Source organism: Oryx dammah, unplaced genomic scaffold (genome assembly GCF_014754425.2).
Source record: "Oryx dammah isolate SB20612 unplaced genomic scaffold, SCBI_Odam_1.1 HiC_scaffold_22, whole genome shotgun sequence".
NCBI lineage: Eukaryota > Metazoa > Chordata > Mammalia > Artiodactyla > Bovidae > Oryx > Oryx dammah.
This window is the reverse complement of record NW_024070206.1, coordinates 40,412,839-40,484,927: the sequence shown is the minus strand read 5'-3', so window position 1 is coordinate 40,484,927 and position 72,089 is coordinate 40,412,839. Positions and strand designations below refer to the sequence as shown.

The following is a 72,089-nucleotide window of genomic DNA, read 5'->3' as shown; positions in this document are numbered from 1 at the left end:
GAATAAGCCTGCAGACAATGGAGATGCCCAAATAGACCAGGCATGGAAAGCTGATGGTGCTGGAGATGCCTGGGGAAGTGTGTGCGTTTCTGATAACCGTGTACTTCTGCTGACTATACAGCTTGAAATACTATTTTTTAAATCAAGTTTTATAAAAATGCAGAATTTTATTTTACTTTTTTTAAAAACTAGGTTGTTAGCACACAGGACACTCCATTGGTTTTTTTGGGGGAATTGCACATGTCACTAACAGAAGCTGGATTGACATGGACAAAAAAGAAAGCTTTCCATCTAATTTTGGGAGACTTCCTCTTGGTTCCCAGGAAGGAGTGATTCCTTGATGTTGACACACATTTGCCACCTTGGTACGAAGGCTTTGTGGTGTGGAAAATTTAAATTAGTTTTTATGTCCTCTTCTCCCTCTCCACGTATAGCATAGACTTTACTCCCCTAAACCCAGAGACCTATTGGAACCCGACCCCTCCCCAAACTTGTTAACAGTATGCCAGGCAGTCTGGACTTTCCAGTGGCACCACTGAGATGGCATCACTTGAAAGGGCAGTGGTTCCTTTTTTAGATTATGGATCCTCAGATTGATACGTTAGCCATTTTCATTCCCATTTCCTGAAAGTCAGGGTCGGCTTGTGAAAAGCTGTGAAACAACATGCTCGATGTAAAATGTCAACCCTCACTCTAAACTCTCCCTGTTCAGAGCATCAGATGAAGACTTCATTGGGTTTTATAGTGGCTCTCTGATTTTGGTAGTCCACTGCAAAAGGGAGTTTGAAAGTTGTTATATACTGTTAGCAATTGTCTGCCTATATCCTGTTTGAAAGACTGTGATTGTTAATGGAAAGTATCTTTAAGCTGGATACAGTTTGGCTTGGGAAAATAAACTTACAGTTGTTATATTGTTCTGGTGCATTGACCACTTTTTAAAATGGAAATATAGTTGAGGTACAACATTATATAAGTTACAGGGATACAATATAGTGATTTGCAATTTTTAAAGGTTACACTCCATTTATCGTTATATTGGCTATATTCCCTGTGTTGTACAATATTTCTTTTTTGCTTATTTTATACATAATAGTTTGTACCCCTTGAAAATGAAAGTGAATGTCACTCAGTCATGTCCAGCTCTTTGCAACCCCATGGACTATACAATCGATGGAATTCTCCAGACCAGAAAACTGGAGTGGGTAGCCTTTCCCTTCTCCAGGGGATCTTCCCAACCCAGGGATTGAACCCAGGTCTCCCACATTGCAGGAGAGTTCTTTACCATCTGAGCCACAAGGGAAGCCCAAGAATTCTGGAGTGGGTAGCCTATCCCTTCTCCAGCAGATCTTCCCAACCCAGGAATCAAACTGGGGTCTCCTGCATTGCAGGCGGATTCTTTACCAACTGAGCTATGAGGGAAGCCCCTTATACCCCTGTATTACCCTTCCCCTTTCTCTCTCCCTGATTATTACCACTAGTTCTCTATATCTGTGAATCTGTTTTCTTTTTCCGTTACATTCACAAGTTTGCTATATTTTTTAGGTTCCACATATAAGTGATATCATACAGTATTTGTCTTCTATCTTCCTCTGTCTGGACTGACCTTTCTATTATTATGAAATTTCCCTCTTTATCTCTAATAATATTCTGTCTTAAAGTCTATTTTGTCAAATATTAATATAGATACTTATGATTTCTTTTTTTGGAAGCGTGGGTTAAAAAACCCATAACATTGAATTTATTATCTTAACAGCTTTTAAATTCAATAGTGTTAAAGCAGAGATATTACTTTGCCAACTAAGGTCCGTCTAGTCAAGGCTATGGTTTTTCCAATAGTCATGTATGGATGTGAGAGTTGGACTGTGAAGAAGGCTGAGCGCCAAAGAATTGATGCGTTTTTGAACTGTGGTGTTGGAGAAGACTCTTGAGAGTCCCTCGGACTGCAAGGAGATCCAACCAGTCCATTCTGAAGGAGATCAGCCCTGGGATTTCTTTGGAGGGAATGATGCTAAAGCTGAAACTCCAGTACTTTGGCCACCTCATGCGAAGAGTTGACTCATTGGAAAAGACTCTGATGCTGGGAGGAATTGGGGGCAGGAGGATGAGATGGCTGGATGGCATCACTGACTCGATGGACGTGAGTCTGAGTGAACTCTGGAAGTTGGTGATGCACAGGGAGGTCTGGCGTGCTGTGATTCATGGGGTCACAAAGAGTCAGACACGACTGAGCAACTGAACTGAACTGAAGTATATTCACATTGTGCTACAGAGCTGTAGGATTGTTTCATCTTGCAAAATTGAAACTCTACACACATTAAACACTAGTTTCCCCTCCCCTTCTCCTTTGCCGTTGGAAACTAACTTTCTACTCTCTGTTTCTATGATTTTTGACTACTTTAGATATTTTAATGATTTCAAGTATACAGTATTTTGCCCTCTTGTTACTGGCTTATTTCAGTTAGCCTAATGTCCTTAAGGTTCATCCATATGATGGTATGTTACAGGATTTCCTTTTTAAAGGCTGCATAATATTCCACCATGTAAACCACACCAGGTTTTCTTTTTTATTATTATTAATTTATTCATTTTAATTGGAGGCTAATTATTTTACAATATTGTGGTGGTTTTTGCCATACACTGACATGAATCAACCATGAGCGTACATGTGTCCTCCATCCTGAACCCCCCTCCCACCTCCCTCCCCACCCCATCCCTCAGGGTCATCCCAGTGCAACAGCCCTGAGCACCCTGTCTAATGCATCAAACCTGGACTGGTGATCTATTTCACATATGATAATACACATGTTTCAGTGCTATTCTCTCAAATCATCACACCCTTGCCTTCTCCCAGAGTCCAAAAGTCTGCTCCTTACATCTGTATCTCTTTTGCTGTCTCACATACAGGGTCATCGTTACCATCTTTCTAAATTCCATATATATGTGTTAATATACTGTGTTGGTGTTTTTCTTTCTGACTTACTTCACTGTGTATAATAGGCTCCAGTTTCATCTACCTCATTAGAACTGATTCAAATGCTGCATAATATTCCACATGTAAACCACATCAGGTTTTCTTTATCTATTTGTCTGTTGATGGACATTTGGGTTGCTTTCACCTCTTGACTATTTTAAATAATCCTGCACTGGACATGGGTATGCAAATCCCTCTGAGATCTTGCTCTGAAATCTTCTGGATATACACTGAGAAGTGGGATTGCTGAATCATATCATAATTCTAGTTTTAGTGTTTTGAGGCACCTCCATACTGTTTTCCAATATAATCGCACCATTTTATACTTCCAACAACAGTGCACAAAGGTTCAAATTTCTCCACGTGTTCACCAACACTTGTCTTTGTCTGTTATTGTGTGTTTGTTTGCTTTTTAATAATGACCATCCTACTGGATGTGAGATGATACCTCACTGTGATTTTGACTTTCATATGTCTTATGATTAGGGATATTGAGCATCTTTTCACATGCTTGTTGGCCACTTCAGATTTCTTATTCTTTCTGTTTGCATAGTGTATCTTTCCATCCTTTTACTTTTTAATTATTTATTTATTTTTGGCTGTATTGGGTCTTTTTTATTTTCCCTGCATGGGCTTTCTCTAGTTGCGGCAAGCAAGGGCTACTCTTCGTTACGGTGCGCAGGCTTCTCACTGCAGTGGTTTCTCTTGTTGTGGAGCATGGGGTCTAGAGTGCCTGGCTTCAGTAATTGCAGCAGCAGGGCTCAGTAGTGTGGCTCCTGGGGTCTAGAGCACAGGCTTAGTAGTTGCGGTGCATGAGCTTTGTTGCTCCGAGGCATGGGGGAATCCTCCTGGACCAGGGATTAAACCCATATTTCTGGCATCAGTAGGCGAATTCTTGACCACTGAGCCACCAGGGAAGCCCCATCCTTTTACTTTGAAACTATTTCTTTGTAAAGTTCTTTTTTATTTGGTAGTGAAAGTAATAATCACTCAGTCAAGTCTGACTCTTTGCAACTCCATGGACTGTAGCCTGCCAGGTTCCTCTGTCCATGGGATTTCTCAGGCAAGCACACTGAAGTCAGTAACCATTTCCTTTTCCAAGGAATCTTCTTGACCCAGGGATCAAACTTGGGTCTCCTGAATTGCAGGCAGACTCTTTACTGTCTGAGTACACAATTTGGTCTTATTTTCTTTAGTTTTTAATCCAATCTGACAATCTCTGTCATTTAACTGGCATGCCTAGTGTATTTAATGTGATTATTGATATTAAGAAGAGCCATCTTTGAAGGATTAGAGGGCAGACTGTCCTAGGCAGCATAATGGCCCCTTGAAGATGTCCATGCTCCAATCTCCAGAACATGTCCATATGTTACTTATGGCAAGAGGGATTTCACCGATGGGATTAAGCTTACAATGGGAAAATTATCCTGGATAATCTGGGTGTGCGCAATCCAGCTACACTGTGAAGAGTGTGAAGGGGATTGAACTTGGAGCCGCAGGCTTTGAAGAGGGAAGAAGGAAGCTGCAGGCAAATGAACGTGGCATGGAACTGGGAATGACTCTCAGCTTACAGCCAGTGGCAATGTGGGAGCCTCAGTGCTACAACTGCAAGGAACTTAATTCTGTCAAAAACCTGAATGATGTGGAAGTAGACACTCCCCCACATCCTCTAGGAAGGAATGCGGCCTGTCAGTACATCGGTTTTGGTCCAGTGAGACCTGCACAGGACATCTGACCTCCAGAACTGGAAGATAATAAATCTATGTTGTTTTTAAGTCACTAAGCTTGTGGTAATTTGTTGTGGCAGCAATAGGAAACTAATACGACACATATTTTAGAGTCCATCCTCTCCAAGATTCCTTTCTGCATTCCCCCCGTAACCTTCCAATTCTTCTACTGGCCTCAAACTCTATTTTGTGTCTCCTTCAAGCCAGTCAAGCGGCAGCATTCTTTAGGTGGAGTTGCTCATGGATTGCGGGTTTTGCCCTCAGGTTAAAAATTCACATCCTCACAAATTTCAACAACTTCCATTCAAGTGGTACTCTCCCCTCCAGCTTCTGCTTTCTTTTGGTCAATCCCTAAGGCCTTCAAATAATTTTTAAAAATCTTTCGCTCAGATTTTAGAAATTTTATCTTCAGGAAGATTAGTCCACCATTACCTAATGCCAGAACCGCATTGTGCTCTTCTGCATCTTTTTAAGTTTACAATTTTCTATTATTAGAAAAAAAGGACACAAAAGGATTGCATGGAATATCTTAATTTTTCTTATTTGCATTAATTCTAAGGCCAAAAGTTATTTGCCTCCCCTTAAAATGGCACTTAAAATACAATAAAATTAATAAAAAGGAAAGTTTTCAAAAGTTTTTATATGGCAGGGGTGGGAGCTGGGGAAGAACAGTGATCTTCATTCCTATCTCATAGAAGAAAATGCAAAACTACTGCACAATTGCCCTCATTTCACATGCCAGCAAAGTAATGCCCAAAATTCTCCAAGCAAGGCTTACACAGTACATGAACCTAGAACTTCCAGATGCACAAGCTGGATTCACAAAAGGCAGAGGAACCAGAGATCAAATTGCCAACATCCATTGGCTCATAGAAAAAGCAAGAGAATTCCAGTAAAATATCTACTTCTGCTTCATTGACCATGCTAAATAAAGCCTTTGACTGTGTGGATCACAACAAGCTGTGGAAAATTCTTAAAGAGATGGAAATACCAGAGCACCTTACCTGCCTCTGAGAAACCTGTATGCAGGTCAAGAAGTAACAGAACCAGACACAGAACAACGAACTGGTTCCAAATTGGGAAAGGAGTACAACAAGGCTGTATATTGTCACCTTGTTTATTTAACTTCTATGCAGAGTACATCATGCAAAATGTTGGGCTGGATGAATCACAAACTGGAATCATGATTGCCGGGAGAAATATCAACAACCACAGATATGCAAAGGATACCACTCTAATGGCAGAAAGCAAAGAGGAACTAAAGAGCCTCTTGATGAGGGTGAAGAAGGAGAGTGAAAAAGCTGGCTTAAAATTCAGCATTCAAAAAACTAAGATGATAGCATCTGGTCCCATCACTTCATTGGCAAATAGATGGGGAAAGAGTGGAAACACTGACAGATTTTCTTGAGCTCCAGAATCACAAAGGACGGTGACTGCAGCCATGAAATTTAAAAATGCTTGCTCCTTGGAAGAAAAGTTATGACAACCTAGAAAACATATTAAAAAGCAGAGACATTACTTTGTTGATAAAGGTCCATATAGTCAAAGCCATGTAGTCATGTATGGATGTGAGAGTTGGACCATAAAGCAGATGACTAATCACGGAAGAGTGTAAGAATTGATGCTTTTGAACTGTGATGTTGGAGAAGACTCTTCAGAGTCCCTTGGACAGCAAGGAGATCAAACCAGTCAATCCTAAAGGAAATCAGTCCTGAATATTCACTGGAAGGACTGAAGCTGAAGCTTCAATGCTTTGGCCACCTGATGCGAAGAGCCAACTCACTGGAAAAGACCCTGATGCTGGGAAAGATTGAGGGCAGAAGGAGGACGACAGAGGATGTGATGGTTGGACGGCATCACAGACTTCATGGGCATGAGTTTCAGCAAGCTCTGGGAGATAGTGAAGGACAGGGGAGCCTGGAGTGCGGCAGTCCATGGAGTCGCAGAGTCGGAGACGACTGAACAAGGAGGGAAGAAAACCTTGTTTATGGGTTTAATCTACCACATGCAGTTCCCCACAGTCACCAGCAGGGGGAAAAAGTAGTTTCCTTTTTCCGATGGATCCGGGCTCCTCGAGGCTAATTCCTTAACCAACGGGAAAGAAGGGAAGAGCGCCGGGTAGAGCTCGGTCAGTGCTCGGAGGGGACTGGCCTAGAGCAGTCACTCGAAAGGCGAGGACCCGCGAAACCGAGTATGCATATTCCCAGCAGCTCTGTCTTTCCAGGCACGCGGAGTAAGTTGGCTGGAACTCCCCGTGACCGCTCAGCCGGGCGTGCAGGGCTGCAGCGGCGCAAAGCCTGTTCCAGAGCGGCCGCAGCGGCGCGGGCAGGAGGGGTACCCAGGTGGGGCCGCGCGCCCTCCGCGGGGGGACAGGTGAGCCCGCCCCCGAGTCCGAGAGGGAGCCAGGTGAGCGTCCGCCCGGGTCCGCCGGTGACCAGGTGAGCCCACGTCCAGGGACTCTGGGGTCTCGGTCAGAGTCGGGTCGTAGGACTCAAGCAACCAGTAGGCAAAATGGGTTGAAACGGAGAGCGAAGCCGGCTGGTGATTCCAGATACCTGCCTGGGTAAAGTTGTATCTTGCAGGGCGGGGGTCAGGGGGTCGGAAAGGACAGTCTTCTGCCACCTGAGAGGATGTGTGTCAAAGGGACCTGAGAGTGGTCATTTTATTAGCGCTGCACGTTAAGCATGTCCTGCCCTCCAGGACCTTGGCTAAAGTGTGTGTTTGGTGACCAGTTGTAGAGCCTGGGTCTGTGCTCCAAAATAACCGCGTGGGCAGGTGATGAGCTGCGGCCAAAAGGAAACAGCTTCACTTTAGGGGTCTTTAAGATTGAAAGTCAGAGGGTGCTGAAGCAGCGAGAGAGATTGGAGACGGAAAGCAAAGATGAGCCAACAGAAAGATGAGCAAAGATGTGGGCAGGCAAGAAAAGGAACCGCGTGGAAACAGCCGGGTGGACCCCCCAGCTCGGTGAGGCGCGCGGGTTAGCCGCAGGGGTGTGTCAGGATTGACATGTCTGTCGAGAGCCTGACCCTGGACAGAGGATTGGAGTCAGAGGAAGGAGGTCTTTGGATAAGAACTCACTGGTTATCGCTGGTTATCGTGGTAGGAATGAAAACCTGTGCACCTTGTCAGCTGCAAGTTTTCTTCTGACAGATAATCAAATGTACAGAATTAATTGGATTAGGAGATAAGCTGCCAGGTGCTGTGTGTTTCTACACCCGGATGAACATTCAAAGAGGATTCTCTGGAAATGCTTTTCATGTAAATAATAATTAGAATTCAAGATTAAAGTGTTGCAGAACAACATAAGAATTTTTTTATTACTGTCTTAATAATATTGCATGTAGCAGCAGTAGTACTCTAATTATATTTTAAAATATTTCAAGAATGTGTTCTTTTTAAGATAGCTAATTACAAGTTTAAAATAGACAGGATTCTAAAATATTCCAATCCTTAATATATGCAAAAAGTCAAACAAAACATTTGCCAAGCTCTACAAGAAAATGAGTGAAATCATAACATAGCCAAGTTAGCTACTTTTCAGAAGAGATGTATTGTGCTACAATGCAGCCATTTCCCCTGTCCTTGTATTTGAGGGTTGAGGGTTGTATTTGTTACTGCAGATTTGATCAGTGTGCCCCAGTCAGGCCTGAGATACCTGTCTGTCCTTCCCACTTCTCAATTTACTAGTCTAGTCCTAGGGTCCTCCTATGCACAGCTGTTAAAAACCAAACCAAACCAAACCAAACCAATCCTGTGTTTTAAAACTTGCCTGTTTGCTTGGTATTTAAGAAAATTTGGAACAGGGAGGAAAGGCTCGTGAATCAACCTCAATTATTGGCGAAGGGATTGTTTGACCGAAATTGCAGGCTTGGAGGAGGATGTGGTGACCCTGTTCGAACTTTACATACTATTTCTTCCTAAATGCTGAGGAATTCAGGATAGGCACTCAAGCATCGTTCTGGCTGAAAAGCAATAAAGTCTTTTCCTCGGGAATGGTTTACATGGAAGTATTGATATCAAAGAATCTCTTAGCACTTTCTCATAAACCCCAGTGAGTGATGTCTAGTTCCTTTGAGGCACAAAGTGTTTGTCACCAAACATTTACCTTGAATCTTGCCTGAGTATATTTTATATGACTATAATGGAATTTGGGCTTCCCTAGTAGCTCAGTCGGTAAAGAATCTGCCTGCAGCACAGGAGACCTGGGTTCGATCTCTGGGTCAGGAAGATCCCCTGGAGAAGGAAATGGCAACCCACTCCAGTATTCTCACCTGGAGAGTCGCATGAACAGAGGAGCCTGGTGGGCTAAAGCCCATGGGGTTGCAAGAGTCGGACACGACTTAGCGACTAAACCACAATAATGGAATTTAGTGATTAATTAGATTATGTGCTATTAGTTATATTAAAAAAAATAAGAAATATTATTTTGGACTCTGTGATTTCTTCTGTTGGTTGTTCCCACTGAGCCTGTGTCACTGAAAAAGCCAAATAATCATTGCTTAGGTAAGATAGAGGTCTATTTTTTAATGTGTAAATATTCTGGAAGTCGGCAGTGTTTGGTTGTAGCAGCTCTGCTGTCTCACCAGGGACTTAATGTCCTTCTTTCTTTCTGTTATCCTCAGTGTTTAGCTTGCATTTACCAGGTTGCCTCATGGTTGCAAGATGACTGCTAAAGTTCCTGTTGTCACATCCGCCTTCTAGGAAGGAGCAAAGAGGAAAGGGAGAAGGGCACATGGTACCTGGCAGCTAAGATTCAACAACTTCCACTATTCAGTGACAAGTATCTTGCCTGTCTATATTTTGTGGTATCTTGTCCACAAAGACGGCTGCCAGTAATTCTGGTATGCTCATGTCACCAGGCTTCCCTGGTGGTCCAGACGGCAAAGAATCTGCCTGCAATGCAGGAGGCTCAGATCCGACCCCAGGGTCAGGAAGATCCCCTGGAGAAGGAAATGGGCAACCCACTCCAGTACTCTTGACTGAGAAATTCCATGGACTGAGGGGCCTGGCAGGCTACATACAGTGCCTGGGGTCCCAAAGAGTCGGACGCAAGCGAGTGACTAACAGTTTCAGTTCCATGTCACTTTGCCCATCAAGGAGTGGAGTCTGTTTCCTTTCTCCTTGTGTAAGGGTTGGCCCTGGACTTGCTTTGACCAACAGAATGCATTGAAAGGCCTTACTAGGCCTTGCTGTTTCTTGGGATCCAGCTGCTGTGCAAAGAGACTTGGACTACACAACTCAATGATGAGCAATCTCTTGAAAGGAGGCCCGGCCAGTCCCCAGTTGTTCTCTCTACCCCAGCTGAGGTATCAATCATGTGCATTAAGCCATCTTAGTTGTACCAGCACCAGCTTAGCTCTAGCAGATACCACATGGAACACAAGAACCACCCAGCTAAGCCCTGCCAACCCACAGAATTGTGAGAAATAATAATCACTGCTGAATTGTGTGGAAACACAATTAGCTGGCCTCCTATCTGCAAATGCCAGGATGGCCAAGAAGTGAGGTTCCTTAGTTGGGTCCTTGGCTGTACTGAACATGGTAGAAGTCTGTTATCATAGAGGAAGGGGATGGCTAGCAGAATAGTTGTCCACAGTCACCAGTTGCCTGGTGGCAGGTTGGGACAGAAAAGCCACCAATGGGATCTCAAGAGCAAGGTCCTATGGGATCGTTACTTGGAGATTTTGGCATAAATGGGATTGAACCACCCAGGTGAGCTCTGCCCCTGTGTTTGGCCTCGACCCTCTTTCTCTGCTCTAAAGCTTCTGTCCCGAATGGTGTCGGGCTGCCCCAGCCCCTGCTCTATGCACATTGTGAGCTGGCAGTTCCCCTCTGCTGGCAGACTGCCTGGCTCCTATTCTCAGAGAGAAGGTCTGACTGAGCCAGATCTCCATCCAGCGAGGCTGCTGCACAGTCCCTGCCATGCTCTTGAGTTGGCTGCCCATCCCTTGCCCCAACCCCTCTCTCCCTTACCCAGTCAGCCTTGTCAGGAGAGGGCCATGGCCCTTGAGTTCTGGAAGAACTGGGTCAAGTCCTGGCTACACTCTTTTCTGGCTGTATGATCCTGAGCAGGCTTTATTGCTCTACCTCAGTTTTCTCATCTATGAAATGGGGTTAATGGCACCTGCTTTACAGGGTTATTGTGAAAATCAGAGAGAGTGCATGTGAAAACTAATGTATGCTCAGTAAATGGCAGGCATTATTGTTGTCTTAACTTACATAAGCTACTGTGTGCTCCCTGTGTGGAATCGATGATCTTAAAAAGTTAGCTATTGATCAAACGATACCGTCCCATAGATGTCTGTCATAAAATGAGAATCATTTTCCACTGAAAAGTTTATTTTTAATGCTGTTACTACATTAAAAAACTTCTTTTCAAAACTTTTTTCAAAGTCGTGGATTGAGAGGCTGCTGCTGCTAAGTCGCTTCAGTAGTGTCTGATTCTGTGCGACCCCATAGACGGCAGCCCACCAGGCTCCCCCGTCCCTGGGATTCTCCAGGCAAGAACACTGGAGTGGGTTGCTATTTCCTTCTCCAATGCATGAAAGTGAAAAATGAAAGTGAAGTTGCTCAGTCGTGTCCGACTCTTAGCAATTCCATGGACTGCAGCCCACCAGGCTCCTCCGTCCATGGGATTTTCCAGGCAAGTTATATACCAAAGTTAGCCCCAACTCTCCCCGTAACGTGTTGTCTGTGCCTGGTTTTGCTCTGCTGGGGGTAGGTGGAGAGGTTGGAGCGTGGGGTGTTTGTTCCTCTGTGCTCTGTGACACGTGCCCCCCTGGGACAAAGGCAGCTTGAGGGAAAAAAACAGTGACATCTGGGTGCTCTTGAAAACACACTTTGAATTTGTTTTAAGCTGTGCCTTAACCAAAGGTTAGTTGTGATCTTTCATGTGGGGAGGGTCTTAAAAATATTGTAGAGTGGATTTTCTCATAATTGCTTATGTAATAGCTATGGGCAGGGATGCTGCAGGTTGTTGATGCATGTTTTGATATTTTTGGTAGCCATTTATAGTGAGGACACCCTTGCCATTCTGCTTCTGATGGACCTTTAAAATTACTGCTTGCATTATATATTACTTCCATAAAGACGAATTCCTCACAGAGGACTTTTTGCCCTTCCTAGATTGTAAAACACTATATAAATGTAAGTATCACTATAATTCTTTAAGTTAGACACACCTTTACTTGGTTATAACATTTCTTTTTATAACACCTGAGGGTCAGGTGGTACCACACGTAGAAACTAATGAGTAATTTTGTGAACTTGAGGCTAATGTGGGCTCTACAACCTCTAGGCAGGGTATCCATTCACACCTTAGTGCAGTATATTGGTGTGAGGCAAGGAAAGCAGTTGCTTTTCCTAAAACAGTTTCTAACTTATTTATAAGCTAATCTACTCATGTAAGGTTCAGACAGCTCAGGAGGGTATAAGACCTCCCCCTAATACTGCCCCCCACCGCCCATCAGAAATAGGCATCCACTAAGAGTCTCATTCCCCAATTAGCTATTTTCTGTGTATTAACAAGCATACACACACATGATTTATTTCTATTTTAACACAAATGGTGTCATGCTGTATGTATTGTTTTGTCATCTTTTTCTTATCTCTAGGCCTGAAATGTGTCTTTACTGCAGCATACACAGCTCCATTTCATTCTTTGTAACTGCTCCCTAGCCTCCCCTTGAATGTCAGGACCAGGACTGATCAATCCTATATGGCAGGCATTTCCAAAGAGGCTGAATCTAAAACTAAATACTAAACTAGACTTTTTAGAATGTTGTTAAAACAATTTTTACTAGACTTTGTTTTTTACAGCAGTCTTCGAGTCACAGCAAAATTGAGCTGAAAGTGCAGAAATTTCTCTTATAACTCTGTCCTTCCCTCCTCCCACTAATAGCCCCCATTATCAACAGCCCTCACCAGAGTGGCACGTTTATTGCAATTGATGAACCTGCATTGAAACATCCTTATCTCCCGAAGTTTGTAGTTTACATTAAGGTTCATTTTTGCTTTTGTATGTGATGCGGGTTTTTACAAATACATAATGATACGTACCCACCACTGTACTGTCATTCAGAATAGTTTCCCTGCCCCTAGAATCCTGTCCTCTGCCTAGTCATTTCCCCTACCCTTCTGTTCCTGACCACTACTGATCTTTTTACTGTCTTTATCGTTTTTCCTTTTCCACAATGTCATATACAACAGTCTTCCTTATCAGAGGGAGATACATTGCAAGACCCCCTCCCCCAACCCACCCACCCCCCGCCCCCGCCCAGTGCATACCTGAAACCTCAAAGAATATCAGCCTATACTAAGCTTCCTCCTGCAATGATGGACTGGTCCGGCATGCAGTGTGGGTACCCTAGTCCAAGGGTGATTCTCGTCCCGGGAGGACAGAGCAGGAAGACATAAGGTTTCATCACGCTACTCAAAACAGCATATAATTTAAAACTTCACCTCATTTGGGTAAAATAACAAGGAGTGCTAGGTCATTTGGTAAGGGTATGTTTGATTTTGTAAAATAACTGCCAAACTATCTTCCAAAGTGTCTCTACCACTTTGCATTCCCACAGCAATGAATGAAAGTTCCTATTGCTCCACACCCTTGCTAAAATTTCTTATTGTCAGTGTTTTGGATTTTGGCCTCCTAATGAGCACGTGGGCTTCCCTGGCGGCTCAGTGGTAAAGAATCTGCCTGCCAATGCAGGAAACTCAGGTTTGATGCCTGGGTCATGAGGATCCCCCAGAGAAGGGCGTGGAAACCCACTCCAGTATTCTTGCCTGGGAAATCCCATAGACAGAGGAGCCTGGCGGGCTACAGTCCATGGGGTCGCAAAGGAGTCAGACACAACCTAGCAACTAAACAATACCGCCGCCAACATGAGTATGTCGTGGTATCTCGTTTCCATTTGCAATTCCCTAACAACATATGACATTGAGCATCATTTCATATGCTTAATTTCCATCTCAATAACTTCCTTGGTGAATTATCTGGCCATATCTTTTGCTTATTTTTTAATCAGGTCATTTATTCTTTTATTGTTGAGTGTTCTCTTTAATAGTTTTATACCAGATAATATCTTTGGCAAATATTTTCTCCCTGTCTGTGACTTGTCTTCTCATTTTCTTGACTAGCATTTTTTTAACTACTGAAAAAATTATGTCCATTGTACCAAGTGTTACAAAGCAGAGATATATTCAGAAAAACTCAATAATCATCCCTGTCTCTAATTGTACCATTGGCAGTGACTAATCGGAACAGTTTGATTTGTAACTTTCTGCACCTTTCTCTTTGCTCAAATATGTTCATGTGTGTGTGTTTATGAAAATGTATGTGGGTTTCCCCTATATTTTTGTTCAAGAATAAGCCTCTTCTCTATACATTTCTCCATAATTTTCTTTTATCCCTTCCTGCTAAACAATTTACCACTGGTATATTTCTTGGCAAATATGTATAAATTTAACATTCTTTTTCACGACTGTGCAATATTCATTGGTACAGATATAATAATGTAGTCAGCCATTCCTCTAGTGTGGATATTGAGGATGTTTACAGTTTTTTTTTTTCCATTATAAACAATGTTGTCACTTTTATTCTTGTAGGATAAATTCCCCAAAGTGGGTCTCCTGGGTCAAAGGTGATTTGTATTTCTAATTTTATTGGATATTGCCAGAGAACTTTCCAAATGATTGTAAGGATCTATGCCCTCACCAACAATGTGTAAGAAGTGCATTCCCCCATGTCCTCGGTGCTGGATGTTAGCAGTCTTTAAAAATTTACCCATTTGTTGGTATTGCTTTAATTTACATTATTTTTATAATTAGTGGCCTTGGGTAGCTCAGGGCAGGTGTGGGAGTGGGTTGTTCACATCCTTTGACCATGTGGTTAATAGGCTTTAATGTTGTTGCTGTTGTTCAGCTGCTCTGTCGTATTCCACTCTTTGTGACCCCATGGACTGCAGCACGCCAGGCTTCTCTGTCCTTCAGGATCTCCTGGAACTTTCTCAAACTCATGTCCATTGAGTCGGTGATGCCATCCAACCATCTCATCCTTGGTCGTCCCCTTCTCCTCCTGCCTTCAATCTTTCCCAGCATCAAGGTCTTTTCTAAAGAGTCAGCACTTTGCATCAGGTAGCCAAAGGATTGTAGCTTCAGTATCAGTCCTTCCCATGAATATTCAGGATTGATTTCCTTTAGGATTGACTGGTTGGATCTCCTTACAGTCCAAGGGACTCTTAAGAGTCTTCTCCAACACCATAGTTCAAAAGCATCAATTCTTCCACGCTCAGCCTTCTTTATGGTCCAACTCTCACATCCACACATGACTACTGAAAAAAACCATAGCTTTGACTATATGGACCTTTGTTGGCAAAGTAATCTCTGCTTTTTAATATATTGTTTAGGTTTGAAATAGCTTCTCTTCTAAGGAGCAAGTGTATTTTAATTTCATGGCTGCAGTCACTGTCCATAGTGATTTTGGAGCCCAAGAAAAGTGGCCCTTAAAAGGCTGGAGTAGGACAGAGTAGAACAGAGCAGAGAGCACAGACACCAGATCTGTGGTGTCAAAGGGCAGAACCACATCCTCTGGGCAGCTGCCATTATCATAGTAGGATGGTGACGCCCACCGTCAGCACCTCCTCCAAAAGGTCCGTCTAGTCAAAGCTGTGGTTTTTCTAATAGTCATGTATGGATGTGAGAGTTGGATCATAAAAAACCTTGAGCACTGAAGAATTGATGCCTTTGAATTATGGTGCTGGAGAAGACTCTTGAGAGTTCCTTGGTTTACAGGCAGATTAAACCAATCAATCCTAAAGGAAATCAACCCTGAATATTCATTGGAAGGACTGATGCTCAAGCTGAAGCTCCAATACTTTGGCCACCTGATGTGAAGAGCTGACTCACTGTAAAAGATCCTGATTCTGGAAAAGATTGAGGACCGGAGGAGAAGGGGGCGACAGAAGATGGGATGGTTAGATAGCATCACTGATTCAACGGACATGAATTTGAGCAAACTCTGGGAGATAGTGAAGGACAGGAAAGCCTGGTGTGCTGCAGTCCACAGGGTTGCAAAGAGTTGGACACAACAGAGTGACTGAACAACAATAACAACAACAACCGCCACCTACCTGTGTGTCCCTGGGTCACCTCTAGGGCTTCTGGGTGGCACAGCTCCAGGGGCTACGTTCACCTGGTGAATGGAGTACAGGGGGGAGTAAGAGTCCCCCAGGCTCCCAGGATTGTGCCCCTGAGCTGTGCATTGCCAGCACTCAGGTGCACCATGACCTCTGTGTGATGGTTGGTTTGCCATCTTTTCAGACTCCATGCTTACAAAACTTTGATCCTCAAAGCCTAGTATACTGCCTGGTACATAATGGGGCCTAATTGAAAGTGTCAGCTGATGGAATGAATAAAAGTGTCTGCAAGAGCTGACAGGCCCCAGAAAGTGCTAGGCGAAGGTGATGGCTTGTGAGTGTGCGTCTGTACATGAACATCAGGCATGAGGGCCGGCCTTTGGGTAGGGATTGCTGCTCGGAAGCTCAGCCTGGACATGGGGGAGGAGCACTCCACAGGCCAGAGGACTCTCCTCCCCCTCGCTCCTGCTATTTTACTCACTTCTAAGATGTATGTGTGGTTAGTCACCCAGTTGTGTCCAATTCTTTGGAATTCTTCAGGCAAGAATACTGGAGTGGGTTGCCAGTCCCTTCTCCAGGGAATCTTCCCAATTCAGGGATCGAATCTGGTCTCCCACATTGTAGGCAGATTCTTTACCATCTGAGCTACCAGGGAAGCCCCCATCTAAGACAGTGGCCCCTAAGACCCCCTCTGTTCTCTCTCTTTCTGACTTTCTGTAGGAGTCACTCTCCTTTCCTGAGAATACCTTCCCACCCACAGCTCGAGGGCTTTTTGTACACAAGGTCAAGGATTGCGTTACAGGAAGCCAATTATTCTCCAGAGTATTTCTCCCAGAGACTGTGGGTGTGCAGACCAGCCATTGACTTATGCGTGGTTTGAAGGGAACTGGCTGAACCCCAAAGACCGAGTTCAGAACAATCAAGATAAGCTATTACGGGAAAAGGAGCTAAGTGTGTATAGGTTGGTGGGAGAAGTGCAAGGTGAGTGGGTGGGGGTGGGGATTAGAAGTTGAATGGACAACAAAAGCCATTTAATTCACTTGTTAATTTTCTCCCATTAATTCACGCAACAGATTTTAAACACATTCAGGATTCTCAATCTTTTGGAGGTCAGGAAATTCTCTTGGAATTGGGTGAAAACTATTGACTTCTCTCTTGAAAGCACCCCCTGTATACACAAAAGGCTTACATACAATTTGCTGGGGGTGAGGTGGCTTCATCAATTGCTAGAGACCTCTAAGTTCCTTGGTTCTTTGCCTCTGGTCACAAAGGAGGAAAGTTATCCTAGAGGTATCTAACTTCTTAAAGGACTATTACCACAGTATAATTACTTTTATTCCCCCAAAGCTAATTAAAGCTCCCTCAAAGCATTGAAATTTACTGAGATGAGTCACAATGGAACCGTAAGGAGGCAGGGGATAGAAGTGTCTGTTGCCAGAAGCATATGAATGCCAGGTGAAGATTAGAAAAACCTTATAAGAAAGATAAAAGGCAGAGTTTTCACTTTGAACTTGAAAAACATCCACCCTGCACAGAAATAAGTGGCCAGAGTCAAACCTGACGGAAACAGACAGAATTCAGAACTATAATCGTAGGTGTTTCGAGCTGCGGGGGCTTCGCATGAGGTGAATGACCCGTTTACCCTCAGGGCGTTCTTGTACATTTATTCCATGCTTTTGTCATATCTTCCTGTCCTGAGCCTCAAGATCCTCTTTATCGTCATTTGATAGGAGAAGACTTTGCAGGGCCCCTGTCCCCAGAGGCCAGGAACCCCTCTTGTGAAGGCAGTGAGCCTGAGGCTGGTACAACCACGAGGCCAGGAAAGGAGGCTGGGAGGTTGGGGTAGGGTCTTCCCCTCCATGGAGGGGCCTTAGTTTCCATCCTGAGGTTTTCAAAAAGTCCTCCCACTCGCAGGCCTTGACTGTGAGAGCGACTCTTCTCACAGAGGTCATTTCCCGAGGATTTGTTTTTCTTTTCTCAACTGTCAGTAACACCTTGGATATCCAGGGTCTCCCAACATGAGTTTCCTAGATTAACAAAATCAATCCTTTACATCCATGGATTCTGTGCCTTTGAACAGAATTTATTCCAGAAATGCAACACATGTTCTCTCCTTACTCAACTGAATGGATTGTCTTGTTTCAATGGGATGGAGAGTGACCTCGGCAACTGCTGTCTGTTGATTCCCTGGGAAGGAGCTCAGGTGGGCTTAGAAGAGTTCCAAGAAGTGGCCTCCTTGCCACGTTGCCTCCTCATGGAAGAGCAAACGCAGGTGTGGGGCTGCACACCTGGAGGCAATTTAATGTGCCTGCTCTCTTCAAAAAGTGATGTGCCTCCTCTCTTCAAAAATGCAAAAGTAGTCCTTCCCTGCAATGAACAACACTTTTTTGTTTTTAGTTCCCCAACCAGGGTTTGAACCCCAGGCCCTGGCAGTGAGAGCACAGAGTCCTAACCACTGGACCACCAGGGAATTCCCAAGAGCACTTTCTTCAATACCAGAAAACCCCACCTTTTCCTTTTTTTCTGCCATTATCTATGACCTTAGATTTCCCACTGGTATCCCTGTCTCTTGTTTATGCCTCTATCACAGTGCACCTCTTCAGCCCACCTCACTCCTACTGAAGTGGCTAACATATGCAGGATAGGCATCCCTCACAGTCTTAAGATTTTATCCAAAGCTCACCTTCTGAGCTGAGTGCACTTTTGCCAACATACACAAGACTACAGGTCTTCCACAGCTTCCTCCATATTTCCCCCCCCCCACCCCCACTGGATTCCAAGCACAGGAAATATTAGAAATTGGGGCTTTAGCATTCTGAGGCTGAAAGTCTCATGGAGTACTGTGTCAGTCATTAAGTTGTGGTCTCTCAGCTGCAAACCCATGCTGCACTGGATGCTGGGGCAGGGACCCTGAAAACTGCATTCTAGCTTTTCCTACAGACACCCAGTTCAGCTCAGTTCAGTTCAGTTGCTCAGTCATGTCCGACTCTTTGTGACCCCATGAATTGAAGCACGCCAGGATTCCCTGTCCATCACCAACTCCTGGAGCTTGCTCAAACTCATGTCCATCGAGTAGGTGATGCCATCCAACCATCTCATCCTCTGTTATCCCCTTCTCCTCCTGCCTTCAATCTTTCCCAGCATCAAGGTCTTTTCCAATGAGTCAGTTCTTCACATCAGTTGGCCAGAGTATTGGAATTTCAGCATAACATCAGTCCTTCCAATGAATATTCAGGACTGATTTCCTTTAGGATGGACTGATTGGATCTCCTTGAAGTCCAAAGGACTCAAGAGTCTTCTCCAACACCACAGTTCAAAAGCATCAATTCTTTGGTGCTCAGCTTTCTTTGTAGTCCAACTCTCACATCCATTCATAACTACTGGAAAAACCATAGTTTGGACTAGATGGACCTTTGTCCACAAAGTAGTGCCTCTGCTTTTTAATATGCTCTCTGGATTGGTCATAGCTTTTCTTCCAAGGAGCAAGCGTCTTTTAATTTCATGGCTGCAGTCACCATCTAAAGTAATTTTGGAGCCCCCCAAAATAAAGTCTGTCACTGTTTCCATTGTTTCCCCATCTATTTGCCAGGAAGTGATGGGACCAGATGTCATGCTGCTGCTGCATCACTTCAGTCGTGTCCGACTCTGTGTGACCCCATAGAAGGCAGCCCACCAGGCTCCCCCGTCCCTGGGATTCTCCAGGCGAGAACACTGGAGTGGGTTGCCATTTCCTTCTCCAATGCAGGAAAGTGAAAAGTGAAACTGAAGTCGCTCAATCGTGTCCATGATCTTAGTTTTTTGAATGTTGAGTTTTAAGCCAGCTTTTTCATTCTCCTCTTTCACTTTCATCAAGAGGCTCTTTAGTTCTTCTTCGCTTTCTCTGTAAAGGGTGGTGTCATCTGCATATCTGAGGTTACTGATATTTCTCCTGGCAATCTTGATTCCGGCTTGTGCTTCATCCAGCCCAGCATTTTGCATGATGTATTCTGCATGGAAGTTAAATAAGCAGGGTGACAATATACAGCCGTGATGTAGTCCTTTCCCGATTTGGAACCAGTCTGTTGTTCCATGTCCAGTTCTAACTGTTGCTTCTTGACCTGCATATGGATTTCTCAGGAGGCAGGTAAGGTGGTCTGGTATTCCCACCTCTTTAAGAATTTTCCATATTTTGTTGTGATCCACACAGTTATAGGCTTTGGTGTAGTCATAAGGCGGAAGTAGATGTTTTTCTAGAACTCTTGCTTTTTCGATGATCCAGTGGATGTTGGCAATTTGATCTCTGGTTCCTCTTCCTTTTCTAAACCCAGCTTGAACATCTAGAAGTTCCGGGTTCAGGTACTGTTGAAGCCTGGCTTGGAGTTAGGCTCTGCCAATAGGGGGCGCTAGATGGAAAGGGCAAGGCTGCAGGAGGAAGGGGCTCCAGCCCCTTTTCTCTCTCTTTGTGGTTCCTGTGAACCTCACTCCAGCAATAGTTGGTCACCCTGGCAGTTACAGTTCCTTCCAATGAGGATCCTGTTTGATCCTGTTTGTAGTTTTTCCAACACTTGCAAAGACATACTCATCATTCCCCTTGGCGAGATTCCAGCACCAGCGTCTCCTCCAGAAATCTGAGTTCCAGGGACACTGGGCCTCCATCCAAGCACAGAGCCTCCAGCACCAACTGATCAGAGATTCCTTTCCAGAGTTTTGGGTCCCAGCTCTGGATCTTATTCTTCTCTGAGCAGCTCAGAAACATCAGTATCAGTGGAAGCAACTTGCCCTCTTCTGTCTGAGGAAACTAGTCTTCCCTTTCTGGAGAACTTATTCTTTAATAGCACTTTATTTTTTGAATAATGGTTTGGACCATGATTTTCACTGAGGTAAGAGTGATGGATTAGTGAAAGTTGGTCAGTCATGTCCGACTCTTTGCAACCCCATCGATTATACAGTTCATGGAATTCTCCAGGCCAGAATACTGGAGTGGGTAGTCTTTCCCAGGGGATCTTCCCAACCCAGGGATCGAAACCAGGTCTCCCACATTGCAGGCAGATTTTTTACCAGCTGAGCTGCAAGAAAGAGTAATGGATAGGGGGAATAAAAGCTTAGACCCTGTTCTTGCTCAGGGGGAGACCCATGTCTCTTCTAGCAGTTGACTCCTTTGCTATCTTCAGACAGACTCCTGGTTCTGCAGTGACCATTGGATGCAATGGCATAAATTGAATGCAGTCATGAAAAGTCTCTTTCTCAGTGCATTGGTTCAGGCTTTGCAAAATGTGACACTTTTGAGAACCTGGAGAAGGTTAGATTTCTTCCCAGGCACCAACATTTTTCTTTCTTCTTTTTTTAAAATGAATGCCCGTAGCATTAAAATATGCAAAAAAGAGTCAATGTGTCCATTCTTTTCTGCTTCAGATCAGGGGCATACACTCCACTTATGAGGAAACTGGCAAGTGACACTACACAGATCGGTTTTATCATCCTTGTACAACAGCCCACGAGAAAGAGTGCTTTGAAATGCATTTATCTGAGAACACCTCACGTTGTCCACTGACTCCATGGTCTGATGATTCCTGTCACGACTCACTTTGAAATAGACAAGTCAATCTTCAGAAAATATATAGTGTAGTCAGACATACTCGTCCATTGAAATCTTTGCCTTTGGCTGTGCACTGAGCTGATCCATCCCTGAAAACCTCTCTCCTCCCGAGCAGGGCAGTGGTCTGTGGCTCTCACCATGAGAGGCTGGACCTGTGAAGAATCTGATGCACTGTCCTTTCCAATCTTTGACACCTTCTTCTCTTGCTTAAGTTTGCTGTCTGGCAGAGTCTGAGACAAAGACTTCGCTGCAGACAGTCGATTTGGGAGGTGATTCTGGGAGAGGAGAGAGTGAGTCAGAGAGGAGGAGGGGTTCTCTCTCTGGGTAGAGGGCTCAGTTCTGTCTCAGATCCCAGAACATTTCTCCACTGGCTCTTGTTGCCCAGTGGTTGAAGGCTCCCTGGCCTCTTCTCTGTCTTGCATCTCTGGGTTGCAGGTAGAGTGGAATGGTGTGAGGAAGTGGAAAGGTGTGGCATAAGCCAGAGGGCTTGTCACAGCTTACTTGAAGCTGTCCCCTGCAGCTGCAGCTCCAGTTAGAGGGACTGGATGCAATGGACATGCTCACCAGAGGTGAGCAGCTGTCTTTGCAGCCAGAACTCCTCAGATCAGATTCCCAACTCCATCCCTTATTAGCTGTGGGATTTTGGTCAAAAAGCCGAACATCACTTTCATCATCAGATGTTCTTGTCCCCTTGGAGATAATAATAGTATTGTTACTGAATGCAAGTTCACATGCCCAACACACAGTGAGGCCAGCAAAACTGAAACAGGAGCTTGGAGCATAGAAAGGTTTATTGTAAGGCCATGCAAGGAGAATGGTGACTCGTGCCCCCAGAAAACCCCAATCTCCTAGAAGGGCTTCAGCAAAGCATTTTAACGGCAAAATGAGAGAGGGTCGTGGTTGGTGATTGCAACCTTCTTGGTGTTGGAATCCTTGGTTCTTGCAGCTGTCCCCATAGCTAAGGTCCAGATGTTCCTGTAAACTTCTAACAAGACAAATATTTTGCAACTGTTTATCTATATGAATGGGAAAGGTCTCTGAATGACCTTTATGACCTTAAAGGTCAGAGCCTTGAGAATGGGCTCACCTGTATATTACAGGTTATAGACACTATTCTTAAATCCAAGCAAAGGCAATAAGAATATAAAGTTAAAGTAGAATAAGCTGATCTAATATGGAGTGAGATTTGTTCTTCCCTGTTACAATGCTTTACCTCATGGAATGTTGTGCTCTAAAGATTAGCTATAGTTACCCAAAAACAGTCTCCTAGTCTAAATCGTGTCCAGAGTTCCCTTTTCTCTTTTCTCACCTTGAAAGTGAGCACAGCCTCTCTGTGCTTCCATATTTTTCTTGGGAACTGTGGAGCCCTGTGTCAGCACAAACTGACGAAGCACACCTTCTGTTTCATGCCACTTACCTCAGGGTCTTGCAGCTTAACTGTGTCTCCAGAGACTCCCATGTGACCTCCCTTCTGAAGCTTTCCCATCCCTCTGCTTCTCCACCTTACTGCCATGTTCCTTTGTCTGGATACAGATGGGCCTCTGAGCTTAAGCCCTCCACGTGCCCGCCTGCTGCTGTTGGCTGCACCCCTGTGGGGCTGATGTCACATTATAATTTCTTCAAAAATTCCCTGCAACTCCTTGTACTTTCTTGCAAGTGCTGATATAAACCTTTCTCTGCCAGAATCTGGTAACATTCTAATACTGCCAGAACTTAGATTAGTGTCAACACTTTTGTTGACCTTCTAAAGACAGATAAGCTGAAGCGGTTCATCTAATGTCAGCTTTCAGGGGCCTAAACTTTCCAGATTGACTCCACCACTCTAGAGTTTACTTACTGATAGGAAAAAATGTCCTATCTTCTGGCAAACGGTAAAGTTTTTTCAGATGGTAAGAGTTATGTAAAATTAAGCTATTTTATTTTTACTTTGTTTGCCAGGATGCTCTGAGTTTAATTGTTTGTTCCAATGTAACAATTATACTTCATTGCTGTTTTCTGATATAGCCGTATTTTCCCCTGGATATTTAATTCTTGTTTTAATTGTTCTTATAGGTCTTTGTATTATAAGCTGACTCAAATCCTGTTAGAAGCAGTGTGTAAGTAGAAAGTGGTGCATGAATTGTTAGAATTGTCCCCATTAAAATATACAGTCACTATTGGTTGTTTGGTCTTCCTGCATATAGACCTTTCAAAACCAGAATTTCTAAAGTCTGTTACACAAGATGTGGTAGTTTCCATTCTATCAATTGTTTAATAATTCAGAAGACACATGACATTTTTTGCAGGTTATCCCATCTAATGCACAGGCTCAAGCATTAAGAGGAGATTCACTGAGTCTTATGACTCAGGTGCCTGTTGAGTTTCTGGTATGATTTGATCAGAGTTCTGCTGCTGGCTCTATTTTCTGCTAGCTTGTACACCTCTGTGTTGGCTTTTTCTCGAGGCTGGCTTCCTTCAGCAGGGGTAGGGGCTGCTGGTTGCCTCTGATCAGGCCCTGTGCTTTACTCTGCTTGGGCCACACCCTGAGGGAGCCTGTTCCTAAACCAGAGAACAAGGATATTCTAAGTGGGCTGGACTAGTCAGACCCTGCATGTAGCTGTGACCTCCCATAAAGTCCGCAGGAGCTGCATGGTAGGGTGGAGTGGAAGACAGAGAGGGAGCTTTATTGTTTATTCCATCTGACAGCCAATGAAAAGAGAACAGGGGAGGGACATTTACTACTGTGAGGAGAGCTACAATAAAACTGTGCACACATGTGTTTATCTGGGATGAACAATGCCAGATCGTACCTTGACAGATCTTGTAAGTTCTATCAAAACTCTCTCACATTTGTTGGCCTCCAGGAAAAACTTGTCTTGAGATACCTTTAGAATGGGGCACGTGGAAAACTTCCTGCAAGTATATTTCTTACATATATCATTTCTCTACCAGACATTTGACGTTTTGTAGGATCCATCAACCGGTTGATAGTGGGTTTGAGATGTAAGTTTAGTGCATTAGAGAAAGAGAGGTGGGTTCCATGTACCCTGGGAACTGACTGGTGCTTGGCTCAATGTGTCCACCAATTGCTTTACAGGAGAAAGATTCTTAGAGGAATTAATATATTTCTGCAAAGAGGGCTCAGAAGGGTTCTGGATACTTTTCCTTTTAATTAATCAAGCAAGGAATATTCCACTTCTTTTTGGACATAACCATTTTCTCTCCCAGTTCCTATATTTTCTTGTATCTGGTTATAATTTATGTCTGAAGTAAGCAATTCATAGAGGACCATCAGAATTTACGGAAAAGAAGAAACGCTGTGAGTGCACACACAAGTACACACACACCCTGACCCACAGGTGACTTTCCTTTACATCAAACATCTTTTTCATTGCTGGACTATGGGTAAGACAATTCTGCTGCTGCTGCTGCTGCTGCTAAGTCGCTTCAGTCGTGTCCGACTCTGTGCGACCCCAGAGACGGCAGCCCATCAGGCTCCCCCGTCCCTGGGATTCTCCAGGCAAGAACACTGGAGTGGGTTGCCATTTCCTTCTCCAATGCATGAAAGTGAAAAGTGAAAGTGAAGTCACTCAGTCGTGACTCTTCGTGACCCCATGGACTGCAGCCTACCAGGCTCCTCCGTCCATGGGATTTTCCAGGCAAGAGTGCTGGAGTGAGACAATGGCCTCTGTTAAAGGTCTTTTCCTGGAGAAGCGCTGTGACTTTCAAGTTCCCTTGGCCATATGCTGCAGCATACGCGCGTGTGATTTTAGGTTTGAGAGTAAAATGACTTGAGGGTAGAGCGATGGGCAGATTGGCTGGGGGAGGATGGAACAAGCTGTGCCATTTCTTTACCCAGATGCCCAGATTCACTGCTGGGTGAGGCCAGGGGCTTGGAGGGAAGTACAAATCTTGGTGGCTTTGTCCTCAGCAAGGAAAACCAGGCCAAGGTGGCCCGAGGTTCTCTCTATAACGGGATCGGTGTGTGTGTTCTAGGTGTTGCTGCCATCCCTTCAGTAATTACTGTCAACTGCTTAACACCTCTTCCTACCTGTCTTCACTTCTACCTCAAAAAGCAGAAATGAGAAACTTGAAAAGGCCATTTGTTGAATCGAGTGTGTTTCCGGTGATAGCACGAGGGAACGGGACTGTTTCTTGCCTTGAGAAGTGCTGGTGCAGGCCCGTGTCAACGATAAAGGCAAACCTCCATTCAGATGGAGCCAGTTGGTGGAGCTGTGCACAGGCAATTACCTGAGTTTCCCAAGGGTGGTGCCAAGGAAGACAAGGGGAGGACTAGGAAGGGCAGGCTGGGGCTGGGGGGCCAGACACATAGAGGCCTCACTCTCAAAGGGAGTAGTCAACCATTCATATGACAAGGTGCCAAGTATTGTGCGGAGCTCTGGATTGACTGGGCTGGAGCATGACCTGAGTCTTGGTTGAAGCTCCGGTTCTTGAAACCCAGCCCCAAATCAGGGCATGGTTTGTCTGGTTTCTTTAATAGTTATTTTAATTATTTATTTATTCGGCTGCATCGGGTCTTACTTGTGGCTCGCAGAAACTTTGGTCTTCATTGCAGGATGTGGGTCTGTAGTTGTGGCATGCAAACTCTTTAACTGCGGCATATGGGATCAACCTCCCTGACCAGGGATCGAACCCGGGCCCCCTGCATTGGGAGTGCAGAGTCTTAGCCACTGGACCACCAGAGAAGTCCCCAGGGCCTTGTTGATCAGGGCCCTGAGGCAGAAGCTTCATCATTAGCATATTGTGACTACTAGAATTTCTAGAAAGACCTTCGGGTAGGGAGAGCTGCCCGGGAGAGGAGTTTTAAACTTAGCACAGTCTGGTCTTTAGCAAAAGCCTGGAAGATTACTCAAGGGCTGTGGAGTACACCCACAGCTCCACCTGCCAGGGATTAAACTGGGAATGTGGGAATGCTGGTCCTCAGACCCAGACTGGCCCAGCTTCCTACAGCGTTGCTTTCACTTGACTGTAGTCTCAAGGTCGGGCTATCACCCTGATGTTGATGAGGGCATTCACAGCCCTTGCTTTACAGGCACCCTCGGGAGAAATGTGACCTACTTGAAGAACAGGGAACTGGCACTTCTCAGCATGAGACTTATTTTTGTCTTAAGGACACTGTGAATCAGGTAAGCTTCTTGCAGTGTGGGAAGTTTCTTAAAGCTAAATGTGAGCATTCCGCCTGTGTCTAGGGCTCTGTAGTAGACATTTTCATGTTTACTAATTCCTGGCTCCGTTATACTCCTTTATCCTTGTTTCATTACTTCTTTTTCACCTACTTTTGCTTATGTTTCTTTGATGCATTTTATGTACAATTTTACATTGCCTTCCAGTGATATGCCAGAACCTTTGCGGTTGTTAAATATTTGGGCATTTTATGAGCCACAGCTGATAGCTTGAAATTAGCCATAGTGGGAATATTTACACCATGGATATAGGCAGACACTACAAATAGGCCTTTCTTTGCCTCCAGGGAACTAGTTTACCAGCATACTACTGTTTATATCTTATTTAGAAATGGTGGAATCTTAATAAATGTGTGTTTTAGGACCTAGAGATGGTCATACTAAGTGGAGTGTCAGACGAAGACAAATATTGTATGATATTGCTTATGCGTGGCATCTGAAAAAATGTAACAAATGAACTTATTTACAGAACAGAAACAGATTCACAGATCCAGAAAACAAATTTATGGTTAGCAAAGGGGAAAGGAGGGGAGGGATAAATTATGGGTTGGGGATTAGCAATATATAATAAAATATATAGCAAGTATATTTTATATGCTACTGTAAATAAAAAAGATAAACAACAGGGTTCTACTGTATAGCACTGGGAACTAAATTCAATATCTTGTAATAAACTATAATGGAAAAGAATCTGAAAAAGAATATGTACATATAACTGAATCATTTTGCCATGCACCAGAAACTAATACAACCTGTAATCAACTATTTTTCTATTAAAACATTTAATGTGTTTTTAAAAAGTACTATGAAATTATCTATCATATTTAAATATTGCATATGTTGGGAATTCCCTGGTGGTCTAGTGGTTAAGACTTTATCTGTGCATCCACAACTGGGGGCATGGGTTTGATCCCTGGTGGCAGAACTAAGATTTCTCATGCTACACAGCACAGCCAAAAACTAAATAAATTTTTAAAAATATTGCTTATAATTTTAAATCTTAAGAACAGTGGCACTGTTTTGGGTCCAAAAATGTTTCTAGGGTAAATAAATTTATGAGGTTGTTTTTTATTGATGGTGAGGGAAAAATGGGATTCATCCAAAACGTGCCTTCTAGTCAACTTGCCTGTGGTGCAGCTGTTCTATAAAGGAGGATATTTATGTACGTGGATGTGGTGACAGCTGTTTACATTTCTGTTTGTCACATTTTGAGTTGTACTCTGGTAGAGCTAAAGTTTTGGTAAATCTAGCAGCATTAGAAGCAAGTTGATATCCCATTCAATGTGCAATGGTTGCTAAGAGACCATTCAATGCAAATTAGAAGTAATAATAGCTCTAGTTTAAAAGGGCAAAGAATTAGGGCTGGGAAGGGAAAATGACTCCCTACAGAGGACAAGGGTTTTGCAGTGACAAACGTTGGCCGCTTGATCAGTCCAGGAACAGAGAGCCAAGGAGTGGGGACAGAGCAGGGATCAAGGAGTGGGGACAGCTGCATCACTCCTGGCAGGTCCCACGCTCCTCTGGTCTCAGCTTGCATCGGAGTAAGTGCAAATAGCTGCAGAAAGCATGTTTGTTATGCAGAGTTGGCAGCCCAGCAATTGCAAACCTCAGTGACAGCATGAAAGATAAGTTCTCTGACAATAAGATGGCAATTCCTGGGCCACAAACAATACCACTGGAAAACATCCCCAAAGCTGAAGCTCTCCCAAAAGCATTGCAGCAGGACCATTCATTGACCACAGTAGAGCTAACGATGTTTGCACGCTGACTGCCAGGTACAGGACCTTGCTGGTAAACACTTGCTTGTATAGCCCATTCTTACAACAGACAAAGAAACTGGTGCATAGGTGGCTGAAGTCACTTGCCCAAGGTGCTCGGTGACCACGAGAAGGAGCCAGGATTTGAGTGTCTGCTTTCAACTGCTCAGATCAAACAGAAAGAAAGATTTGCGTGAATAGTGATGGTCTGAAATGTGGTGATCAGGGCACAGGGAGCAGCTTAGTGAAGATGGAGCGTGTAGGAAAGGTAAAAGAGAGAGACCAGTGGCAGACTGAAGGATGGAGACAAGACTGGGCCTAGTTCCCAGCTCAGGAGACCTAGAGCCTTGAATCAGGAGGAGATGGAACCCACATAGAAAACCTAGACAGATCCGCTCTCTACTGGCCAAATAGCACCATTTGTCAGACTGTTGCTGAGTCTATATACTGTTAAAGGCAGCCATGGATGTAGGAATTGAGGGGTTATTTTGGTTTAGAGCCCTTTGTAGAGGGGAGCATGCATGCTGAGCTGCACGTCTGAAGTAATGACCTGTGATCCAAGAGGGGGATTCTCATCACATAGAGGACGTTCTTGAGCAGGGGATTGGGACAAGGATTCAAAGATCCTAAGATAGGAACAAACCTATAGAAACACTGATCTTACCCTTAAGGGAGCAAATGGGAACCTTTATGTCATTGGAACAGAGTGACTGCCAAAAATTGGTTTACATGAACTCTGTCTTTTGGTGTTGAGAACCATTATTTCTTACCAAAGGCCAGTAGACACTGTACTCTTTACCAGCTGATAAGAATCTGTGGCTTGCTGGTCAAATAGTTACAGATTAAACCACCACACAAACGCACTGAGGCTAGACTTTGGTTGAGGAGCTCTTGGCTGCACATTGGACAGAACCCTGACTTTCGCTCGATGTCTTTGTTGTTTCCAGATCCAACAGCACCGAAGGCAAGTTCTGGCTGCCAAGAAGGGAGCTGCAGGGAGGAAGGAGGCATCCTCTCCCACCCTCCTCCCACAGGACCAAGTCCTCACCAACAGTTTTCTCTGTCTTTAAAAAACAATTTTTTCTTTATATATATATATATTTCATTGAAGTATAATTGACTTACAATGTTTCAAGTGCACAGCAAGGTGATTCAGTTATCAATACATACATAAATTAAATATACATATAAATATACACATATTATTTTTCAGATTATTTTCCATTACAGGTTATTATACGATATTGACTGCAGTTCCCTGTAATATACAGTAAACTTTTGTTGCTTGTTGCATATCTTTTTTTTTAAATTAGAAATCTAGCAAGGTATCATTTATATGCCACAAAAATATCTGTTTCAAGTGTACAATTCAATGGTATTTAGTACATTTAAAGAGTTGTGTATAACCTGTAATCTAATTTTAGAACATATCCATCATCACCCCCCCAGAAAGAAGCCTCCTGCGCATTTGTGTTCGTACCCAATTCTTACCCCCAGGCCCAGGCAACCACTGATCTGCTTTCTGTCTGAACAGTTTTATATGTGGATGAAACAGGGGATGTTTTGCAAACACAGTATCTGCCCTGCACTTGGGATGAAGCAAAACACAGACCAGTTGACTATTTTTCATAGTCTCAGAAAAATTAAAAAATTCAGTAACTTTGAGGTATGATAATTTAATGTGTTAAAAGATGCAATCACCTACTGCTTTTTGTCTTTGAAGATATTCTGTGAAAGATCAGCTGTGATTTGCTGGCTGACTTGAAGGTTCAAACTTTCATGTTGCTGGATGATCATAGAGCTGCCCTGGAGACTGTAGGGTGCGTGCCTAGATTTGTTTGTTACCATTTTTTCTCTGAAATTCATATCATCCATTTAACTTGTATTCTGGGGGGCTTCTCAGAGTAGGAACTGCTATTACAAGGCAGATTTCATGAGGAAGTTGGCCCAGGGTTTGAACCCTTCAGAATCGGGAAGCTGGAACATCACAGCCACCTTTGAATCTTGCCGTGTGTCCAGTAGGATCGGGTGGCTGTGTGTGGACCCTCCCTCTCCTTTCTCTGATAGACCCTTTCTTTCCTCCTGCAGCTTTCTCCTCTCTCTCCTGTGCTGTCGGGTTTTCCCTCACCATTTGCATCAGGATGCACACCTGCCATAATTCTTTCCATTTACAAAACCCCTACCTTTGACCTGGCTTCCTCTTCAGGTACTGCCCATCATCTGATTTCCTTTCCAGAGAATCCTTGAATGGAATTGTCTACAATAGCTATCCCTCTTCTTCATTCCCTCTTAAACTCATTCTGGGCAGGGCTTTGCACCTGACTGTGGGCTTCCCTGATAGCTCAGTTGGTAAAGAATCCACCTGCAGTGCAGGAGACTCCAGTCCAATTCCTGGGTTGGGAAGATCTGCTGGAGAAGGGATAGGCTGCCCACTCCAATGTTCTTGGGTTTCCCTTGTGGCTCAGCTGGTAAAGAATCCACCTGCAATGCACGAGACCTGTTGATCCTTGGGTTAGGAAGATCCCCTGGAGAAGGGAAAGGCGACCCACTCCAGTATTCTGGCCTGGAGAATTCCATGGATCATAGTCCACGGGGTCACAAAGAGTCGGGCACAACTGAGCAATCCTTCTTTGCATGTGACACTCCACCAAACTGGCCCATGGTGTTGTTGCCAGTGACCCTATGTGGCTAATCCCATAACTGACCCTCCGCCTCTCAGTGCAGCTTGTCAGTTGCCTTGACACCTTGATCCCCACTTTCCTGAAGCTCTCCCTTCTTCTAGACCCTGGAACACCTCTGTCACTTGGCTTTTCACGTGCCCTGCCGGTCCTTCCTGAGCAGCCTGCTGTGTTGGCTGCTGCTCCTCACATCTCCAGTATATCTGTGTTGGGGAGTCCCGTGGCTTGCTTCTTCTCCTTTTCTCTCCTTGGCCTGGAACCCTCTTGATGTGATCTCGTCCAGGATGGTGGGTACTTTAAACTATTGCTCTTGACTTCCAAACTTGTATCTCTAACCCTCCCATCCTAAAACTATGCGAGTTCAAGAGAATTGTTCATGGAGATGCTAGAAATGTGAGAGGGCTCAGTGGACCATGTTCTTGGACCTCTTCTCTTCTTTGTAGTCCCTCACTTGGTGGTGTTATCCAGTCTTATAGATTTATTCTAACGAAGTCCAGCTGAGTTTTTCTGCATGGATCATGCATTTAGGGTTGCATGTAAAAACTCATCACTAAACCCAAAGTCACTGTAGATTTTCTCCTATGTCTTCTTCTAGAAGTTTTGAGGTTTTGCAGTTTACATTTTGGCCTGTAATCCATTTTGAGTTAATTTTTGTGAAAAGTGTAAGGAAGTCTGTATCTAAGTTTATTTTTTATATTTTGAAATTCAATTGTTCCAGCAATTATTTTTATTGAAAAGACTATCCTTTCTCCACTTAATTGACTTTGCTGCTTGGTCAAAGATCAGTTGACTATACTTGGTGTGGGCCTGCTTCTGAACTCTGTATTCTCTTCCATGTTTCATAACTTTAAATATCACTGCTGAGGCTCTTCAATGTATATGTCTAACCTAGACTTCCCCCCTGGAGTCCAGACATATATATTCACTGCCTTCTTGTATATCCACTTGAATGCCTAACAGGCATCTCAGATTGGCCACGTCCACACATAATATGATCTCCTTCCCCACCATCCAGTCTGTTCCTCCTCCCATCTCCATGGCAACTCCATCTTTCCTGTTGCTTCCATCAAAAATATGGACTTCTGTCATCAAATAGGTCAACAAATTCTATTGCTTCTACTTCAAAATGCATCATGAATCCAACCATTTCTCATCATCTGCACTACTACCATGCTGGTACAAGCCACTGTCATCCCTTGCCTGGGTCACTTCAGCAGCCTCCTAACTGGTCTTCCTGCTTCTGACCTTGTGGTTCCCAATAGTCTAGTATCCACAGAGCAGCTGCAGGGATCCTGGTAAAGTCAGATCATGTCACTCTTTTCCCCAGCCCCCTCCAGTGTCTTTCGTTTGAATTCAGAGAAAATTCCAAAGACCTCATGGTAGCTCACATGGTCCTTTATCACTTGTACTGCCCACTCACATCTCCCACCTCACCTCCCACGACTCTCCCTTGTTCATTCTGCTCCTGCCATCCTGGCCTCCTCCCTCTTCTTCGAACATCCAGCAGAGGCCCCTGCCTCAGGGTCTTGGCATCAGTCCCCCTACTGGGCATGTTCTTTCCCAAGAGACTCACAGGACCTACTTCCTCACCTCGCTCAAGACTTTGCTCAGATGTCACCTTCCTTTTTAAAAAACTTTATTTTACTGAAGTATGATTGATTTACAATGTTGAGTTACTTTCTGGTGTATAGCAAAGTGATCCATATATATATGTATGTAATGTATGTAAATGGGCATGTGGGGTGAGGGATCTCCTGGAGGCCAGAGCTGGGGTGGGGTTGGAAGAGTCTGAATGGGGCAAGTCTGCTAAGGGCTCAGGTGAAGGAATGCTGAGGGCGCCCTGCAGGCCTCTGAGGAAGCCTGTCTCAGCCCTCAAGACACCCAGGCTTGGGTGACCCCTCAGAGGGCATCAGCAGCTAGCAGGGTTGACCTTGAGCCCTCAGACGTGGGAGGCCACTTGTCCAGCTCTGTCCAGCCCACTGTTCTACACCCTGTCTGCCCAGTGGAGACCCAGTACATGGAGCGAGGGGAACAGGTGCTCCAAGCAGATGCTTCCCCATCCCTGGAGTCTTGAGTGAGCCTGGCCAGACAGGGGAGGAGGGGGTCGTGCTGGAAGCTGTGAAGTGGACTAAGGTGAGGGCAAGGCCTGAGACCTACCAGAATATCACTGAGAGAGGGAAAAGAGCCATTCCACCAAGCGTGGCTGACAGCAGTGACTACATGAGATAACAGCCTGTTATGTGAGCTCAGTAAACTCCTAAGGGAAAAGAAACAATGTTTGAAGACTGAGCTTGCAGATCTAAATCCATGTACAACAGCAGAGAATCATCTTTGCTTCATGAGATAGCTTTACTTAAGATAAAGGGAGATAAAAAAGCCAAAAACTTAATTTCCTAAAAAGATTTCAGATGTTGTTCCAGCTTTCTTCAGGACAAAATTTAAATCACTAGGCAAATTTGGTGGTTCAGATGTAGAGAATCCTCCTGCAATGCAGGAGACCCGGGTTTGATCCCTGGGTTTGGAAGATCCCCTGGAGAAAGGCAGGGTAACCCACTTCAGTATTCTTGCCTGGAGAATCCCCATAGACAGAGGAGCCTGGCAGGCTGCAGTCCATGGGGTCGCAAAGAGTCAGACACGACTGAGCGACTCAGCACACACACAGGTGAATTTGTGCTCAGAAACATGTTGAGAAGATGTAGACCTTGGTCTCGTCACCGTGCTCTGGTTTCCACGGGCATATTCTGCCCATTAAGCAGAGACCCTGCTCCTGACCTGAGCTCCCATCTCATTAAAGGAAGCTGCTCAGTCCCAGATCATAGAATCATAGTTTTAGAGCTAAAAGGTATGAGTTGGTTTATGATGCACAAGATATGGCATGCTCAGAGAGGTGGAGGGTTTGGTTAGGATCACACAGCAGGTTGGGAATTGTGGTAAGCAGAAAAATGGCTCTGAGGATGTCCACATCCTCATCCCCAGAACCTGAGATGATGCTCCCTTTCAGGGCAAGCAGGACTTTTCAGACATGATTAAGTTAAGGATGTTGAGATGCGGAGAGAATCCTGGAGTACCCAGGTCTCATCACAGGGGTCCTTGTAAGCAGGAGGTATGGGGCCAGCGTCAAAGAGAGAGATGTGATCATGCAAGCGGAGGTCAGAGTGATGCGCCCATGAGCCAAGGAATGCAGGTGATGTCTAGAAACTGCAAAAGGCAAGGAAACAAATTCTCTCCATCACCAGAGGAATTGTAGCTCTGCCAACACCATGATTTTAGCCCCACAAGACTCATATCAAACTTCTGACTTCCAGAACTGAAAGATAGTAAATCTGTGCTGTTTTAAGTCATTCAGTTGGGCAGTCTCTTCTTAAAGCAACATAGGAAATGAATCCAGTAGTAAAGCCCCATTAAAGCACCCACCTCCTAAGCCCTGTTCCCCTGGGCTTCCTGCCAGGGTTCTGAGCTGGTGATGAAGCAGGGTGATTCCTCAAGCAGGTGGAAAGCCCCATAGGACCCTGGCTTGAGTCCTGTGCTGTGACAGAGGCCTGGCAGGTGACGGAGGGTCTACTGGGTGGAGAAGCATCTTTCCAAAGGGTGTGGCCAGTTCTGGTGTGGTTCAGACAAGGACAGCTACAAGAGTTTTGAGACCTAGAGTCCGGGGTGGTCAATGGTTGAGAGTTGTGGAGGCCACTAAGGGTCCTGTGCCTATGTGGACTTTGTGTCCAGAGGCCTCCTGGAGTGGGGGAGTGGGGCTTCAGCACTGGACAAGGCTCCTAGGTTGGAGCCAGGGCCGGAACGAATGGGGTGTCTGGTGGGAGGGCCAGATCTGCAAGGATGTGTGAGTGCCGGTGAAGGTCACTGGTGTTAAAGGCAGCGAATGAGACTTGGGGATGAAGTGGTCAGTGCGGGCCACTCAGCCTAGGGCTAGGTAGGGAGGTTGGATGACTGATCCCTTCCCTTTCCAGCTGGGACTGCTTTAAGAACTGAGGTGGGGCTAGGAGGGATGGAGGGAAGGGATGTCAGTGAAGGCAGCTTCTGGAAGTTGAGCAAGACAGGGGCAGTGGAATGAGACAGAGCCATTATTCTGCCTACCACAACCCCCAACTTCCTGTGTGATCCTACCCAAAGCGTCCAGCTCTCTGAGCCTGTGTCATTTTGTGTTTCATAAAGAATGGCTTGAGGCTGACCTTTCCCACCACCCTCATAGACGAATTTAATAGTCACAACAATATACAGCTAATGCAAAGTTCTGCTATGGCTATAAAATAAGATCACATTTCCTTTTAAATGCCCAAATTCCAATAGCTCAGTGGCCCCAGTCTTGCCTAAATATTGGAATAACCTGGGGAGCTTTGGGCAAGGGCCTGTGGGCGACCCCACAGGGGTCCTACCCCTGACTTGACTTGTCCAGAGGCAGCCTGGACACTGGGGTTTGGAGAAGCACTTGAGGGCCCTGCTAGGGTAGCCCTGTGAGCTTATCACCTGTAAGCTGATCTCTCTAAGGATCCCCCAGCTGTGTCCCAGGTTCCTCTAGGGCTTGGGGCAGGGCCCCCACAGTTTCCAGCACAGCCTCCTGACCATGCCGCTGGGTCCCTGCCTCCTGCTCTGGAACCCTGGCCTCAGGAAATGGTGCTCTCCCTAAAGCTATGGCTCCAAGCGTAAGACTGGCCCTCTTGTGAAGTGGGGCAGGGCACCCAGGCCTTCCCGAGGCCCCAGGACAGTGGATTGGAAGCAACCAGGATGAGGTGGCTTGCAGAGCCCATGGGGCCAGGCCTGTCCTTGGGGACTGTCCCAGGGCCACTCACTCCCCTGCCAGAGGAACCAGCCTGTCCCCTGCCTAGCCATGCTCTGGATATCACCAGCACTCACAGAGCAGACCCCAGATATGTCAGCCAGCTCTAAGGTCTGACCCAAGCCCCACCTTCAGCCCTAGGACGGCAGGAAGGAAGGTACATTCTCTGGAGGGAAGACCGTCCACACCCACAGTCCCCTGGTGGCCTCCAGAGACATCCAACAAATGTTCAACGTCTGCCCTTCCAGGTAGATGGGCCTCAAGAGTCTGAGTAGACTGTAGGATAGTCTCCAACGGTAAGCAGAGGGCAGGATTCAGGACTGTTTTCTTCACCATATGACTGCTTGTTTGGGCGTCCCAGATCACCCAGGGTTAAAGAATCCGCCTATCAGTACAGAAAATATAATGAGATGTGGATTCAATCCCTGGGTTGAAAAGATCCCCTGGAGAAGGAATTGGCAACCCATTCCAGTATTCTTGCCTGGAGAAGTCCATGGACAGAGGAGTCTGATGGGCTACAGTTCACAGGGTCACAAAGAGTTGGACACGACTGAAGCGACTTAGAATCCAGGGAAGCCAGGAAACAACCACCCCGATAGCTCAGATGATAACAGGCAACGATTCACAGCTTGAGTCCATCCAGACAGTGGCCATGTGTCTCCCAGAGAAAGGCTTCAGGGAGGAGCTCTTTCTTCTGGTTACAAATTAGTCTCAAAAAATGAATATTTATAGAGGATGAGAAAAAAAGGACAGCAAACTTCTAATTTTAAAATGCCAAAAAATGCCTTCAAGAGCACCAAATCCAGGAAAATGACCTAATATTTTCGTTGACAGCCTGACATATATCTATGTTTTTCCCTATTTTTTTTTTTTTTTTCTGGCTGCATGCTCTTTGATCACTTGTCATATTCTCTGGAGAGAATCAAAAGATAAACACGTTCTGTTTGGCATAATTTCACATTAGCATAATTTCCTTGAGCCTGATTGATCAAAATTCACTGCATCTGGAATGACAGATTTGAGCAGGGCAAGATGTGTCCGATACTTCCAATGGGATCTGATATGTTAGGATAAAGAAAACGTGTGACTTCCATGGAGATGTACGTGCTCAGTGTTGAGAGTATTTATAGGTTTGTGTCCTGTAAACACAGAGGCTCTGATAAAAGTTTATCAGAAAAGAGAGAAAAGAACATGATATATTTATAATTGTCTACACTTCAGTCTGGAGACTGTGACAGGAGAGAATGGCCCTTCTGATTGCTGTTGATGAGAGCTGAATCTTCTACTTGCAATTCTACACATCTGGTGAGGCAAAGAATTTTCCGGAGACCAGCTCCTGGCTGGGTACATTTTAAACCTTGTTTATCCTCCTCCCCACAGTGTTCTGTTGCTGGCTGCCTGAGACATATTCTTGTTATAACATGGTGCTGGGTCCTCAACCTTCATGGCCAGGCCCGAGGAGCCTGCCCAGAGGATGGCAAGACCCTTCCTGGGGAATATTCTTGTGCCAGGGCGGTAACTTAGCTACACATGGAAGTGGCTGCAGACCCCCAGCTAAACTAAATGCCCCCCAACCTCATTTCCCATGCTGGATCCCCCAAATGCCATGGCCGTTCCACTGTCACCTGGCCTCTAGGAGAGTATGACATAGGGGACTTTGGAGTGGATGTAGGCAGTGGTCTTATGCAATGATGGTAGAATATCTTGGTTCAAAATGTTTACAGAAACATATGACTGTGTTTCCAGGGTCTGCGATGCGACCTGGCGAGAGAACAGCCCTGAAGCTGGAGCTTCAGAGGTGTCGTTGGCTGAAGGCACTGCCCCTGTGCTGTGCACATAGTCCTCCAGACCCGAGCCAGGGGGACTTGTTTTATATTTGAATAGCCAATAGACTATTTAGAATGTTTTTCCTATAACAAGGGACACTGCCTCAAAACTTAAGCCTCTACTGTTTGGTAGCCAGAAAACTATTATACTTGAAAGTTTAAAGTTTTTTCCAGTATCTAGAGTCCCTTGGACAGCAAGGAGATCAAACCAATCAACCCTAAAGGAAATCAACCCTATTTACTGAAGGACTGATGCTGAAGCTGAAGCTCCAATACTTTGGCCACTTGATGCAGAGTCGACTCATTGGAAAAGACCCTGATGCTAGAAAAGATTGAGGGCAGGAGGAGAAGAGGGTGACAGAGGATGAGATGGTTGGAAGGCATCACTGACTCAGTGAACATGAGTTTGAGCAAACTCCGGGAGATAGTGGACAGAGAAGCCTGGTGTGCTGTAGTCCATGGGGTCTCAAAGAGTCAGACATGAGTTAGTGACTGAACAGCAATGATTCATTAAGAGTTAATTTTTTTTCATCCAGAACTAGCCATTTCCCTTTTTATATCCTTAAGGACACCTTGCTGATATTTTAGTTATCTGAGGTCAGTCACTAAATGAGTGTTTTGCAAACTGAAATCTATAAGTCCTTGAGGAGAATTTTAAAATGCTTTGTTGGGTGAAATGGTAAAAAATTCTGGGAAAGTTTGGTGGTTTCTTATAAAACTAAACATGCATTTACCATACGATACGGCACTCTCACTTGCAGGCACTCTCTCTCTCACTTCCTTCATCCCAAAGAAATGAAAATTTATGTTCACATGAAAACTTGTATATGAATGCTCATGGCAGTTTTATTTATAATATCCCCCAAACTTGAAACAAACCAGATGTCCTTCAGCAGGTGAATGGTTAAACAAACTGTGTTGTATCCATACCACGGAATCCTGCTGCTGCTGCTGCTGCTAAGTCACTTCAGTTGTGTCCAACCCTATGTGACCCCATAGACGGGACAGCCCACCAGGCTCTCCTGTCCCTGGGATCCTCCAGGCAAGAACACTGGAGTGGGTTGCCATTTCCTTCTCCAATGCATGAAAGTGAAAAGAGAAAGTGAAGTCGCTCAGTCGTGTCTGACTCTTAGCGACCTGATGGACTGCAGCCTACCAGGCTCCTCCATCCATGGGATTTTCCACGGAATCCTACCCAGCAATAAAGAAAAAAATTCTTGATACACACTATGCTTTGGATGAAGCTTAAGGGAATATACTGAGTGCAAAAGCCAGTCCTAAAAGGCTGCATACTGTATGGTTCCATTTACCTAAGACTCTCAAAATGACCGAACTATAGAGATGGAGAAGAGATCTGTGGTTGCCAGGCGCTTGGGGGTGGCGTGGGTACAGCATAGAGGGGAGATGTGTGTGATTATAAAAGGGTAGCTCCAGGGATCCTTGTGGTGATGGGACTGGGCCTTGTCTTGACTGTGGTGGCAGAAGCTGCTCATGGGATAAACTTGCAGGGAACTAAACATACGCAAAAGTAAGTGCAAATAAGTAAGTTCATGTTAAACTGGGGAAATCGGATTCAGATTGGTACTTTGTCATAGTCATCGTCAACGTCAAGGCCCTGGCTGTAATCTTATTATAGTTTTGTGAGATGTTGTTACCACTGGGGAAACTGGTTGAGGGATGTGTGAGATCTCTAGGTATTATTTCTATTCTTCTTCTTTTTTAATAATTGTATTTATTTATTTTTGGCTGTGCTGGGTCTTCATTGCCCTGAGGGCTTCTCATTGTCGTGGCTTCTCTTGTTGTGGAACGTGGACTCTAGGGCACTCGGGCGTTAGTAATTGTAGCTTGGTTGTTGTGGATCCCAGGCTCTAGAGCACAGGCTCAATTGTTGTCGTGCACAGGCTTAGCTGCTTCGTGGAATCTTCCTGGACCAGGGATCGAGCGCATGTCACCTGCATCGGCAGGTGGATTCTTTACCACAGAGTCACCGGGAAGCCCTTGGTATTATTTCTTATAACTTCATGTGACTCTGCAATTATCTCAGAACAAGTTTAATTAAAAATTATGTGAATATTTCGATGGTAATAAAAAGACAAGTATCTGTACGTTCTGGATGATCCGAGTGACCCCTTTATAGCCTTATAAGCTAGTTCCCCAGTGGATCATCAGTGCTTTCTTTGGAATGAATGTTTATTGCCAGTCACTTTGCACAAGCAACAACATCTTGGCAAGAACAGAATCAATGACAAGCCTCCCTGGTGAGCAGGCCAAGTGTCAGAGAAAGATTCTGCAAGGCAGAACTGAAAAACATTCTTATTGGCTCCCTAGGGTTGACTGTATTATTGTAATGCCAGTTAAACATGCAAGCTCATATACAGATTTCTAACTGAATATAATAAAAACTACAAAACCAATAAAATTCAAATTAGTGCCATTAATTTACTGCAATGAATGATGCTGCTGTGTTGAAACTAACTGGTTGATTACAAAGTGGCGATTATACACACACTGCTAGAGGGCTTGCCTACCATTTTTTTTTTCAGAATTGGGGCTACTTTGCTTACAACTTGAACTTCCTAGGGAGCCAGGGCGCACGTCAGAAAAGGCCTCAGATCCTCTGGGATAAATATAACAAGGACCATTAGTTCTTAAATCTTCTTAACAGCACACTTTCGTGCTCAGACATATCCTTGACCAGCTTGGTTAGCTTGTTTCCTGGCCTTAGCAAATACGAGGATTATTTCTGCAGGCTATCCCCTCGTGAAATGACCACAGAGAATGTGACGATCATGGGGAGACTGGAAAATTACAAAAAGCAGATACAGAAACGAAATATTTTAGTGATTGTGAGGAAAAGGCACAGAACTTCTGAGAAAATCACGGTCCGACTGCCCAGCACACTGAATAATGTTCATGATAATGCTTATAGTGATGAATGGAAGGTCGAGTTGAGAGGCTCACGCTTGGGAAGATTGGGTGGTCCCACCTGGACACTCATGTGGTTTGGAGTTCTGGTCCTTGAACAAGCACACTTCTGTCTTCCACAGTCCTGAGCATCCATGGGCGACTCTTTCTCAGCAGAGAGAAGGCAGACGCTGTGGGCACCTGCGCTTGAGCTTATGTGTTGGGCTGGGACGGGGGAGGGAGATGGAATTCTATGACATGCAGAACAAATGGCCTCGCACGTGATTAATTGTGCCCCCCCACTTCCTGGGCTCTCAGGGCTGCTGATAATTGCTCCCCTTTTCAGGATTTCAAGGTGGCACATCCGACCTTTCAAGCTTTCATCTTCACACCTCTTCATGCCTCTTATGACAGATAATTACAGCTGAGGATGAACACCAACAGGAAAGCAGACCTCTTCTCTTCACGTTAGGCACTTGCACCAACATTTTAAGACAAATTATTAATAACTGTGCTTGAGAAAGCGGTACCAGCAGAAGCTTCTGAGATACTGAATTGTTTTGTGACTGTGGAAGAAAGAAGGCCATTTCCATGACAAATAGGGGAACTTTTATGGAGTGATTAAATATTAATTTATCCAACAAATATTTATTACATGCCTTCAGTGTTCAAGATGCCTTATTAGGGACCACAGGGTGCACAAAGCCATACATGATTCAGTTCCTGATCTAATGGAGTTTACAACCTGGGAGTTTAAAATAAGATTTATTGTTCCAAAGTCCTACCATATAAAGAAGTGTCAAAAATGTAGTTCGGTGACTTCTCTGGTGGTCCAGTGGTTACACTCTGCCTGCTAATGCAGGGGACACAGGTTCGACCCCTGGTCCTGGAAGATCCTACATGCCGAGGGGCAGCTGAGCTGGCTTGTGTGCCACAAATACTGAGCCCACGCTCTGCAGCCCATGCTCTGCAATGAGAGAAGAACCTGCACAGCCCAACAGAGAGTACCCACTGCTTGCCGCAACAAGAGAAATGTCCATGGGCAGCAATGAAGACCCCAAAATAAACACATAAATAAAATAAAAAAGAATTAACTATTAAAAAAAGAATTAGCTATGCAAACATGGAGTTCAATCTTAGTGACCAAGGAGGCAAGAAGTGGGGATGTGTAATGACAAGGCACCCCCGAGCTGCCCCAGAAGGATGAGCAGTGCAGTAGGGCAGGAATGGGCAAGGGCATGCTCCATGGAGGGCGTGGTGTGGGCAAAGTTGTGGGGGTTGGTGGTAAGGAAGCAGTGAGTTTCTCTGGACAATGAAATCCTGATGGAGGGGCAGCTGGAGATGGGCAGAGACCAGATTGTAAAGCACTTTTAAAATGCTGGGCTAAGCAGTTAAGCTTTATTCTTTGGGAAGTAGAGTGACCAGTAGCGGTAGTATTAGTGGGGACAATTAGAATGGATGAGAACAATCCACTAGAAGGCCACCGCAGGAGCCCAGGTAGAAGGCCTGAAGAGGGGAAGTGAAACTTTAGTTTCAGGGAGTCTGGCACAACCATGTCAGGTCAGTCTGGAGGGAGGCGAGCCTCATTTTTGGTCATGGGCAGCAGATAGGGAAAGCAGATGTTTGATAAGACTGTACAGGTTTCATCGGGACAGAACCCAGCTTCCAAGGCATTCCTGCCCCAAAGGGCTTGCCCAACTTCAGTGTTTTTGTTACTGAGTCCAACCTTGCACTGCTTGCCCGCATGACAGGCCAATAAAGGGAAAAACAAGTTGCTGGGGCAAGGAATAGAGACTTTATTTGAAAAGCAAGCAAACCAAGGAGATGATAGACTTGTGTCCCCAAGAAACCCTCTTGCCTGAGTTAGAATTCAGGCTTCGTTTATACTAAAAGGGGAGGGAAGAAAGTCAAATATTTCCTGGCTCCCATCAGCCACCAGAGATGTGGTAATTTCCTCCTTCTTGCAGTCATTCACAGGTGGGTCTGGTCAGGTTGTTTACTGTGAGCTAAGCAAAGGTATTTTAGCTTAATGCTCATTACCTGGGGTGGCAAGTGTCCCAGAGATGGGCTCTTATGTATAATTTAAGCTTCCCTTTAGTAATTTATAACAGAATATAAAAGTCTCTTCCCTATTACCTTTTGGAACTAATGTACTAAATTTATCTTATCTGCAGGTTGACATTTCACAGTTTTGAACTGATCCTATGTAGTTTCATGAGATGTGCCTTGAATCTCCCCAGAAGGTAACCCACACCTGTCGGTGAGTCTCAAACCTATTGCCAGAGTTGGTCAGGACCCTAGGATTGTGCCTAGTGCCCAGCAGGAGCACAGCAAATGCAGATGTTTATAACCGTGGTTCCTATGAAAGACCAAGCTCAGATCAGACCTTCCTTTGTTGGTTCATTCACTTGGCCGCGTATGCCGAGCCCTACTATGTGCAGGAGCCAGGCCATGTCTGTGGCTGTCCGCCTCCGCGCTCTTCCCCTTCTCCGAACTCCTCTTGCTGTCCTCTGTCTTCCTCACCAGCAAGTTCTTCCCTCCAGAGGTAGGAGGGAGTAGAGGTTCCCCTGCTGGGTGGGATCTGGACTGACCACCAGCAAGGAGAAGGTTGAGGGCCACCTTTGTGGGGAGTAAGCCAGGAAGTCTAAATGTGTCACCAGGCATGGAACAGCATCACTGGTGCATATGACAGCAACAGCACGTACTGCATCGGGAAGAGGGGAGAGGGGAGCGTGGGGAGGCCTGGGGAAGCCTGGTCTCTGTCTGTGCCAGGCGCAAGTTCTTTACCGTTACACCTCATGCCTGTCATGACCTTCCAGTGAATGTGGCACTATCATCCTGATTTTAAAGATGGAGAAACTCGTTTTTACAAGGACTGTGTAATATTGCCCAGGTTACACAGGTTGTATGCTGGATTTGAACCCAGAACATTCAGGCTCCAAAGCTCAGGCCCTGGCCCAGCCCACACTCTTAACCTCTTTACTGTTCCCTAAAGACAGATAACAACGTGATCACCGTGGCCTGAATGGGTACACGGTTCACCACCTTACTTCCGGGGCTTAGCACAGGGTCAGACACACTAGTGAGGGTGTTAGTCCCTCAGTCATGTCTAGATCTTTGTGACCCTATGGACTGCAGCCCACCAGGCTTCTCTGTCAATGGAGCTCTCCAGGCAAGAATGCTGGAGTAGGTAGCCATTTCCTTAAAAGTTCATGAAGTGTTTGTAAAATGAATATATAAGAATGCATAATTTCCTTAAATAATCATTCTACTACTAGCCTGCATCAATATAATGTTTTATTGTTAGTGCTCACTCAGATTTCAGGGGTAGCAAACATGATCCTATCCTACTCTGCCTGTAAAAATGACCCCGTGCAAAGGCCAGGACAGGTTTAATAGCCCCATTTTGCAGAGAAGGAAACTGAGGCTTAGGAAGTTTAAGTGACTTGTCTGAAGTCCCAGAGTAAGGGCATCACGATGTAGAATTCAAAAGCCTTTTTTTTTTTTACTTTAGCTCAATACCTCTTCTCCACGGCTGTGCTTCTTCCTCTAGTAATGAGGTAGAAGCCAAAGTGCAGAGTCTTTCTTTCCTCATTAGCATTCTTTCCAAAACAGGCGCCAGTGGGCCCATCCTATAAAATGCCATAAAGCAGACTCGTGTGGTCTTCGTCCTGCTCTGGAAGCATCTGTGAGTTGTGCTCTGGAGGCAAGGGGAGAAAATGTATTAGGTTCTCTAATATGATAATAATATAAAAAAAATTTATGGTGCCCCAGAGGGAGAGAATTACAGATGGATGAAAGGTGACTATTTAATGTAGAGGCTTTATTTTAAAGGGGTATAAAAATAAACAGAAGAAAATAGAGTGCAAGTAGAACCTGCAGATAATGGAAGGCGGATGGGCCTTGTTTTGCGGCGCTCCTGCCGCAGCCCACCTCCCTGCGTAATGATGGCCATTTTTAACATTTCCGACTCCATCATTTTTCAAGTAGCTCCACCGTCTCTTACTTATTTGCCAGTCCTCAAGAGATTTCTAGAACTCCAGGAGTGCGTTTGGCCTCCCTTTCCTTCCCTTACTTCACCACCTCCCTTAAGGTTCTTCCTGAAGTCAGACCCTGGGCCAGGCTTGGGGATGGGAACTTGTGTGCCTCTGAGTCCATGATGCCCTGACATCTGTGTGACCAGCTGGGGGCGCTCTGTGGGCAGGAGCCGTGTCCCAGGAAGCCAGGAGGTTACAGATCCTCACTTCACACACCCGGGTCTCTGGTTGCCACCCTAGCCCCTTCTACTTCCCCTCCCTCACCCCTGGGCAGGTTGTTTTGAACTCTTCCTCTGCCGGGGGATACACAGGGACCTGCACCCCAGAGGCATAGCCAGGGTGGGGTTCTGCCCATCACCCTCTTGTTGCAGGCCTTAGTCTGCCCTGCTTGACCCATCCCAGCCCAGCCCTGGAGGGAAGCTGCCAGGACGCTGTGAGCAGGCATGTCAGCCCTGAACTCCAGCTGCACTTCACCAAGACCTCGCAGGACGTAAACTCTGCTCAAGTTTCCCCGAGTCCAGCTTCATTCCAGACTTCACTGTCCTCAGGAGGCCACTAACCTTCCACCTACAACAGTCTCCCTGTCCCTGGTGGCTCAGACGGTAAAGAACCCACCTGCAGTGTGGGAGACCCAGGTTTGATCCCTGGGTTGGGAAAACCCCTGGAGAAGGGAATGGCGACCCACTCCAGTGTTCCTGCTTGGAAAATTCCACGGACAGAAGAGTCTGGTGGGCTACAGTCCATGAGGTCGCAAAGAGTCAGACATGACTGAGCGACTAACTCTTTCACAACAGTGTCCATCTGCTACAGCCGCTCTTTGATCAAACTAAAGCATCTTTTCTCCTTTATTCTCTGTCTGCTGCCCTCCCAGCCTGCTGGTTTCAGGGTCTCTCGTCCTGCAGGTGGGCTCTGGGGGGTTTGAGTTTTGCTCTCAGCTTTTTTGACTCCTGTTCTGTCTTCATTCTGACCTCTTGTTGATGCAGACAAGCCAGGCAGCCCCATCTCAGCATGGGCATGGAGGAGACAATGGTTCCCTCCAGGGCCGTGAGGGGTAGGGTGGGGCAGAAGGGCCCAGACAGTGAGGAGATAGGAGGCTGGTGTTGTCTTCATCTTCCTGCAACATCGCCCCTCTCCACTTTCAGGCCTCCCTGCCTCCCCCTGCCTGAACTCGCCTTCCAGCCTGGCAGGGCCCAGAGCTTCCCACAGGCCCATCTCCTGTGGTAGTACCCACTCTCCCCTGACCAGGGTGGGGGCCCTGCCCCTCTGCTGTTCCAGCTACGCCCTGTTCCAGCTACGCCCCCATGTGAGATAGGCTTCTGACTGGGGGTGGAAGGCCTGGCTCAGGGCACCTGGAGGATGTGCCATGGGGCAGGTGCAGGGGCTCCTGTGGACTGAGGCTCTGCCTCTGTTTGGCCCACACTTTTGCAGGCTGGTTAGTGGGGACCAGTTCTAGCATCCTGCAAACAGGCAGGGCGTGGCTGCAGCCTCCAGGTCTGTTTCTCAGAGTTGCACAGAGTGGCCTCATCCCCAGCCACTGTCCGGCAGGGCTGGGGTTTGACCTCCCCACACCATTGCCTCGCCACAGGGCTTTCACTCCAGGGCTCGGCCTGCCTCCATGTCCCTTGGTTTCTCAAAATACACTGTAGGGTGCCACACATGCGCACAGTCAGATATGCTGACAAGCACTGGGAAACCTTCACTTTCTTAAAACAGAACTCTAATGCAAACGCACTTCTGCTGTTTTTCAAAAGACAGATCGTCATGTACAGAATTTCCATTTCTTCTGAGTTTAGTTTGAGACTGGCTGCTGGGGGACACGGCTGACATGGGGTGTCTGGACTCTAGCCGGTAGCAGGCAAGGCCTGGGCCCCCCGAAAGGTCTCTTTTCTCAGAGGTCCTGTCCTGGGCCCCGAGAACATAGCAAAGTCTTAAAAGGTGAACGATTCCAGGAGATATAGGACAGAAAAGTGAAAGGAGTCTGGGGAAAAAACTTATCTGGGGAATGTGTGCCTTCGAGGTCCTGTGTGCACACACACTTAAAGACAATGGTGAGAATTCAGGTCACTGGAAAGAGCCCTTGTGAATTTTTTAGGTCTTTTAGGCAGAAAAAGGGATTTTTTTTTTCCCTTCAAAACTATTCAGTTTTAGGGCTTCCCAGGTAGCTCAGTGGTCAAGAATCCGCTTGCCAATGTGGGAGACACAGGTTCAATCCCTGGGTCAGGAAGATCCCCAGGGGGAGGAAATGGCAATCTACTCCAGTATTCTTGTTTGGGAAGTCCCATGGACAGAGGAGCCTGGCGGGCTACAGACCATGGGGTTGCAGAGTCGGACATGACTTAGTGACTAAACAATTCAGTTTTAAGTTTCTGTGTAAAATGTGGACATAATATTGTTATTTCTCTTCCTCCTAATTGGTGAATCTGTGGGATTCTTGTCCTTCATTGCGAGAAAACCATGTCTTACCGAATTTCTGCAGTTTTACTTAGCGTCTAAACTGTGTTCAAAGCCCGTTGTCTTCTTGAACAAGGCTGATGGTCTGCATTATTGGAGCAGAAGTAAAATGAGCAAAGCCTCAGTTTATTCTCATGTCAGTCCATGATTTCCGTGAAGAGTTTAGCTGATAGGGGGTCTGGAGGAGAAATTCAATAGGTCACCTTTGGGGAAATTGAACTTGGGCCCTTTTTAAAAAATTCTGGACAGACCTCATTTTATTTTGTAAGAAAACCTAGAAATGACTCACTGAAAGAATCCACATAAAAATGATATGTAGGAGTTTTTGAATAAAAATAAGCCATAAATAAGTAATAAATCCTCGATAGGCCCATTGAAAATGGATAGCAATAATGTTGTGTTTACTGCCTCACTCCCAAAGCACAGATATTTATTATAATTCAGGGCAATTCATTGTACTTGTCTGGCATTTATAAAATTCTCATCATAGTATTAGAGTAAGAACCCATTTTCTAGGAAGTATTGTTGTAATAAACTGTAATTAGTGGGTTGTAAACAGCCGTAATTCATTTTTGGAAGGAAAAGGCATGTGGACAGCTAAATATTTGTGAGCCGGTCTGCTCGCTGGAGCTTTTCCATCAGCTGGACGCGCACCTGGAGCGCGGGGCTCCTGCAGGACGCAGCCGGACTCCTCAGCTCCAGGCTGCCTTTCACGGAGACCACTGGTTTTTCCACTACTTCCCCTGAGGACGGCCCCGTCCCAGCGCTCCATCTCGATGCAGCCTCTGTTGTTTTACAGCGTGCTCGTCCAGACACCCAGCGAGAGGCACTCTTGGCTGCCCACCTGGAAGAGGAAGCGGGGCAGGTGCCCGCCGGCCGGGCTCCCCACGACACGGTGTGAGACCTCGGGCTACAACACGGGACCCGGGCGCTGCTCCGACCCCTCGTGTCTTGTGTTGCAGCCGGAGGGACGCAGGTCCGCAGCAGAGCCTGCTCCCCGCCCGCGCGGGACTCGGCAGCGGGAAGGAAGGTGGGTGTGCGCTCTACAGGGTGGCCTGGGGGCAGCCCCCGCTCGGACCCCTTCTCGGTCCGCGATCAGTCTCCGTGCAGGGCTTCGTTCACCCCTAGTCCGCGTTGGGTCCCTCGTGCCGGTTGCCTGGGGTGCGCAGCTTGCTTCGAGCTGGGCTTTGAGGCCGCTCTCTGCTCCTCACAGGCAGTGTCCCCCTCCCAGCTCAGGTGACCACAGTGAGGCTTGAAGGGCCTCAAGAAAGTTTCTCCCCGAACGTCTCTTGCACTGGTGGGAAAGCCCACAATTAAACCTGCATTCCTGCTGGTGGATAACAGACATTGCTTTTTTAGTTGTTTCTTAAATGTATTTTTCTGCAAGATGATAGGTTAAACCATTGCAGGCATCAGCTGGGTTTCATTGGTTACATTCCTCTCCGACATGGCAGGGACTTGAGACAGAAATGGAATCTGATGGTGAATTTCCATAGGGAAAAAGCTCCAACAGAGGACCCTCCAACTGGAGGTGGGAGGCATCAAAGGCAAGCGCCTTCACCATTTCAGCACAGGCTGGAGCTGTGGACACGGGGTCCAGAGAGCTGTAAGCTGGGGTCTGTGGGTCACATTTCTGCAGTGCATCTGCCCCCACCCCGCAAGTAGTGGCTTTTAGCCAGATCTGAATCAATCCCCCACCCACAACTGGGTGTGTTTCTTCCACAGCCGCCCAGTCCTCAGTACAAATCATCCGTTCATTCCTTCACTTTTTTTGCTGGCCTCATGGTGCTCATAAAGCTGCCTATTTTAGAAGGAACTTACTAGGTTTTAAATGTAATAGGTTCAGCATTTTTCCTTGACTGATTTGGAGGGCGGTGGAATAAAGTGAGAGACTATATTTAAATGAACTGAAGGGTAAACCAGGTGGCTGAGAAGGTTGAGATGAAATGGTGGTTTTCAGCTGGTCCTGGAATTCTTCCCAGGCAATGCGTTTATTTAGGAAAATACCTTGGGATGGAAAGTGGTTTGGGCAGACATCAAGGAATCAGTAGAAACATCTAGATTGCCTTGTATTAAAAATGAACAATTCTTTGGAGGTGGGAAGAACAGGAAAGGAAGGAGAAGCAAAGAGAATAGGTCCCATGGCAGGGGTTTTATTGTGCAATCTGAAGAAGAACCCAGCCTGTATCCCCCGGTGTTCACTAACGTCTGTTACACCCACAAAGGCCTCGTCTGAATGGGATTCTGTTAGTGTCTTGTTTGTGTTGGAACTTGGCGGAAGGGGCTGGGTTTCACATTCATGGCACATGTGAGGTGGCCTGGTGATTTGTAAACTGAACTAATTTAGGACAGATGTTAATTTGGAGAGGCATGCTCATCATTCAAGAAATTTAAGAAGTCTTGGTGGGGAGGCAGGGTGGTTAGCTTTATGTTTCAACTTGGCTGAGCAGCGGTGACCAGGTATTTGGTCAAACGTTATTCTAGATGTTTCTGTGAAAGAGTCTTTGTTGGATGAGATTAACATTTAAATGCGTGGACTTCAAACCAGTAAACCTTCCTAGGGTGAGTCAGCCTCATCCATTCCTTGAAGCCTTACTAGAACAAAGACTGACTTCCTTTGAGCTAGAAGGAATTCTCCCGGGAGACTGTGTTTGGAGTTGAATGACAGCTCTTCCCCAAGTATTCAGTTTGCTAGCCTACCCTGCAGATTTGAAATTTATTATGCCTCTACTATTACATGAGCCAATTAAAAAAAAAATCTCTATATATATTTATGTATGTATACACATCCTACTGGTTTTCTTTCTCTGAAGACCCTGACTAACACAGGAGAGGATATCAGAATGAGGGTCTGAGACAATCTTATCTAGATTATTTGAGACAGGAAGACTCTGCTGATGTGGAGGTGAAGACTTATTTTTTTTCTTAAATTGATTTCCAGTTTAATTCCATTGTGGTCAGAGAACATATTTGGTATGATTACAATGCTTGAAATTTATTGACTTGTTTAATGGCCCGATAAATAGTCTGTATTGGTGAATATTCCATGTGCACTTGAAAAAAATATGTTTTCTGCTGTTGTTAGGTGGGGTGTTCTATAAGTGTCAATTAAGAAATCTTTGTGGATGGTGTTTTTCTTTTTTTTTGTATGCTTATTAATATTTCTGTCTGCTTATCCTAAAGACTACTGAGAGAAGTGTTGAATACCCAAGTAAGATGAAGGATTTGTTTGGTTCTGTCATTTTTTGTTTTAGCTATTTGTATGTGAAAACTTGTTGTTGGGTGCATATATTTAGGCTTGTCATGTCCTGTAAAACTGATCCTTTTATCATTATGAAATATTCCTCTTTCACTGGTGATTATCCTTGTCTTGAAGACTACTTTGTTATTAACATAGCTGTACCTACTTTATTCTGATTAGCATTTGTATAGCATATATCTTTCAACCTGTGTCTACTTATATTTAATGTGTAACTCATAAAATATATTTGACTCTTTTATTAAAAAATACAAATGATCTTCTATTGGAGTGTCTAGTTCATTTACAGTTACTATAATTACTCATATGGTTGGTTTAACCATTTTGTTCCTATTTTCTATTTGTCCCATCTGTTCTTTGTTTCTTGTTTCATGCTTTCTCCTGAATTAATCGAGCTCATTCTGGTGTTCCATTTTGTCTCTTTTATTTGCTTTTTTAGCTACACTTCTTGGCAGATAGTTAATTTAGTGCCTGTTCAAGGGGTTATAGTATGAAGCCTTAAGTTATGACAATTGATCTTGAATTCAGTCATACCGCTACACAAACAATATAAGAATCTTACAATTGTGTTTAACTTTATTTCTTATTTAGTGCTGTTTTTGTTGTATATTTTACTTATATAGTTGTTATAAACCCCTCCATACATTGTTACTGCTTTTACTTTAAATAGTCCATAGTTTCCCAAAGTCTTTCACTTTTGAAATAGTTACAGACTCACAGGAAGTTGCAGAAGTAGTAGAATCCTGTGTATCCTTGACCCAAGTTCCTTCAGTGGCAACACATTACCTATACACAATATAGAAACCAGGAAATTGATATTGGTACCATACGGTTAACTTTGCCTAGTTCAGATTTTACCAGTTTTCAATAATGAGTCTGTATGTACGTGTATGTATGTTTCTATGCTGTTTTACCACACATACAGGTTTGTGTTACTATATACTCAAGATATAAAGCTGCTCCATCAATGCCAAGGAACTCCCTTGTGCTACCCCTTTTACACTCCCTCTCTCCATTCTCTGCTGTCTGGCAACCATTAATTTGTTCTCCATTTCTGTAGTACTGACATTTTAAGAGTGTTGTATAAGTGGGGTCATACAGTATGTAATCTTTTTAGATTGGCTTTTTCCACTCGGAAGAATGCCTCTGAGAGCCATACAATATGCATCATATATCAGTAGTCTACTCCTTTTTATTGCTGAGTAGTATTTCATTTCACCATAGTTTGTTTCTCTATATACCCACTGAAGGACTTTTGGGCTGTTTCCATATTTTAGCTATTTTGAATAAAACTGTTATGAGCATTCATATACAGGTTTTTGTGTGGGCATAAATTTTCATTTCTTGGAAGTAAATGTCCAAGTGTGTGAGTACTGGGTCAAATAATAAGAATATATTCAGTTTTATAAAAAAAATTGCCAAACTGTTTTCCAGATTGGTTGTCCCATTTCACGTTCCCAATAGCCATGTATGAGAGATTCAGTTTCTTCACAACCTCACAGCACTTATTATTTTTATTTTACTCATCCTTGTCATGATGTTGCATTGTGATTTTAATTTGCATTGCTCTAATGGCTAATGATGTTAAACAACTTTTTAATGTTTGTTTTCCATCCATAAATCTTTTCAGTGAAATTTTTGTTAATGTCTCTTGCTCACTTTTCTCATTGAATTGTTTACTTTATTACTGTTGGGTTTGTGAATTTTTTGTATGTTCTAGATACAAGTCCTTACATAGTTTGCAAATATTTCCTTCCAGTCTGGGGCTTGCCTTCTTATCCTCTTGTAGCTCAGTTGGTAAAGAATTCACCTGCAATGCAAAAGACCCTGGTTCAGTTCCTGGGTCAGGAAGATCTCCTGGAGAAGGGATAGGCTATTCACTCTAGTGTTCTTGGGTTTCCCTTGTGGCTCAGCTTGTAAAGAATCCACCTGCAATGTGGGAGACCTGGGTTTGATCCCTGGATTGGGAAGATCCTCTGGAGAAGGGAAGATTACCCACTCCAGTATACCAACCTAGAGAATTCCATGAACTGTATAGTTCATGGGGTTGCAAGGAGTCACTCAGACACAACTGAGCAACTTTCACTTTTCATGGTCTTTCATACAGCAAAAAAGTTTTTAATTTTTATGAAGTTTAATGTATTAATATGTTCTTTTAGGAATTATAGTTTTGATGTCATGACTGGTCACTGAAGTGAAGTGAAGTGAAATGAAGTCGCTCAGTCGTGTCCGACTCTTTGCGACTCCATGGACTGCAGCCCACCAGGCTCCTCCGTCCATGGGATTTTCCAGGCAAGAGTACTGGAGTCGGTCGCCATTGCCTTCACTAGTCACTAGTGATGCTAAATTTAGCACTAGGTTCCAAAGAGTTTCGCCTATGTTTTCTTCCAAAAATCTTACAGTTTTACATTTAAGCCTATGGCTCATTATGAATAATTAGGTGTGAGGTTTTGATCAAGATTTTTTGTTTTGTTTTGCCATTTGCTCCAGCACCATTTGCTGACTAGACTATCCTTCCTCCATTGAATTGCATTTTGGCTTCTGTCAGAAAATGTTGGGCATGTTTGCACAAGTGTATTTCTGGGCTCTTTATTCTGTGTCATCAGTCTTTGTGTTCATTCCTCCAGCAATACCACACTGTCTTGGTTACTGTAGCTATATAGTAAGTTTAAAAATTCCTCCCACTGTATTCTTCTTGTCAAAACTGTTCTGGTTCTTCTAGGCCCTTTCCTTTTCCATATACATTTTAGAATAAGTTTGTCTTCCTTTGTTTTTAAAAGAGAAACACTTAATATAGTCTTTTATGTTTACCTGTATCTTTACCATTTCCAAGACTACTTCTTACAGGTCTAGGTCCTTATAGGATCACTTCCTTTTAGCATTTTTTTTTTTTTTTACAGTGTAGTTCTGCTGGGATAAATTTTAGTTTTGTCTAAAAATGTCTGTGGGTTTCCCAGGTGGCTCAGTGGTAAAGAATCTGCCTGGTAATGCAGGAGATGCAAGTTCAGTCCCTGAGTTGGGTAGATCCTCTGGAGGAGGAAATGCTAACCCACTCCAGAATTCTTGCCTAGAAAGTCCCATGGACAGAGGAGCCTGCTGGGATACAGTTCATGGGGTTACAAGGAGTTGGACATGACTTAGTGACTGAGCACGCACACACACACACAAGTGTCTCTGATTTCTTTTCATTTTTGAAGGATATTTTAACTGGGTATAGTGTTCTAAATCAACTAATATTTTCTTTTAGCACTTTGAAAATGTTCTACTGTCTAGTGGTTTCCATAGCTTCTGATGAGAAGTTAGTCATTATTGACATTGTTCCCCTGAATGTAATATGCCCCCCTCCCCACACTGACTGTTTTAAGATGTTTCTCTTTCTCTTTGGTTTTCTGAAGTTTGACTATAATGTGCCTCATCCTGTTTGGGATTCATTTAGATTCTCATATGTAGATTAACATATTTCATTAGTTTTTGAAAATTTTCATTTACTATCTCTAAATATATTTCCTCCCCATTCTGTCTTCTTCTGGACCTCCATTCATACATATTGGACTGAGAGTGTCCCCAGGTATTCTTACTTCTTATAATTATTATTGTCTTTATGTAGTTCATTTTGGATCCTTTGTTTTGACCTATCTTTGGTTTCACCGATCAGTTTTTTTCTTCTGTGTCCAGTCTTCAGCTAAACTCTCCAATGAATTCTTTATTAAGATATTGCATTTTCAAATTCTATAAAGAATTATTTGGTTCTTGTTAAGAGTTTCTCTTTTGGAATTTGCTATCTGTTCACCTATCTTATATATTTTTCTCTTAACTTGCTAACATATTTATAGTAGTTATTTTTAAGATCCTTATTTGGTAACATGAGTATCTGAGTCACTCATTTGCCTGCTTATTGTTTTCCCTCTTGATTATGGATCACATTTTCTGGTAATTTTTTCTGAATGCTGAATGTTGTAAATGAGCCGTTGTAAAGACTCGGGGCTATATTGTCTTTACCTAAAGATTGTTAAGTTTTATTCTGTTAAGCAGTTAAATTACTTGCAGAGTCAGATATCTGTGATCTTGTAGCTGCTTGGTGTAAGGAAAATATATATCTATTCTTATTTTGGGAAAGAGTAGAGTAATTCCTCAGGACCAAGAAAGAATGCCTATTTTAGGGTCTAGGAGCTCATATGGATGTAGTTGAAAAATGATGTAGACACAGGTTTCCGTGAATTTATCGAAAGAGAATCTCTTCAGATTCTAGTCTAATTCCAGTCATGTTAGATATCAGTACTTTGGTTAGAGGTCTGAAATCTTGACCTGTTCTGAAACACATCTCATTAGTCACTTCAAGTGATTCTCACCATAATTCTTACATCTTTGTATCATAGGTCCTTATTACAAATAAGAAAAGCTTGTATTACAAGCTTGTATTACAAAGCTATCTCATATTACAAATGAGAAAAGCTTGAAAATAAGTTATCCACAAAGATGTTTGTTGCACCATTGTTTATAATACCAATAAAAGGGAAAATAACCCAAATGGCTGTCAGACATGATCAATTAAATAATTTAACCGTAAATTCTGTACAACAGAATGCTGTACAAATAATATATCTAGATTTAAGGGCAAAGAAAATGTGTCCATTCTATATTACATGAGAAAAGTTTACTAAACAGAGTATGTAATATGATCCATTGTCCATTAACAAAATATTGGAATGTATAGAAAAACATATGCATATATACAGTTTATGCATATATATAGTTTTTTTTTAATTTTTAATTTTATTTTTTAAGTTAACTTATTTTAATTGGAGGATAATTACAATATTGTGATGTTTTGTCATATATCGATATGAATCAGCCATGGGTGCACATGTGTCCCCCCATCCTGAACACCCCTCCCACCACCCTCCCCACCCCATCCCTCTGGGTTGTCCCAGAGCACCAGCTTTGAGTGCCCTGCTTCATGCATCGAACTTGCACTGATCATCTGATTTACATATGGTAGTATACATGTTTCAACGCCATTCTCTCAAATCATCCCACCCTCGCCTTCTCCCACAAAGTCCAAAAGTCTGTTCTTTACATCTGTGTCTCTTTTGCTGCGTTGCATATAGGATTGTCATTACCATTTTTCTAAATTACATATATATGCGTTAATACACTATTGGTCTTTCTCTTTCTGACTTACTTCACTCTGTAGAATAGGCTGCAATTTCATCTACCTCATTAGAACTGACTCAAATGTGTTCTCTTTTATAGTTGAGTAACATTCCATTGTGTATATGTAGCACAACGTCCTTATTCATTTGTCTATCGATGGACATCTAGGTTGCTTCCACGTCCTGGCTATTGTAAACAGTGCTGCAGTGAACATTGGGGTACGTGTGTCTCTTTCAGTTCTGGTTTCCTCAGTGTATATTTCCCCAGCAGTGGGATTGCTGGGTGGTATGGCAGTTCTATTTCCAGTTTTTTAAGGAATCTCCATGCTGTTCTCCATAATGCCTGTACCAATTTGCATTCCCACTAACAGTATATACACATATTTTTAAGAAAACATTATCTTAAGAAGTAAGACAATGAATTATTTTACCTTTGTTGTTGTCATTCAGTCACTAAGTTGTGTCTAACCTTTGTCACCCTATGGTCTACAGCATGTGAGGCTTTCCTGTCCTTCACTATCTCCCACAGTTTGCTCAGACTCAGGTCTGTTGAACTGATGATGCCATCCAGCCATCTCATCCTCTGTTTCCCCCTTCTCCTGCCCTCAATCTTTCACAGCATTAGGGTCTTTTCAAATGAGTCAGCTCTTTGTAACAGGTGGTCAAAGTATTGGAGCTTCAACTTCAGCATCAGTCCTTCCAGTGAATATTCAGGACTGATTTCCTTTAGGATTGACTGGTTTGATCCCCTTTCTGTCCAAGGAACTCTCAGGAGTCTTCTCCTGCACCACAATTCGAAAGCATCAATTCTTTGTCACTCAGCCCTCTTTATGGTCCAAATTTCACATCGGTACATGACTCCTGGAAAAACTATAGCTTTAACTATATGGAGCTTTGTTGGCAAAATGATGTTTCCACTTTTTAATATGCTGTCTAGGTTTGTCATAGCTTTCCTTCCAAGGAGCAAGCATCTTTTAATTTCGTGGCTGCAGTCACCATCTGCAGTGATTTTAGAGCTGAAGAAAATAAAGACTGTCACTGTTTCCATTGTTTCCCCATCTATTTGCCATGAAGTGATGTAATCAGATGCCATGGTCTTAGTTTTTGAATGTTAAGTTTTAAGCCAGCTTTTTCACAGTTCTCTTTCACCGTCATCAAGAGTCTTTTAATTCCTCTTTGCTTTTTGCCATTAGAATGGTATCATCTGTATATCTGAGGTTATTGGTATTTCTTCCAGCAATCTTGATTCCATCTTGTGCTTCATCTAGCCTGGCATTTTGCATGATGTACTCTGCATAGAAGTTAAATAAGCAGAGTGACAATATACAGCCTTGATGTACTCCTTTCCCAATTTTGAACCAGCCGGTTATTCCATGTCTCATTCTAACTGTTGCTTCTTGACCTGCATACAGGTTTCTCAAGAGACAGGAAAGGTGATCTGGTATTCCAATTTCTTTGAGAATTTTCCACAGTTTGTTGTGATCCACATGACCAAAGGCTTTAGTGTAGTCAGTGAAGCAAAAGTAGATGTTTTTCTGGAACTGCCTTTCCGATGATTCAATGGATGTGGGCAATTTGGTCTCTGATTCCTCTACCTTTTCTAAATCCAGCTGGTACATATATAAGTTCTCATTTCACGTACTGCTGAAGCTTAGCTTGAAGGATTTTGAGCATTACTTTGCTAGCATGTGAGATGAGTGCAACTGTACAATAGTTTGAACATTCTTTGGCATTGCGTTTTTTTGGGGATTGGAATGAAAACTGACCTTTTCCAGTCCTGTGGCCATAGCTGAGTTTTCCAAATTTTCTGGCATATTGAGTGCAGCACATTTACAGAATCATCTTTTAGGATTTGAAATAGCTCAGCCAGAATTCCATGACCTCCACTAGCTTTGTTGTAGTAATGCTTCCTAAGGTCCACTTGACTTCACACTCCAGGATGTCTGGCTCTATTTAAAATTTTTAACTTTAATTTTTAAATATTTTCATTGAGGAGCCCCAAGACCATACATTGTTTAATGATTCATTAATAGGATTCACAGAGCTCTGAAAGGCAGTTATACTCATGGTTACAGTTTATTACAGCAAAAGGATGCATATTAAAATCAGCCAAGGGAAAAAGCACACAGGATGGAGTCCAGGAAAAACCAGGGCAAGCTTCCAATTCTCACCCAGTGAAGTCACACAGAAAGTGCTTAATTCTCCCAGAAACAAGATGTGACAAAGCATGTGCCATGTTACCAACCGGGGAAGCTCATAACTGGGTAAGATCACTGAGTCTTGGTGTCATGGGACACCAAGGTCCTGGGACACATAGGTATGCAGACCCCACATCCCATAATCACATTGTTAGCATAAATGATCTGGTATGGCCCATGGCTTTAGCCATATAAAGACACTCTTATCAGGCAGGCTACTCCAGAGGCTCAACAGACCAACTCTAAGAACTGGGCCAAAGGCAAGTCCTGAAGAGCTTGAGACTGTGGGTTTGAGCAGCCCAAGTCTGCTAACTCCTTTTAAAAGATAATTAATTAATTGATTTGGCTGTGCTGGAATCTTTAGTTGCAGCATGTGGACTCAGTTGTGGCATGTGGAATCTAGTTCTTTGCCCAGGGATTGAACTTGGGCCCCCTGCATTGGGATCTCAGAGTCTTAGCAGTTGGATCACCAGGAAAGTCCCCTGCTGAGTTAACTCATTATTGCATGATACTTATCTCATTTTCAGTGTTTTGCAATAACCACTCATTGCTTTTATCTTCACAAAGTAATTAATTCCATTCTGCAGAAAAGGAAATGCATCAGAAATGTTTGTTGCTGGCCTTCTAATATTGTTTGATGTCACAAATTCAAACTCATCTGTAACAACCTTTTGAGCTGCCCAAAGTGACATCTCAATAACTATAGATGAAACATATCATTATGAATAACTTTCCTTGCCAAGAATGATCTAAACTTTACAAATAGTTTCATGAATTTATACCAGAGAAGACTAGGAACCAACTCTCTTACTTCATTTAGAAGAAAACCTAAGTCAATGGTGCCAAATGCTTGAGAAATCACAAACAGCTACATAGGAAGGTGACTGAAAGAAGTGTTTGTCTTCCTAGCTGCTGGAAACTCATAATTTAGAACCATTTAGTTCTGGTGACTGTGTTGTGAATTTAAGGATCAAGGATTTCAGAAGCCTGGCTCACTGAGAGACTTCATTTGCAGACCATTTTGATCATGGACCCAGATTGGTCATGAGCAAAAATACTCTCTCATCCTTTTTAGTCATTGCTGTGTTTTCCTGGCTAGCAAAGAATAGAAGAGATGCTTACTGGAGGCAAAATTCTGTGCCAAACACTTAGCTTATGTTCAACCTTCACAACAACTTTGTAGACTACATGCTACTCATCCCCACTTTATAGGGAAGGAAACTGAGCCTCTGTACAAGTCTCAGGACAGGGACAATGGGACAAAAATAAAAGAGTTCTTTTTGTTATGATATTCATTGAAGAAATGCCAGTAAAGCCACACATTTTGAAATTCTCACAACCCAGCAAGAGTGGCCATTTGGAAACTACCAAGCATTTGGAAACTACCTCTTATGTCCAACTGTCATGTTTCACCATCACAGAAAGGACAGAAGTATATCAATATTTTAGGATAAAATTGTTTCTATCTCAAATAGAGAAAAATGGCATAATCTAAAGAAAAGTCAAGAAAAAGAATAGTACTAAGAAATATTCTCTTAGTGCTTGACAAAGTGTGAAGTTGACAGTGCTTCCTTAACATTTTGAATTTAAATCTGATTGTGAGCTAAGTTTCAAGGGGGTGACAAATTCTGAACAAGTCGATTGAAACTCAGTAAACAGTTGCTCCATCCTACTCCTCAGCAGTTAATTATAGCAAGAACCCTGCTTCCAGGGAAGTGTTGTTATAATAAATTATAATTAGTGGTTTGAAGCAGATACTTTTCCCTTAAAAAAAAAAAATGTATGTACCAGAGTTAAGAACTTTGTTGGAGCTGTACCTTTTGAGTTAGAAAAGAGTTATGGGAGAAAATTGGTTATTCTTTCGGCAGCCAAGAAAACCTGTCAGTCATGACTCTGAGTCAAGAGCTCCAAATATTCAAAAAGGAGAGAATGAACCTGGTAGAATGTTCAGGTGTGGAAAAGCCCTTGGCGCCTTGGCAAATGTTCCACCTTGCTTAATACCGAATGCTAATTGATGGATCTCTGCTGATTGCTGTTGGTTTTAAAGCTGCCTTCAGATTAGGCTTTCTCTGCTGCAGAAAATGTGGCAATTAAAAAGTGCTTTAATATCACGGAGAATGGGCCCAAGAGCACCATAGATGGCTCCATGAGCTCCAAAATAACGACAGATATGGGGCTGTGGAAAGAGCCCAAGGTGGGTAAATGGCTCCGCACACCGAGTTTTAAACAAAGGCTCAGAGCTCAGCAGAGGATAATTTGACAGCCAAGAGCTTCCTCCACGAGGCTCCTCTCTTACCTCCACGCAGGCTGCCTTTTCTCCCTTCCTGTTGCCTTTCTTTCCCTTTGCTCTTGGAACTTCCTTCCACTGCTTTCCTGGAGCCCTGGGTTCTACTGTCACTGATGGAAACTTTCTGCAGTGCCATCCCCGCAAAGAGCTTGGCCAAATCCATTTATTTCTAGGGTGATGGGAAATAGGAGTAACCTAAGGGTGGGTAGAGGCTGGGTATTTTGTTGGCTCCACCCTTCCCTCCCATTCTGCGCCCTCAAAGCATGGCTTCTGACCACTTCTATAGGGTGTATCAGCTGTTGTTGTTACAGCGACTTAGCAGTCACTAAGCTGTGTCCAACTCTTTGCAGCTCCTTGGACTGCAGCAGGTCAGGCCTCTTTGTCGCTCATGATCTAGAGTTTGCCCAAGTTCATGTCCATTGAGTTGATGATGCCATCCAACCATCTCATTCATTCTCTGTCTCTTCCTTCTCCTCCTGCCTTCAATCTTTCCCAGCATCAGAGTCTTTTCCTGTGAGTTTGCTCTTCCCATCAGGTGGCCAAAGTATTGGAGCTTCAGCATCAGTCCTTCCAATGAACATTCAGAGTTGATTTCCTTTAGGTTTGACTGGTTGATCTTCTTGCTGTCCAAGGGACTCTCAAGAGTCTTTAACAACACCACAATTCAAAAGCATCAATTCTTTGGTGCTCAGCTTTCTTTATAGTCCAACTCTCACGTCCATACATGACTACTAGAAAAACCATAGCTTTGACTAGACAGACCTTTGTTAGCAAAGTAATGTCTCTTCTTTTGAATATGCTATCTAGGTTGGTCATAACTTTTTTTCCAAGGAGCAAGCATCTTTTAATTTCACGGCTGTAATCACCATTTGCAGTGATTTTAGAGCCCCCCAAATTAAAGTCTGACACTGTTTCCACTGTCTCTCCATCTATTTGCCATGAAGTGATGGGACCAGATGCCATGATCTTCGTTTTCTGAATGTTGAGCTTTAAGCCAACTTTTTCACTCTCCTCTTTCACTTTTATCAAGAGGCTCTTTAGTTCTTCACTTTCTGCCATAAGGGTGGTGTAATCTGCATATCTGAGGTTATTGATATTTCTCCCGGCAATCCTGATTCCAGCTTGTGCTTCTTCCAGCCCAGCGTTTCTCATGATGTACTCTGCATATAAGTTAAATAAGCAGAGTGACAATATACAGTGTGACATACTCCTTTCCCTATTTGGAACCAGCCGGTTATTCCATGTCCAGTTGTAACCATGGCTTCTTGACCTCTATACTGGTTTACCTGAAGGAAATCAGTCCTGAATATTCATTGGAAGGACTGATGTTGAAGCTAAATCTCCAATACTTTGGCCAGCTGATGGAAGAATTGACTCATTGGAAAAAACCCTAATGCTGGGAAAGATTGAAGGTGGTAGGAGAAGGGGATGACAGAGGATAAGATGGTTGGATGCCATTACCAACTAAATGGACATGAGTTTAAGTAAACTCCGGGAGTTGGTGATGGACAGGGAGGCCTGGCATGCTGCATTTCATGGGGTTACAAAGAGTTGGACATGACTGAGAGACTACATATGCATGCATGCAATGAAATGTTAGTTGACCTCTGTGTCAGGCAGCATAATGGCCCCCCCAAAGATGTGCACTTTCTCACCCCAGGAAGCTGTGACTATGCTCTATTGTATGGCAAAGGATAGTTAAGGTTGATGGAATTAAGGCTGCCAATTTGCTGACCTTAAAATTGGGAGAGCATTATGAATTATCCTAGTGGGCCTGATATAATCACAAGGGTGCTTAAAAGTGAGAGAGAGTGGCAGAGAGAGAGAGAGTGATGTAAGAAGGATTCAACCTCTTTTACTGACTTTGAAGGTGGAGGAAGGGGGCACAAGCCAGTGAGTAAGGGTAGCTTCCACAAGCTGGAAAGAACAAGGAAATGGATTCCCCTCTAGAGTCTTCAGAAAGGAATGTAGTCCTGCTGCCACCTTGATTTTGACCCACTGAGAGCTGTATAAGACTTCAAATTCTCAGAATTGTAAAATAATACATTTGGGGACCTTCCTGGTGGTCCAGTGGCTAAAAGTCTGAGCTCCCAATACAGGGAGCCTGAATCTAATCCCTGGTCAGGGATCTAAATCCCACAGGCCACAACTAAAGACCCTGCATGCCTCAACTAAAACTTGGAGCAGCTAAATAAATAAATTTTGTTTTTAAAAAGAAGATAATACATTTTGTATTGTTTCAAGCCACTAAGACTGTGATAATTTATTACAACAAAAATAGAAAATAATACAAGCTCCATGCAGAATATGCACAGGACAGGAAGTGGCAACAAGAACCAGAATGAATCAATCATGGGCTTGAGTCAGGGTGGGCCCTTCCTCTGCTAAGGCGGAATGGGTGCATAGCTTAAGGCCACCAGTTTACATACTCTCCGTGATTCTGGTGTGATATTGATAGCTTATGGTGAATGATGGATTCGTAATCTCCGAAGAAGAAGATTTAGCTTCGGGACCAGGGACCAGGCTTGATCACTACTGAAGAGCTTCTGTGTAGCAGAGTTTTATTAAAGTGTGAAAAGAGACAGAGAAAGCTTCTGACACAGACATCAGAAGGGGGACGGAGAGTGCCCCCATTGCTAGTTTTAGCAAGCTGCTTTATGTCTGTTCGAAAGCTATTAATCAGATAAGAGACACCTCAAGGCTGAGAGGTTTCACCAGGCCCCTCTCCCACAATATGCATTTTTGAGATAGGATGGCATGAGGTGTATCATAAAAATCATAAAATAATATGAATACTGGTTTGTTGAGCTATTATCAGCCCAAGGTTTTTGAAAAGAAAAAGGTTAGTCTTAGATAGAACCATTTTGAAGAAAGGCACATTCCAAATAGTTTTATTAACATAGCTTAAGAAAAAAATATTTTGATAGAGAGTTTGTTCCCTCCTGCCTGTTTAAGGGAGAGATAAAAAAATGTCTGACACTTGCAGCAGCCTATTTCCTCTGTTTGGAGACCCCCTGGCCTTCCTGCCTGTTACCCTCTCATTATGATGTAGGGAGAGGAACTGGGGCACAGACTCTTTCCCAATAACCTGAGCTAAAAAAAAACACCAGGGTTTGGGTAGGAGGCCATGGAGGAGACAAGGCCATGGCAGGCTTCACCGTGTAAGCCAAAGAGGGAGCTAGCATCAAGAGGGAGTTGGGGGTGGGGGTGGTTAGTGATGGATGGAGGGAAGAGGAGAGACTGAGGCCCACAGGGTAGTAGCAGAGAGCAGCAGCTCCTCTGCTCCCTCAGGACCCGACGGCCCCCACCTCTATTGCCCATGATGCCTAGATGTGCCTCAGTGTTTGCTCTAAAGTTCCTGTAGGATCACTGTCTTATGTGCCAGCTATACTCTAAATAGCCTGTGCTTTAGCAGACCAGTATTGTGTAGCTGTTGAAGCTTTACAACAAAAGCAAGTCTGAGATGGTTGGATGGCATCACCAATTCAATGAACATGAATTTGAGCAAACTCCCAGAGATGGTGAAGGACAGAGGAGCCTGGCATGCGGCCGTCCATGGGGTCACAAAGAGTCGGACATGACTGAGCGTCTAAGCAACAACCTCTAAAGTGTGTGTGGGCCCCTAAAGTTGACAGCACACCGTATTTGGGACCTAGAGAGCAATAGCAGCCATAACATGTTTGGAGACAAAATAGAGGAAGGGAGGAGGAATGCGGAAGAAGTTCCCCTACTCTGATCTCTTTTATAACCTTTTGTCCACAGTTTCCAGAATGAGAACTGGGTGTCCGCTGTCCTTTCCTCTTGGATTTAGTAGTTCCACAAAGTCTGATGCCCGAAGGACATGGTATAATATCATGATCTTGGGTTATGCCTGCCTGGGTCTGAATTCCAAATCTTTAAGCCATGAGATGTGGAATCTTGAGCCAAGCTACTTAGCTTCTAGCATGATTTTCATTTCTTCATTTGTAAATGGGCAAAAGAATAGCATCTATTCATAGTGTTGCTGTGAATGAAAAATGAATTAATCCATATAAATGGTTCATCACAGCAGTTGCCATATAGGGTGTGATCAGTGTTGTAGGTTAAATTGTGTCCCCCAAAGATATATGTAAGTCCTAACCCCCGGTACTTGTGAGGGTGACCTTATGGGGAAATAGGGTCTTTGCAAATGTTCAGAATCTTAAGGGAAAACCATCCTGAATTTACAGCAGACTCGATGTCCAATGACCAATGTCCTCAGAAGAGAAAGGAAAGGGAGATGAGGGACAAAAACATAAGACTTTAGAGATACGGGGAAGAAGGTCATGTGAAAAAGGCAGAGATTAGATTGATGTGTCCCCAGCCGGGGTCTGCCAGAGGCTGTCAGAAGCTGGAAGAGACAAGGACAGAGTCTCCTCGAGAGCCTTTGTGACACCATGACCCTGCCATTATTTACCTTGATTTTGGACTTCTTACCTCCGTAACTAAGAGCGAATGAATTTCTGTTGTTTTGAGCTACCTGGTTTGTGGTAATTTGTTACAGCAACCCTAGGAAACTAATGCAATCAGTGTGTTTTCTTTTGCTGTTTTAAAGGGCAGCCGTGTCCACACAATGGAGGAAGGATAATGGTGTTCAGTTGCAGTTGGTAGCAGTGTCCTGATTTCCTGATGTCCTGTGTTCATTCACAAGAGAAGGATGACAGGCAGGATAGACAAATTCACAGAACTGGTCTTACTTCTTTTTTATTGTTAATATATGTATATATTTTTCTAGTTTTATTGAGATATAATTGACATACATCACTTGCAGAAGTTCAAGGTATACAGAATAATGGTTTGACTTACATGTATTGTGAAATGATTACCTCAGTAAATTTAGTTAGCATCCATCATCTCATAAAGATACAATAAAAAGAGAAAGCACATAATTTTTTTTCCTTGTGTTGAGATCTCCAGGGATTTGCTTTCTTAACAACTTTTGTCTATATCACAGCAGTGTTAACTGTGTCATCATGCTGTACATTATTTGTCTGTACTTATTTATCCAGTAATTGGAGGTTTGATTCTTGTCTTAATTTGATTCCTTGAAGAAACAAGGAAAATGCCATAGAAAGTATTTTGACAATGGTGGAGTAGGTTGTGGAGGAGGACATGGCAACCCCCTCCAGTATTCTTGCCTGGAGAATCCCATGGACAGAGGAGCCTGGCGGGCTACCGTCCATGGGGTCGCAAAGAGTCAGGCACAGATGAAGCGACTGAGCATGCATGCACAGAGTAGGCTGATTCACCCAGCACTTCCTCTGAGGCCAAACTAGAAGACTGGACAGAATAGTGGAGACATTTATTTGAAGGTAGAACCTGGAGCTCAGTAGACTCACTAACTAGAAGGAATAAAATGGGAATTCAGATTCTATCAGAAAAAGACTCTGCTAAACTCCAAGACTTTGGCATGAACTTACTCCTGGGAGTAAGAATAAACAAGAAATAGATCAGTCAGCATATCAGCTGAAACCATGTCAAATTCTCTTAATCTCTTTTTGGATTAAGATGATCTGGAATTGAGAGTGCCTCTTAACTCCCTACCAGGAGCAAAAGTAAATCCTCTTTGCAGGAAGATAACAACATCCAGGCCTCAAGTAATATCTGATTTTTTTTACATATAACATGTCTAGTGCTTAAAAATAATTACTAGGATACAAGAAATAAAATGATATATGACCCAAAATAAAAGAAGCAATGGACAGTAGAAATAGGCCCACAGGAGATTCAGATAGTTAATATATCAGATCTGGGATTTAAAATAACTCTTCAAGGAGTTAAAAGATGATATTGAGAATTCTAGGTAACCCAAGAAAAATGGCAGATGCATAAATCCAAATAACTTCATATATAATGGCAATCCACTCCAGTACTTTTGCCTGGAGAATCCCATGGACTCCTCTGTCCATGGGGTCGCAAAGAGTCAGACACGACTGAGCGACTTTACTTACTACTTTACTTACTTATCCTCCAAAAAAGTATGCAGATCAATAAGAACAAGTAAAACCGGATGTAACAGATACCTTTAGGAAGTAAGCAGTGGACAGAAAAACAACAAACTTCAAATAATCTGTCAGTATAAAAATCAACCCTAAATTGTGCCAGAGCCATCTATCTCCCTAGGTTGCACCACAATCCTCTGTGGGAAGTGGTTTGGGAGAATATTTAATAATGGGTCATTGAAGACAGGCAGAAAAACAATCAAGAAAATGAAAATAAGATACCGAAGATGTAAAGCAGATCATGGAGAAAGTGGTTGAAATAGAAAACAGGCAAAGCAAATCTAATGTTTAAACTGTAATCCAAGATAATATTTTAGGGAAAAAAAAGGCCTGAATCTACATGTTGATAAATCCTACTGGGGACCTTGGAAAATTCAACCAGAATGGTAGATTCCAAGAAATAACAGTGAACTCTCAGACTTCAAAGATTAAAAAAAAAAAAGAAATCCTCAGTGTCTCAAAGCAAAAAGACTTTCACGGGCAAGAGAATTAGACTAGCATTAGACTTCTCAAGAGAAACATACAAAGCAAAGCAAAAAAAGGAAGGCACTTATAAGAAATTCAAGGAAAGAAAAATGTTAACCAAAAATTTTATATCTTGCCAAACTTTCTTTCAAGTATCAAGGTTATAGAAGAAGAGTTTAAAACATTCAAGAACTCAGAGAATTCTATGTTCAACAAACCCTTGCTGAATAAGAATGAGCTATAAAGGGATCAGTGGCAACTCACTCCAGTATTCCTGCCTGGAAAATCCCATAGATGGAGAAGTTTGGCAGGCTACAGTCCATGGGGTTACAAAGAGTTGCACACAACTGAGCAATGGAGCATATAAAGGGATCAAGTATATAAAGACGGAAACAAAACCATGCACTTATTAGAAGAAAGTATGGGTATTTATAACCTGGATATAGGGAAAGACTTTCTAACTATCACTTAAAATATAGTATAATAAAAGAAATGATTGATTCATTAACTACATTTAAAAAGAAACAAACTTTGCATGATATAAACACAAAAAAACCTATAAGAAAACAATGAGTTACAAAGAGGGAGAAAATATTTGCAACATTTATTACAGATAAAGAGTTAGTCAAAGAAGTCAATAGGAAAATAGACTAAAGGTATAAACAGACAATTCACACACAAAAAAAAATATTCAAAATCACTCATAACTAGAGGAATGCAAAACTACTATGAGTTACTATTTAATTGGCAAATACTATCAGATTGGCAAAAATTAAAAAATATAAAAACATACTGCTTGTAATGATGTGGACAAACAGGAACTCGTATACATTACTAGTGTGAGTGCAAAAGCATGCACCTTTATGAAGGGAAATTTTGCATATCTCACAAAACTACACATGAGTTTGCTTTGTATCCGGCAGTCTCACTCTGTAAATTTACCCTAAATATACACATTCAATAATTTGAAAATGCATATGTAAAATACTATATATTATAGCATTGTTTGTGATTATAAATGTTGGAAATAACTCGGATATCCATGTAGAGAAGATTGGTTAAATAAATATAGGACATCCACACAATGGAATAAAGTACAGCTGAGAGAAAGATGGAGAGAAACAGAATATCTTCAAAGAAATGAAAGTCTGAATTGCCTCAGGATTTCCAAAGACAACTTGGATGCTTAACTCAATAAAACCGAATTCTGAAAGAAAATAATACTAGATCTAATTTTATATCTAGCCAAGCTAATATTTTAAGTTTTGAGAACAAAAATAGAGACATAGTTTAACATGAAAGAAATACCCTTAGGCACTTCCTTGGTGGTACAATAGATAAGAATCTGCTCGCCAATGCAGGGGACATGCGTTTGATCCCTGGTCTGGGAAGACTCCACGTGCCGTGGAGCACCTAGCCCATGCGCCACAACTACTGAATCCATGCACCTCGATCTTGTAAAGCAAGAGAAGCCACCACAGTGAGAAGTGCAAGCAGCATAATGCAGAGTGGCCCCCAGTCTCCGCAACTAGAGAAAGCCCACACACAGTAACCAAGACTTAGAACAGCCGTAAGTAAATAAAATGTGAAAAGAAATACCCTAAAACTATCTCAGAAAGAAATATTCAAGTTATTTTTTCAGCAAAATAAATGTTAAAAAAAATCCGAAAGACCAGGAGATAGAAGCAAAGGAGCAATGAAACTTTTTATTTTTTATTTTTTATTTTTTAAAATGTTATTGATACATAGTTGATCTGCAATGTTGTGTTAATTTTTACTATACAGCTGCTGCTGCTGCTGCTGCTGCTAAGTTGCTTCAGTCATGTCTGACCCTGTGTGACCCCATAGACGGCAGCCCAGCAGGCTCCCCTGTCCCCAGGATTCTCCAGGCAAGAACACTGGAGTGGGTTGCCATTTTCTTCTCCAATGTATGAAAGGGAAGAGTGAAAGTGAAGTCACTCAGTTGTGTCCAACTCTTCGCGACCCCATGGACTGCAGCCTATCAGGCTCGTCCGTCCATGGGATTTTCCAGGCAAGAGCATTGGAGTGGGTTGCCATTACTACACAACAAAGTGATTCAATTATATATATATATACACACACACACACACATACATTCTTTTCTATTCTGGTTTATCACAGGATATCGAATGTCCTATACAGTAGGACCTTGCTGTTTATTTATCCTATATATACTAGTTTGCATCTGCTGATTTCAGGCTCTCGATCCTTCCCTCTCCTACTCCTCTCCCTCTTGGCAACCACAAGTTTGTTCTGTATGTCTGTGAGTCTGTTTCTGTTTTGCAGATATTTGTGTTTTATTTTAGATTCTACATGTAAGTGATCTCATATGTTATTTTTTCTTTCTAACTTCACTTTAGTATGATAATCTCTAGTTTAGTTACATCCAGGTGTTCTTTGGAAGGACTGGATGCTAAAGGATGCTAAAGCTGAAACTCCAGTACTTTGGCCACCTCATGCGAAGAGTTGACTCATTGGAAAAGACTCTGATGCTGGGAGGGACTGGGGGCAGGAGGAGAAGGGGACGACAGAGGATGAGATGGCTGGATGGCATCACTGACTCGATGGACGTGAGTTTCAGTGAACTCTGGGAGTTGGTGATGGACAGGGAGGCCTGGCGTGCTGCAATTCATGGGGTCTCAAAGAGTCGGACATGACTGAGTGACTGAACTGAACTGAACTGATGTTGCAGATAGCATTATTTCATTCTTTCTTATGACTAATATTGCAATGTGTATATGTATATATATACACACATGGACACTACATCTTCTTTGTCCATTTAACTGTTGATAGACATTTAGGTTGCTTCCATACTTGGCTGTCATAAATAGTGCTGCTGTGAAAATAGGGGGATGCATGTATCTTTTTAAATTATAGTTTCGTCTAAGTATATGCCCAAGAGTGGGATTGCTGGATCATATGGCAACTCTATTTTTAGTTTTTGAAGAACTTCCATACTGTTTTCCACGGTGACTGCATCAATTTACATTGAAACTCACAGTGTGGGAGGGTTCCCTTTCCTCCACACCCTCTCCAGCATTTGTTATTTGTAGTTTTTTTTTCTTTTTTTTCTGAGATCACTTATACTTCATTAGAATTAGGAAAGAGGTTTTTTTTTTTTTTTGGAACTTTTTTTTTTGGCATTTTGTGTAGTTTTTTGTTTGTTTGTTTCTATAGAGTTTTTTCTGTGAGTATGGTTTCAGTGTGTCTGCCCTCTGATGCCCTCTTGCAACACCTACCATCTTACTTCGGTTTCTCTTACCTTGGGCGTGGGGTATCTCTTCATGGCTGCTCTAGCAAAGCACAGCCACTGCTCCTTACCTTGGAAGAGGGGTATCTCCTCATCGCCGCTCTTCCTGACCTTCAACGTGGGATGGCTCCCAAGTAAGATGGTAAGTGTTGTAAGAGGGCATCAGAGGGCAGACACACTGAAACCATACTCACAGAAAACTAGTCAATCTAATCACACTAGGACCACAGCCTTGTCTAGCTCAATGAAAACAAGCCATGCCAGCGGGGCAACCCAAGACGGGCGGGTCATGGTGGAGAGGTCTGACAGAAAGCGGTCCACTGGAGAAGGGAATGGCAAACCACTTCAGTATTCTTGCCTTGAGAACCCCATGAACAGTATGAAAAGGCAAAATGATAGGATACTGAAAGAGGAACTCCCCAGGTCAATAGGTGCCCAATATGCTACTGGAGATCAGTGGAGAAAAACTCCAGAAAGAAAGAAGGGATGGAGCCAGGGCAAAAACAATACCCAGCTGTGGATGTGACTGGTGATAGAAGCAAGGTCTGATGCTGTAAAGAGCAATATTGCATAGGAACCTGGAATGTCAGGTCCATGAATCAAGGCAAATTGGAAGTGGTCAAACAAGAGATGGCAAGAGTGAATGTTGACATTCTGGGAATCAGCGAACTAAAATGGACTGGAATGGGTGAATTTAACTCAGATGACCATTATATCTACTACTACGGGCAGGAATCCCTCAAAAGAAATGCAGTAGCCATCATGGTCAACAAAAGAGTCCGAAATGTAGTACTTGGATGCAATCTCAAAAACAACAGAATGATCTCTGTTCGTCTCCAAGGCAAACCATTCAATATCATGGTAATCCAAGTCTATCCCCCAAGTAACGCTGAAGAAGCTGAAGTTGAATGATTCTATGAAGACCTACAAGACCTTTTAGAACTAACACCCAGAAAAGATGTCCTTTTCATTATAGGGGACTGGAATGCAAAAGTAGGAAGTCAAGAAACACCTGGAGTAACAGGCAAATTTGGCCTTGGAATGAGGAATGAAGCAGGGCAAAGACTAATAGAGTTTTGCCAAGAAAATGCTCTGGTCATAGCAAACACCCTCTTCCAACAACACAAGAGAAGACTCTACACATGGACATCACCAGATGGTCAACACCGAAATCAGATTGATTATATTCTTTGCAGCCAAAGATGGAGAAGCTCTATACAGTCAACGAAAACAAGACCGGGAGCTGACTGTGGCTCACATCATGAAATCCTTATTACCAAATTCAGACTTAAATTGAAGAAAGTAGGGAAAACTGTTAGGCCATTCAGGTATGACCTAAATCAAATCCCTTATGATTATACAGTGGAAGTGAGAAATAGATTTAAGGGCCTAGATCTGATAGATAGAGTGCCTGATGAACTATGGAATGAGGTTCGTGACATTGTACAGGAGACAGGGATCAAGACCATCCCCATGGAAAAGAAATGCAAAAAAGCAAAATGGCTGTCTGGGGAGGCCTTACAAATAGCTGTGAAAAGAAGAGAAGCGAAAAGCAGACGAGAAAAGGAAAGATATAAGCATCTGAAAGCAGAGTTCCAAAGAATAGCAAGAAGAGATAAGAAAGCCTTCTTCAGTGATCAATGCAAAGAAATAGAGGAAAAAAAACAGAATGGGAAAGACTAAAGATCTCTTCAAGAAAATGAGAGATACCAAGGGAACATTTCATGCAAAGATGGACTTGGTAAAGGACAGAAATGGTATGGACCTAACAGAAGCAGAAGATATTAAGAAGAGGTGGCAAGAATACACAGAAGAACTGTACAAAAAAGATCTTCACAACCCAGATAATCATGATGGTGTGATCACTAATCTAGAGCCAGACATCCTGGAATGTGAAGTCAAGTGGGCCTTAGAAAGCATCACTACGAACAAAGCTAGTGGAGGTGATGGAATTCCAGTGGAGCTGTTTCAAATCCTGAAAGATGATGCTGTGAAAGTGCTGCAGTCAAGATGCCAGCAAATTTGGAAAACTCAGCAGTGGCCACAGGACTGGAAAAGGTCAGTTTCCATTCCAATCCCAAAGAAAGGCAATGCCAAAGAATGCTCAAACTACTGCACAATTGCACTCATCTCACATGCTAGTGAAGTAATGCTCAAAATTCTCCAAGCCAGGCTTCAGCAATATGTGAACTGTGAACTTCCAGATGTTCAAGCTGGTTTTAGAAAAGGCCGAGGAACCAGAGTTCAAATTGCCAACATCCGCTGGATCATGGAAAAAGCAAGAGTTCCAGAATAACATCTCTTTCTGCTTTATTGACTATGCCAAAGCCTTTGACTGTGTGGATCACAATAAACTGTGGAAAATTCTGAAAGAGATGGGAATACCAGACCACCTAACCTGCC

At 43.6% G+C, this 72,089-nt stretch overlaps 1 non-coding gene across 1 annotated transcript; it reads right to left on the bottom strand.

Annotated features, from left to right (window-relative positions):
• Positions 1 to 26,020: 26,020 nt before the first annotated feature.
• Positions 26,021 to 26,093, bottom strand: TRNAG-CCC. Its single transcript has one exon. It is a non-coding gene; the product is annotated as a tRNA-Gly (tRNA).
• Positions 26,094 to 72,089: the final 45,996 nt, after the last annotated feature.